This window comes from Artemia sp. Qi Xiang Cuo, chromosome 16 (assembly GCF_049724085.1).
Source record: "Artemia sp. Qi Xiang Cuo chromosome 16, ASM4972408v1, whole genome shotgun sequence".
Lineage (NCBI taxonomy): Eukaryota > Metazoa > Arthropoda > Branchiopoda > Anostraca > Artemiidae > Artemia > Artemia sp. Qi Xiang Cuo.
This window is the reverse complement of record NC_142809.1, coordinates 62045267-62117355: the sequence shown is the minus strand read 5'-3', so window position 1 is coordinate 62117355 and position 72089 is coordinate 62045267. Positions and strand designations below refer to the sequence as shown.

Genomic DNA, 72089 nt, shown 5'->3' with positions numbered 1-72089 from the left:
CTGAGTCCAAATCTATGCCCAAGATCGACTTCATACAAGCCAACCTTCAGCCTGCAAAGAACTCGTAACAGCTGATCTCGTCCGGACAATTTCATAGGTTTTCTCTTTAGGGTTGGTTCTTTTGAACTTTCCTTATCAATAGTAAGTTTGACCTATTCACCAGCTTCTCCAGGAACAAGAAAATCGAAAATTCCTGGAAATCACTAAGGCACGAAAAACTGGTGTATAATTTGAGGAACGACTGGTTCTTACTGATATTATCAAAAGAGAAAATGGATCCTATTAGTTGCTGCTCAAGTTAACCTGTTTTTCTCCTTTCCTCTGAAACTTTGTGTTCTAATTTGTTCATTTCTGCCTTACCAGATTCAAAATTGTTTGACAATTCTTTGACTATTCTCTCTAACTCTGTAATTTTCGAAATGAGTGCACCTTTTGCACGAGGAGCATCATCATTGCATGTTTCGGTGTTTATAGTTTCTGGGCTATCACGGCTATCTTGACCCACAGGTATGACAGAGAGTCAACAGGGGCAAGCTGTTCTCTTTTTGTTGGTGGTTTTCGAAGTGGCTTGTTTGATGTCCACTTAAACCCAGAAGGGACTGCATCTGGCTTGAGCCCTCTTGTCTCAGTAACATAACAAGAGTGAAAATTTGTGGATAAAAAGTGCTTTGAATATATTCTAGTGTTATTTTCACTAATTCTGAAGTTTGGTCCTACATCTCTTAGCATCTTGATTAGCCACTGTTTCCTCCATTCTGGGTCTCTTGGTAACTTGTGGAATGAAACCTGTACAAAATGTCTGTTAGCTCACTTATTTGAAGTGGTTTCACTCTCAAAGCAACTGAAGAGAGCTTTTGAAAAGAAACTGTACTTTATGTTAGGTGCATGCAGTAGAACTCAGTATTATCACTCTAACCTTGCATTTGAAAGGAGCTTTTCTCATTTCTAAAACAAAACAGACATGGGAATATATCTTCATAAAAGCGTTCCATTTATTTTTTTATTTATTAGAATAAGCACAATACAGCCTAGAGAGTGAAATATTGCTCTTCTGTGAAACAAATTTTGTTAGAAAAGAAAAGAAAATGCTGTGAGTATTCAACTCTTCAGTACTAAGTAATTTATGGGCAGTACTTCAACCTTTTGATTTTGTCTGTGGGCTAGGGGAGGTCTCCTTTGCTACAAGAAAGGACAGATACCTTGATAGAACCAATTACCATGTTTTCCATTCCTCCTTGATATTTGAAAGCTATAAACAACAAGACCAAAGCAACTTGCTAGCATGTGTGGTAACTCAGTCCATCTGGCTAGACCAAGAGAGAGTTCTAGAAGTGCACTGACCCCAAAACTGTCCAATTGTTGTCACCTTTCTGGCAAAATCTAAGCATTCATAGTTCAAAACTTATGCATTCATGGTATATTGGTCTATACAGCCATGCTATACTGGTTCAGAGTTTTAATTTAAATTTACACTACATTCATGGTATACTGGTTCACAGTCTTAATTTATAAGGGTCAAATTTAATTAAAAACTGGAAAGTCAATCCAGTTTCATTGGCCATAAAACATTTTGGCATTGTTGTGAAGACTCCTGCTGATCTTTCTGTGTCACATCTTTTTAACTCCAATACCTTTTTTGGCACCTAAATGAATGTTCAAATGTTTCTAATTTTTTTTAGGGTAAAAGTGCAGTGTAGCTCCCCCTGATAAAAACAGCTTATTTCTAAGGGTGTATTATTCAGTTAATTGGGTTTAAAGTTGCGCAGATATTGTCCAGTAGAAGCAGAATGTAAACAACACACTTCTTCCAGTATATTGTAGTTCTATTTGTAGGGCCTCTGCAACCTATACCCCAGGGTGAGCTAAACTACACCTTTACCATAGATTGTGCTTTTACCAGGTATTCTTGTTCCAGAAGAGATCTATCTTCCTGGCGCTGGACTAGAAGTGAACTACATTTACACAGGTGATCGAAAGATTAAAAAATTTAAGGCAATTGAGCACAGAAGAAAAATTTACTGATTTGTTTTTCTTTGTTTCTGTTATGCTTATGCAATGTAAAGTATTTTAAAATAAATTATCTTTTCTTTTTTTGCCATGGCCCTAAGGCTTTAGTGCAATAAGATATGCTCATGTCCATCGATTTTCTTAAAACAAATAGGAGTTCATGTATCCAAGCTTTAATAAATTTAAATGTTATTTTAAATGTTGTTCAGTGTAGTTGATTTCCAGATAGAACATATATTTTTGATGAGGACACTCCCCACAACCCTAAGGGCAAGGGTTTTAAGTTATGCCCTGTGGGCATATAAGGTTTTTATAGAAGGCGTTGTCATAGAAACTTCAAAACAGCCTCATTCAATTGGAAATTAAAGGGCTAGTGCCCTTTTTAATAGTCAAAAAAGATTGGAGGGCAACTAGCCCCCCTCACGCCAATCATTCCACCAAACACCTCTAATCAAAATTTTGAGGCAGGCACTTTGGTCAGCGTAGTTGATTTCCGAATAGAAAATATGTTTTTGAGGAGGATACTCTCCCACAGCACACAGGGTCAGGGTTTCAAGTTATGCCCTGGGAGTATATAAGGTTTTATAGAAGGCGTTGTATTAGAAACTTCAAAACATAATCCTTCGATTGTAAATTAAAGGGCTAGTGCCCTTTTTAATAGTCGAAAGTGATTGGAGTGTAACTAGCCCCCTTCCCCCCCAGGCCCATCATTTCCCCAAAAACATCCAATCAAATTTTTCAGATAGCCATTTTGTTCAGCGTAGTTGATTTCCAGATAGAAAATATATTTTGGAGGAGGTCACTCCCCCACAACCCTCAGGGCAAGGGTTTTAAGTTATGCCCTGGGGGATACAAGGTTTTCATAGAAGGTGTTGTCGTAGAAACTTAAAAACAGGCTCATTCGATTGGAAATTAAAGGGCTAATGCCCTTTTTAATAGTCGAAAGTGATTGGAGTGCAACTAGCCCCCCCCCCACACGCCCATCATTTCCCCAAACACATCCAATCAAAATTTTGAGATAGCCATTTTGTTCAGTGTAATTGATTTCCAGATAGAAAATATGTTTTTGTGGAGGAAACTGCCCCAGAACCTTCAGGGCAAGGGTTTTAAGCTATGCCCTGGGGGCATATAGGGTTTTTATAGAAGGCATTGTCGTAGAAACTTCAAAAAAGGCTCATTCGAATGGAAATTCAAAAGGATAGTGCCCTTTTTAATTGTCAAAAGTTTGGAGGGCAACTAGCCCCCCCCACGCCCATCAGTCCCACAAACACATCCAATCAAAATTTCGAGATAGCCATTTAGTTCAGCGTAGTTGATTTTTAGATAGAAAACATGTTTTTGAGGAGGACAATCCCCCAAAACCCTCAGGGCAAGAGTTTTAAGTTATGCCCTGGGGGCATATAAGGTTTTTATAGAAGGTGTTGTCGTAGGAACTTCAAAACAGTCACATTTAATTGGAAATTCAAAGGGCTAGTGCCCTTTTTAATAGTCGAAAGGGATTGGAGGGCAACTAGCCCCCCCCCACGCCCATCATTCCCCCAAACACATCCAATCAAAGTTTTGAGGTAGCCATTTTGTTCAGTGTAGATGATTTCCAGATAGAAAATATGTTTTTGAGGAGGATAATCCCCCACAACCCTCAGGGCAAGGATTTTAAGTTATGCCCTGGGAGCATAAAAGGTTTTCATAGAAGGCGGTGTCGCAGAAACTTCAAAAAAGGCTCAGTCGATTGAAAATTCCGAGGGCTAGTGCCCTTTGTAATAGTCAAAAGTGATTTGTGGGCAACTAACCCCCCTCTCAAGCCCACCTTTTCCCCAAACACACCCAATCAAAATTTTAAGACAGCCATTTTATTAAACGTAGTTTTAAGTTCTGGAAATTAGGTCTTTGAGGATTACAACTCCCCCAAAGCCCACAGGGCAAGGGTTGTAATTTAAGGATTCTCCGAATCCTTCATATTATTTCTTATGGAAGGGATGCTCTTATAAATTTTAGAGAGGGCTCATTTGATTGAAAATTGAAAGTTCTTATTCACTTTTTAAGAGTTAAAAGAAATTGAAGGGCTATTAGTCCCTCTCCCTTCTTCACGCCCCATATGCATCAGATAAAAATTTTGAGATAGATATTTTGTTAAAAATATCTCAAAGTTCTGATAACAAAAACCTCTGGTGTCGACACAGCCCACCAGGGCCTAGGGGTAGACGTTGTAAGTTATGCCCTGGGGCATAACTTATTAAGGAGGGTTTATAACTTATGGGATGGGGTTTTGTATGGGAAGAACACATAGGAAATCTATTATAATTAACAAGTTATATAGTTAAAATACATACTCTGCGACTGATAGAAAATTTTTTCGGCACACAAATTACTAATAGAGTCAGCTCCACACGATGAGGATTCCTTAGTTTCAGCAAATGGAGAAGATTAGGCACTCCTATATTAGCTATTTTTTCGACCCATTCATTTTTTGCAAATTCTTTCCACAAGTTCTGCAACCTGTTTTTTGTTCATAAATAAGGTTTTTATAAAATAGGTAATTGTATAGAATTTGAAAAAAGCCTCATTCGATTTAAATTGAAAGTTCTAGATCCATTTTTTAAAGTCAAGAATAATCGGACAATAAGCACCCCCCCCCCACGCCATAAAAACTTGAAACTTTTTTCAATCAAAAACGAACAAAAATTAATTAAAAAAAATTTCCGAAAAATAAGTTTTTCAAAGAAAAGTAAAGGCCATTTTAAACTTAAGCTCAGGGGACACAAATGCCTGTTTAAATTCAAACTCAAAACGACCCGAAATTACTATATTAGAATAAATGAAACCCAAAACGAACAGAAATTAAATAAACAATCATAGCAAAAAACATACAACAAGTAATAATATAAATTAATAAATAGATCTTAAAGCGAGTAATGCTTCGATTGAATATGAAAATCAAGCTTAAAACGAAAACAAATATTTTGCTATTAATGTATAAATGAAACTTAAAACGCACAGAAATTAGGCTTTGAATAGATTAGTATGGAGGAGGATTATGCGTAGCTGTAACTATGTTGGCCTTTGGCGGCTTGGTGCTGGGGTGATTTTTAGTCGTAATGTTAGTAGAATCACAACCGAACTTTAAAAATAAAATTTTGACAGCAATATAAAAGTCAAAGAACTTTTTTTTATGAAGACTTCAAATTTTGACTTTGTTTTCAAAAGCTCCTTAATGAAGAATTCTTTTTATTTGAATCTATTAGATTGAAAAGCTTCCATAATATTACCCTAAAAGAGGGTGGATTCGAAATAGGACTGAAAAAGAAGTGGGGGGGGGGGGGAGATTAAACTGTCATCCTTGACACTTTCGCAAAGGGGCACTTACTGTTCTCCAGAGTTCAACGCATTTTCTAAGATATTTCAGTTGGCTTACAGATTGATTTCTAGGAGATAATTATAGTTTAGTCTCGTTTTTCCTTGTCTATAGTTAAAAACCCAGGCTATACTGTACCCTGGGCCTACACCAGTGGTTTTCAACCAACTTTGGGCTGTGTCCCACCTAGGCATTTTTTTTATCATGATGTCCACTTTGTGATTTTTAAATTTTTTTATTCAAAATTTTATATTGTTTGCCTGAAGGAAGCTTAAAAGGCAATTAACTTGATATCTTTTTTTGGGTAATACTCTTGTCACATTTTATACTGATAAAGGTGTTTGAACACCTTTTATGCAACATAGAATGTCATTGCAGTACTATTATGTCTTTTTTTTTCCTAAAATGCATTTGAATGTGACATCATTCACATGAAAAAGATTTTTTTCGAAATTAAGGCTGTAATTTATAGGAGGTCAAAGGGTGAATGTCCTACCCATGACCCACCAAATATTGCAATGCCCCACTGGTGAGGTCTGTGTCCCATGTTTGGAGTCATAGGAATACACCAAATTTAGAAAACAACCTAGCCTATCTAGGGAAAAACAAAACAGACACTGAGCTGGTTAGCCCTAGTACACTAGCCACAATTAATCTAAAACATTATAGAGTAGGCTGAGGTTATATAAATGAGTAAGATTCAAAGACAATATAGGTAAAACTGAGCCTTTTTACCCTTGATGAACTCATAAATTCCCATTTCTCCAAAAATCCATGTGTAATGATTTAAGAATTTATTCAGTTTTAGGGATGAGTTTAAATTAGTGTTTATGATTGTATTTAGGAAGTTTTCAGAATTTGTGGCATCAGTTTTTCAATAAAAGTTAAGGTATCACTACAGGTTCAGTATAGATCTTGCTGTAGTTTATTTGAAAAGAATATAAAACTATATAAAGTGATATCTTCACTTTGGTTTTAGCTAAGTATTATAAGACCTTCCAAATTTATCTTGTATAGTTTTGCATCTCAAGTTTGTGAAATCCTGATTTATAAGGGCTCAAACAAACTAGCTTAATAAAAATTTCACAAGTCAGATTAAAATCAAAATATTTGTAGCCTATGACATAGTCTTAGCCAAATTGATTTTATCCTTCCTTTGTCATGGCTAAAAATACAGTATATGCTAGCCTATTTATTCACACTGAATTTTTTAATAGCTAAACACTTTTTTTCAACTTTACTTTACAGCAATTACTAATCAATCAACAAGATAAAAATAGGTGCACTAAGAAAAGAGGCAGATGGGAAGGGGGGAGAATGAATCAATTTGTTTAGTTCTTATTCACAGCCACTTGAACAGAAACAACTTAATAAAATAAAGTTATTTACAAAGTTCCAAATGGAATGAAAATCTTGCTCAGGTTCTAGGGTAGCCTAGATAGAGGGCTATTTACCATTTAATAAACCAGAATGGGCCTATTTGGTCAAATTTTAGTTTAGAGGCTTTAGGTTAGCTTGGAGATTAGATAAATAAAGAAGCCAATGCTAATACAGGCTGTCCTAGCCAAGTCATTAGTGCTCTGGACATGAAATCATAAAGTTAGGGGTTAGGGTCCAACCCAGTTCAGTCTGGGTCAAGCCAGAGTTGAACCCGCTCTAAATGGGTACCTGGAGAAATCTAGGGAAAACACAGGAAGCATTGGATAATTTGCCTCCAACCACGCATTGCAGTCCCGGCTAAAGGCATTAAATCAGGATATCAAAAACAAAAAAAATTTTTTAAACACGAAAAACGGGTTTTAATTTTCTAACAAGCAGTGAACTACAAAACAATTAATTATGCACAAAAGCTCCGAATATTTCGGCCCCACATCCGGGAGCCTTTCTAAACCTAAAAAAAAAAAAAATAAATAAAGCAAAAAAAAAACAACTTAAATTACATTACAATAAAACATACTAAACACATAAAGAGAACAAAAAGCAAAAACGAAAGAAAAATATAAATAAATAAGAACAAAACTCACATATTAATTAAACACTTCCATGCACTGAATGTCTTTCAACTGGCCTCCTCTCAGTATATAAATGGAAATATATTAAATAAACACTTCCATGTACTGAATGTCTATATTGATTCTACTCGCCTCCTCCCAGTATATAAATTGAAATCTATCAAAAATGAAGAATATATTTATACTTAGACCAAAACAATAAAAGGTCAACTAACCCCCCGGTCCATAACCCTTAATGAAATTTCACAAGTTCATCAACCATTTTATGAATTATAAATTGAATGGATTCGTTTTGTTGCAAGCTTAGCTGCAGTTTGTTTACTTTTCTCATCATTTAACCCATTCTGACCTTTGTTCGCAAGGTCATCTTTCGTTTCAGAAATATTATTAAAATCAGTATTGGTTGAATATCTTGCCTGCATTTTAATTAAACTATTATAAATTGAATTGATCCCAAATTCCCCGTTATCTCTATTTATGCTAGTACCCCCATATATTATCTTTTTTATTTCTATAATTTCCCTGAAGCTTTGTAAAAGTCCTACAGACGTATCTACTATTTTTGTTTGATCAAATAAAATACTGTGATGAGGAAAATTATAAAGATGTTCTGCAACCGCTGACTCAAACGTTTCTGGTGTTTTGTTTTGTTTTAAAGCGTAATCTAATGCATTCTTGTGTTGTTCTAGCCTATTTTCTAAAGTTTGTTGCGTTCTACCCACATAAAATTTTCCACAAGAACATGGAATTTTGTATACTCCCTTTTGCAAATTTATCGGTATCTTGTCTTTCCCTTTATTTAACAAAGAGCTTATATTCTGTCCTGATTTAAATGCTGTATTTCTATTATGTTTTTTTAATTCTCTTCTTAATTTTTGTGATAAAATTGGTACAAAAGGCAAAGTTATGTAATTTGTTTCTTGATTTGACCCATCTTCTTCTAATATTTTTGGCTCCGTCAACTTTTTTTCCTCTTTTCAATTATTTGAGAAATCATTTTTTCCGGAGAGCCATTACCTATTAGAATATCCTTAATAAAAATTAGTTCATTTCTTATGTATCCTGGTGATGCTAATTTTAATACCCTATCCACTAAAGAAATAACCACACCCCTTTTTACTTGGATCGGGTGATGTTTCCGGTTTTTTTTCCGTTGAGAAAGGCTCCCGGATGTGGGGCCGAAATATTCGGAGCTTTTGTGCATAATTAATTGTTTTGTAGTTCACTGCTTGTTAGAAAATTAAAACCCGTTTTTCGTGTTTAAAAAATTTTTTTTGTTTTTAATGGAAAAGCAGTGTGGTCTAAGAAATTATTTAAATCAGGATATCAGTACCTGCACAACACAGACCATTGGTCAGCAAGCAAGAAAGTTTATTTTTAAGTTTTAAAATAGGCAAATACCTTAACTTAGTTAAAATTCATAAGGTTATAAAGAACTATAAATATTTTTGTTTTTCTTTTACCTTTAGATATACACCCCTTATATGGGGAGAAATTCTACCAGAATGAGAAGCAGACTGGGCCCATTTGGTCAAATTCTAATTTAAGGGCTTCTTGTTAACTTGGAAATTTGATGAATGAAGAAGCCAAGGCTAATTCAGGCTATCCTTTCCAAGTAATAAAACTCCACACTTGAAATCCTCAAGTCAGGGGTTCCAGTCCAACCCAGTTCAGTCTGGGTTGAGCCAGAGACAACCCAGCTCTTAATAGGTACCTGGAAATATCTGGGGGGGGGAACAGAAAGCATCAGATAAGTTGCTCCCAAACATGCATTTCAATCCTGGCCAAAGGTATTGAAGCAGGACAACAGTAGCTGTACAACACAGACCATTGGTCAGCATGCAAAAAAGTTTCCTTTCAAGTTTTTAAGTTGGCTAATACCTTTGCTTAGTTAATATTCATAAGGTTTTAAAGATCTGTAAATCTTTTTGTTCTTCTTTTTTATTTGGAGATACACCCCTTATATGGGGATAAATTTTACCAAAATGAGAAATAGCCTATTTGTGCATTGAATTTCTTATACTTTTCTCATTCTTCAAATTGGTTAACAGTTTACCAAAACGACTGAAAATTCCATCCACCTTCAAAGTGCCTTGTTCACTGCAGGGCATCTAGCCAGTACAAAACAGTCAAAGACCATATTGCCAAAAAAACAAAACCTAATCAGACTTTCATATTAAAAGGGGAACAATCAATTTCTAGTGCTTTCACCCAATTTCCAGTCACTTATTCATGTAGCATACCTAGTTGAACTCTAACACCCAGTTCAGCAGTTGAGTACTCATTGTCTATGCTTGGCTTACTTCCTGATTCAGAAAATGAATCAATTGAAAAGCCAGACAATCATGTTAACCAAACAGTCAGTAAATCTTTAAGCACCCCAGAGCCTACCAATGTGAACCCTATAGTTATCCCTATAGGGATATATTGTTTTGTCATTGTTATTTATGGAAATAAATGGAACTTGAACTAGTGCCCTTTTTAATAGTCGAAAGTGATTGAAGGGCAACTAGACCCCCCCCCACGCCCATCAGTCCCCAAAACACATCAAATCAAAATTTTTGAGATAGCCATTTTGTTCAGCTTTGTTGATTTCCAGATAGTACATATGTTTTTGAGGAGGACAATCCCCCAAAACCCTCAGGACAAGGATTTTAAGTTATGCCCCGGGGGCTTATAAGGTTTTTATAGAAGGCGTTGTCGTAGAAACTTCAAAACAGGCTCATTCGACTGGAAATTCAAAGGGATAGTGCCCATTTTAATCTATGAAAGTGATTGGAGGGCAACTAGCCCCCTCCCCCTACGCTAATCATTCCCCCAAACACATCCCAACAAAATTTTGAGATAGCCATTTCGTTCAGCATAGTTGAGTTCCAGATAGAAAATATGTTTTTGAGGAGGACAATCCCCCACAACCCTCAGGACAAGGGTTTTAAGTTAAGCCCTGGGGGCATATAAGGTTTTATAGAAGGCGTGTGTCGTAGAAACTTCAAAGAAGGCTCATTTGATTGGGGATTCAAAGGGCTAGTGTCCTTTTTTATAGTCAAAAGTGATGTTATTTGGGTGGTTATCTTCAGCGTAGTTGATTTCCAGATAGAAAATATATGATAGGTTTATATATCAATTGATAGGGTTCGATATTTTATTGTTTTTTTAGTTGTGCAATAAAATCAGTGATAACAGGACCACTAGCTAGAAAGTTTTGCACAGCCAGCCCCGTCCACCCACCCCTTAGCACAAAACTAGACCCCTCCTCCCATTTGTTGCACAAATGGGAGGATAGCTCTACATAATACCTGCTAATGGTTATTTTTTTTAGAAAAGCTATTTTAGTTGTTTTTTTTTTATTAATGTTTTCTGTTACTAAGTCTTTGTCAATAGAAAACCAAAGGTCATAAAGACCATAAGACTTTAATGTTTTATTGGGTCTTTTTCTAAAAACTCCTCATTTTGTTGTGCACCGCCAGCCCCACCCGTTCACCCCTTAGCATTAAACCTGACCCCCTAATATCCTCCCATTTGCAGCGCAAATGGGAGGATAGGTTTATATACTGCAACGATTATATAATTCTTTCTAGATACTAAAAGATTTTTGTCTGTTTGTAGATTTTGCCTCCATATAAAAGGATTACCTTATTGCCATAAAGGCAATAAGGTTTCGATGTTGTATTGTTTTTAGTTTTGCAATCAGATCAGTAAACAGAGGGCCACCAAATGGAAGGTTTCGCACAGCCAAAACTATTGGGCTTCTTCTAAGAACTCCTCATTTTCAAAAAACAGCTCATTCGAATAGTTATCACGTACCTTTTTGAGAGTCAAAAGTTTTGAGAGGGCACCCCCCTTACACCTTTTTTCTTCAAATGAACCAGATCTTGGAATAGATATTTTAGTTCAAAATATTCCTAAGGCAAAAACATTACAGTGACATATAAAGGTTTCTTATGAAGAAAATAGGACTGAAATTCGACTGATCATTTGACTGAAAATTGAAAGTTCTTGTTCAATTTTTAAGAGTCAAAAGAGATTGGATGGTAACTAGCCCCCCCCCCCTCCTCCAAGCCCTAAATGCATCAGATAAAAATTTTGAGATAGACATTTTGTTAAAATAGATCAAAGTTCTGATAACAAAAAACTCCGGTGTAGACACAGCCCATAGGGCCCGGGGGTAAAAGTTTTAAGTTATGCCCTGGGGCATAACTTATTAAGGGGGGTTTATAACTTATGGGAAGGGGTTTTATATGGGAAGAACACATAGCAAATCTATTATAATTATCCAATTATAAGGTTAAAATACATGCTATGTGATAGATGCAAAATTGCTTTGGCGCAAAAAATCCTACTAAGGTCAATTCCAAACAGTCGTGATCCCTTTGTGTCAGCAAGTGAAATGGTCTAAACCCCCTTATTGGAGCTATTTTTTCAATCCATTCATTGTTGTCAATCGCTGTCCATAAGTTATGCAAGCTGTCTATTGTTCATCTATAAGGTTTTTATCAAAGAGGTAATCGTATAGACTTTGAAAAAAGCCTCATTCGATTTAAATAAAAGTTCTACATATGTTTTTTAAAGTCAAGAATAATCGGACAGTAAGTACCCCCCATGCCATAAAAACTTGAAACTTTTTGCAACCACAAACGAACAAAAATTAACTAGAAAAAACTTTTCCGAAAAATAAGTTTTTCAATGAAAAGTAAAGACCATTTTAAGCTTAAGCTCAGCAGATACAAATACCTTACAAAATTCAAACTCAAAACGACCAGAAATTACTTATAAAGAATAAATTAAACCAAAACGAATAGAAATTAAATAAACAATCATAGCAAAAACATACAACACGTAATAATATAAATGACTAAATAGATCTTAAAGCGAGTAATACTTAGATTGAATATGAAAATCAAGCTTAAAACGAAAACAAATATTTTGCTATTGAAGTATAAATTAAACTTAAAACGAACAGAAATTAAATAAACAATCAATGCGAACAAACATACAATATATATTAATGTAAATGAATAAATAAATCTTAAAACGAGTGAAACTTAAAAAGAATATGCAAATCCAGCTTGAATCGAATAAAAATAACTACAAACAAGAGTTTGGGTATCGCGTCACTGCAGAAGCCAAAAACCTACTGCGTCATTGGCGCTTTACTGAAAACGAATTATATTACAAATTTTTTCTTTTGTACTTAATATTGAAAATAAATATTAAAATTGCAGTAAAATTTTGAACTGATGAGCCTTCAGCAATTAATATCATTATGCATCAAATATTCAGTCTAAGTTAATAATTCTTTTCAAAATTGATAAGAACAAATATTTTCACTACAAACAAAATTTGAGTACTACTCCTTTCTTCATCTGTAATAACCGTAGGCCCTCTGTGTAATTGGTGCTTCTCTAAAAAAAAATTTCTTATATATTGCATATTTTTTATTTTCCAGTTCTTACAGCATCGAAAATGAAAATAAAAATTACAGTGAAAAAAAATCTTGAACTGATGGATCTTTCAAAAATTAATATCATTATATATCTGATATTCAATTTGATTTTGTTTATGCTTTCCAAGACTGTTCAAGACTCATATAGTTTGGCCATTTTTTTAACTCTGCCATTTTTTCTAACTAATCGTGTTAGTTTGTTATGAAAACATTCTATGGATTCTAGGCATTTTTATTTTAGTGGAAAATTGCACCTCAAACTTTGTGGAACATGCATTTTCTTGCATGAAACTCCAAAATATAATAAAATGTCAAGTTTCAGAGTGTTCCACCACTCGCAAGCAAGTGCCATTGGTATTTTTGAATCCGCATGGTCAATTTAAAGGGGGGGAGGGTAGGCTATTTCTCGTAGCAGCCCCATTCCGTCGTGGTATCATTCACATTTTCAACACCTGGCGTCCGGACTATCATATAATCTACCAAGCATACAACTACCCCAAATCAGTATCAATAAATAAATGAAACCCAAAACGAACAAAAATTAAAATAAAAATTAGAGTCAAACTCAAAACAAGCATATATTAATATGAGTAGGGTTCAAAATTCCTATGCTTTCTAAAAGCCAGAACATAGTTTGTACTTTACAGAAAAAAAATTCAAATGAGTTTACTGAAAAAAAAATGTGCATTGTCAATTTAATATACATATGCTGATACCTATTCCCTAAAATCTTAATTAATTTTTGATTTCTTAAAGTTACAAAAGTGAAAACATTTCAAAGAATTGTTTTCAGTAAAGCGCCAATGACGCAGTAGGTTTTCGGCTTCTGCAGTGAGGCGACACACAAACTCTTGTTTGTAGTTATTTTTATTCGATTGAAACTGGATTTGCATATTATTTTTAAGTTTCACTCGTTTTAAGATTTATTTATTCATTTACATTAATATATATTGTATGTTTGTTTGCATTGATTTCGAACAATTGATTTGTTCGCATAAAATTAAAATAAATATTAGAGTCAAACTCAAAACGAACATAAATTAATATGAGTAGGGTTGAAAACCCCTATGTTTTCTGAAAACCAGAATGTAATTTGTACTTTACTGAAAAAAAAATTCAAATGAGTTTTCTGAAAGAAAATATGCATTGTCAATTTAATATACATATGCTGATATTTATTCCCTAAAATCTTAATTAATTTTTGATTTCTTAAAGTTAAAAAAATGAAAACATTTCAAACAATTGTTTACAGTAAAGCGCTAATGACGCAGTAGGTTTTAGGCTTCTGTAGTGAGGCGATACCCAAATTCTTGTTTGTAGTTATTTTTATTCGACTCAAACTGGATTTGCATATTATTTTTAAGTTTCACTCGTTTTAAGATTTATTTTTTCATTTCCATTGATATATATTGTATGTTTGTTCGCATTGATTGTTTATTTAGTTTCTGTTCGTTTTATGTTTCATTTATAAGTTAGTACCAAAATATTTGTTTTTCATTTTAAGATTGATTTTCATATTCAATCCAAGCATTACTCGCTTTAAGATCTATTTATTAATTTATAGTATTACTTGTTGTATGTTTTTGCTATGATTGTTTATTTAATTTATGTTTGTATTGGGTTTCATTTATTCTTTAATAGTAATTTCTGGTCGTTTTAAGTTTGAATTTTAGCAGGTATTTGTATCTCCTGAGCTTAAGTTTAAAATGGCCTTTACTTTTCTCTGAAAAACTTATTTTTCGGAAAGTTTTTTTTTAATTAATTATTTAAAGGAGCTCCACGCAGTGTGTGTTTAACTGAGCCCCTTTCATCTTATTTCATTTAGATCAACTCCTATCCAACAGTATATCAGGGCGCAGCAACCAACATTTAATTCAAATCCTGTTACTGGAGGGGGGGACTTGTTCCCATAGTACAATTTTTAGGTGATATAGCTGTTTTCAAAAGTAAAAGTAATCTTTTACTTTTGTAACTTTTTTTGTTGCAAGATTCACTGGCGGATCCAGGGGAGGGGCGATGGGGGCGTCCCCCCCTAACATAGTTTAAAGTAGTGTAATTTGCTTTATTAGTGCAAGTTCGCATTAATTAAACTTGCTCCTAACGCAAGTTTATTGGATCAGCCTATTTTGCGCTCCCCCCCCTAAAACAACTCCTGGATCCGCCCCTGGCAAGATTATCGGAAAAATCTACAGGAAAAGCACAGAATCACTTGAATCAGAAAGATTTATTCTTTGTAATTTAGTCTTGAAGAGCCGGGTTTTCAGTTTACCCATAGAAACCTATCCAGATGGCGGAATTGCGTTTTCTCAGCTAATCGTTTATGATAAGTTTAACTTCATAATTTTGCCAAGCTACTTTGTACTAATTTAGTGATTCGTTTTTCTGAAGATTCTAGTAGATTTATTTGTTAACAGATAGTGACACTGCAGTATGATTGATCAGACTTGCTTGCTCCTTTTCAAAAGCTGTGTTATAGCCCCAACATAAATGTTTATCGTCTATTGATGCTCGGGCTCATGCTAATGAAGTTTGTCATCCGGACATGGTTCATCTTCTCATTATATCTTTACCCAGATATGTATTGTTAGTTTCTTAAAAATTTGGAAAAACACAATTTTGCTGCTTTCTATTTTATTCATAAATAAAATTAGAGCTATTAAGAGTCCGATTTTTTTTATTTCTCATCTATTAAAAAACCCTTTAAAAAAACTGGTCACACAAAGAAAGAAAAAGTTTTAATACAGCTAAAAATTAGCAAAACAGGGAACACAAAAAAAATGAATCAGAATCTATTGACTCAATGCATAGGGAGTCATCCCATTTATTCCCCAATATTGTCGGGGGGAGGATGTCGTGAGGACAGATTTAAGGGAAACACGAACTTCGTATGGAGATGTAAAGAGGAAGGCTTTGAATAGATTGGTATGGAGAAGGATTATGCGTAGCTGTAACTATGTTGGCCTTTGGCGGCTTGGGGCTGCGGTAATTTTTAGTCGTAATTTTAGTAGAATCATAACCGAACTTTAAAAATAAAATTTTGACAGCAATATAAAAGTCAAAGAACTTTTTTTTATCAAGACTTCAAATTTTGACTCTGTTTTCAAAAGCTCCTTAATAAAGAATTCTTTTTATTTGAATCTATTAGATTGAAAAGCTTCCATAATTTTACCCTAAAAGAGGGTGGATTCGAAATAGGACTGAAAAAGAAGTGGGAGGGGGAGGAGATTAAATTGTCATCCTTGACACTTTCGCAAAGGGGCACTTATTGTTCTCCAGAGTTCAGCGCATTTTCTAAGATATTTCAGTTGGGTTACAGATTGATTTCTTGGAGATAATTCTAGTTTAGTCTCGTTTTTCCTTGTCTATGGTTTGTCTAAAACTCATAGACTAGCTTTGAACTGCCTTTTTATTTATCCAAAAGGCCAGTAAAGCATATTTTAAGTGGTTGGTAACACATTTATTTGCTTAGGTATATTATGCAATCTATTCTAGTATTACATGTATTGTATTCTTACCATGATTTAGTAATGTGCATGATGGATAATCAAACACTTTTTATATTTTCCAATGAACTGTTTCAACAATTATGTGTTAATAATTTTATTTTTTTTTATATCAGGTTTCATCTAGACAAAGGTTTGATAACAACAAAAATATAAATTGCCTGAAAATAATATGATTATTTAGAAGATACAAGAATAAAAGTTCTAAAGTATTTTCTGATTCCTCTGTTCTCTAATATATGATTTATCCTGGATAAATGTGTCCTTCTTGGGATACCAAAGGCCATAATTGATACATAGGAAAGATATCAGAAATAAAAAAAAGGAACACTGTATGCAAAAAAAATATCAATCGTAAAAAAAAATCACGACTTTCGTATATAGTTTAAGATTATTTTCAAGGATGGGAGAGGCATGGATGCTATTGTGACGGTGGTAGCACTACATTTGGAAATAACATTGAATTTTTTGCTGCTTGACATCTAGGTTAAAAGTCAAACTTTGCTGCTGAATCTTGATGAAAGTGAAAAGCCAGTAGGAAGTTTTTTTATTTCAAATAGACGATTTGTTAAAGGAAGTGTAAGCAGATATAATAGTGTTCCCTATTTTTGAAAAAGCTGTTGAATGTGTTAAGATCTTACATCTTTGGAATAAAACGATTATAAACAAAATCTGAGGACTTGCATAGTAAGTTTTTGGACATTTTTGCAAGCATTTTCCGTCATTCTAATCTGATCAGTGTTCTAAGCACTTGGGTGATATTTTCATCAAAGTTATCTTTTCAATGCTCTATTTTGTAATGACATGTAAGATCTTAACAATTTGATACAGCAGAAAACGGGCATAATTTTATGGCATATTTAACGAATTTAGAAGGTGCCCTTGCAAAGAAAAAGGAATTTAATATATTTTACAGTCCTTCTTATAATTAGCTCATATTAATCCCAATGAATCAAAATTCAGTGTATATACTCTGTCAACATCTATCACATATATGAAATTAAGAGAAGGCATGTTGCATACATTAGTGTAAGTAATGATTAGAAAAAGCATTAAATACAACATAGAATTGCTTTTCGTCTAATTGTTTTCAGACTTCCTCCTCCTCAAGCAGAGACGGCACAGTGGAACAGTAATAGATTGTATATGTGCATGGCTTACCAAATAACGATGTCGTCATGCTAATTACAAATCAGAAGGGCTGTCTGTAATTAAATTTGCATGATGATAAAAGTATTATTTCATTAAGGGAAGTTTATAAGGAGAGGGGATAAGGGATATAAACACAAAATCTAGGTAAACACGAGTATACGAAAAAATTCAGGAAGCATTGTTGACAAGTTTGTGTATTCTAAGGGGGGATTGTGTATTCTAAGACAAGTTTGTGTATTCTGGCATATATTCTATACGCTAGAATATATGCTTCTTATTACATGTCTGTTCGTGATCAATTACAGCTATGGAAAAAAAAGAGGTGATAAGATTGGAAAGAATAAAAACCACCTTTTTTTAAGAATACCGAAAATGATATTACTTAGCTAAGATCTATATGAGAGGTATGTAACTCCTGCTTCTCCTTAAATCTATTAGATTGAAAAGCTTCCATAGTATTACCCAAAAATAGAGCAAATTCGCAATAGGACTGAAAAAGAAGTGGGGGGGGGGGAGATTAAATTGTCATCCTTAACACCTTCGCAAAGGGGCACTAATTGTTCTCCAGAGTTCAACACATTTTCTAAAATATTTCAGTTGGCTAACAGATCGATTTCTAGGAGATAATTTCCAGTTTATTCTTGTTTTTCCTTGTCTACGGTTAGTCTAAAATTCATAGAATAGCTCTGAACTGCCTTTTTATTTATCCAAAAAGCCAGTAAAATATATTTTAAGTGGTTGGTAACACATTTATTTGTTTAGGTATATAATACAATCTATTCTATTATTACATGTATTGTATTCTTACCAGGGGCGTAACTAGCCAAAATGTTTGGGGGGGGGGCAATAGATTATTACCGACTGGCTGGTCATTTTTACCGACTTTTTTTTTATTTTGTTAACAATTAGAAGAAAAAAAAACTTGAGTTTAACTTCTTGTGCTTTGTGTTAATACCGAATCGCTATCATAGGAACTCCAACGGTTTTCCTGAATTAATTGAGCCCGATCCGCCCCGAGAGGTACATCTTTCATAGCCTATACTATCCTCTGATATAGCGAACGATTTTTCTCTTTTCTTGTGGAATAAAGCAATTGATGAGGAGGGGTATGATGATATTATGATTTATATTAGCCAAAGTAAGAAATTTAGAATTCAATTAGTATATATAAAAAGAGTCAGAATGAAAAAAGCTAACTTGAATTAAAAGGCCCACCGTCTTGGCAGACAACCAGACTTCAAGCAATTTGTCAAGTTTCAGCCCGTCAGCAATGTCAGTTTCGCAGCACATCATGAGGAGATGATCCAAACGGTCGTGATCCATTGTTGCACGTAAACATGTCATGACCAATTTAAGTTTGCTGAAACTTCTTTCTGCCGTTGCTACAGTTGGGGGCGCTGTTGCGATCCACTTGTAAACTGACCAGATAGTTGGGAATATTGTCTTGACAGCATAAATTTCTTTAAATAGAGCCTCAAAAACGGTCCGATCAATGGCTTTACTGCTTTCGACCTCAGTCCTGATCAAAAAGCATTTAAAGGGCTTAAGCTCTAACACGAGTTCCGCGGGATCTATGCTTCTTCCTGGAAAAAGCTTTGCTACTTCCGAAAGGCTTTCATAGCTGTCGTCCATTTTGCCCAATAAACACTGATACGCTGGCTCTAGAAAAGAGGATTTGTGATGGATTGCATCGTCCAAGCCGTTCACAAGGATTCTGAGGATACCGCACAGCTCCTTAACATAAAACGATTTCCAGTCATCTGACATGTTGGCTCCAGAATTAGGAATTACCTCTGAATAACGAGAAGGTGGACGTCCAGGACGGTGTTTAAGTCGGAACTCGTCTTCGGCTATTGAACAAAAGTTTTCTGCTGCTGCTTTTGATACCTTAATTTGCTTCTCTATCTGAGCCGTATATTGGAGGAGAGCATCTAAGATGTCACTTGTTGACCAGAGTTTTGTATTTGCAGTCATCAGATCCTGAACATGACTTGGCGCATGAACATAAGTGTAACAATAAAATCAAAGCAAGTAATGTGGCGATGCAGAGCTCGAGCTTTTATTTTATTATTTTGTCCTCATCTTGTTCTATTAGCTCTTCAAGGACTTCAACAATGGTGCCAACGCTGGCCCACAACGCTGTCAAGCTCTCGGACCTGGAAGTCCATCTTGTCATTGACAGATTTCTTAGCTTGAGCATTGACTCAGCTCTTTCAAGTGCTCGTTTGTAAGCTATAACTCGCTTCGTTCCACCAGTAAAGAAGACATAGAGGTCCTGCAAGATTTCAAACATTTTTCGAGCTATGGAACTGCTACTGAAGGCGTGTTCCACAATAATATTTTCTCTATGAGCCATGCAGCGAATATAGCGTACTTCCTTTCCTACTTCGGCTGATATATGTGCCTGGACACCCTGAAGAACACCAGACATGTTGCTCGCATAATCATAACTTTGGTACATGAGCGCCTCTTTGCTTACTCCTTCCTTTTCTAAGACTTACAGGATATTATCGGCAGTTTTTTCCCTTTTTTTGATTCAACTGGTACTATGGCTAAAAGTCTCTCTTGGATGGTGCCACCAAAACCAACAAACCTGACGCAAATCACAAGTCTTTCTTCGTGTGCGCAGTCCGGCGTGGTATCAGCGATAATTGAATATACACCGCTAGCATTCACAGCGGTTACAATCATGCACTTAATTTCGTTACCCAGTAGGCCTACCTAAAGGAATTGGTTTTGCGAGACACCGCTAAGGTAGTTTACCATGTTTTTCTTCATTGTTCTTTCACGCAACCAATTACTGAAATGTAAACCTAGTTGCTCGCTGTGATCCACATTTCAGTAATTGGTTGCGTGAAAGAACAATGAAGAAAAACATGGTAAACTACCTGTGATCCACATGGTAAACTCGCTGTGATCCACAATTTGACGAAATTTTACATCACTGTCATCGGCCGCACCACGAAGGACTATCTGTTGTTTTCCCAGTGTCTTTACTATGTCGATTAGGACCTTCACCCCCCGTCGGTTTTCAATTGCTTCCTTTTCTTGTCGCCTTTTCAAGGCCTTAGTCTGTTCATCAAACAATTTTTCAATGCCAAATCCGAGTTTGCTATAAACGGCCATGTCAATGACTGCTGACTGATGAGCGGTGCTTTCAAAATGTTCCTTCAACTTGCCAGGGTTCTCAGTCCCTCTACTCATCATCTTGTTCCAAGAACACAGTCCACTTTTAACCCACGCATCTTCTGCCTTTTCGTGTTTTGCTCCAGACGGAAACAACATGCATGCAAAGCAATAGATTCGGTCCTTGATGACGCTATACTCAAGGTACCTGTACTTTTTGTACCAACCAACGTTCCTTCTCTTCTGATGTCTGCTGCCTATCGATGCGTTTTTTTGCTCCGGAAAAGCTGCTAGACACGGCTGGTTAGGACCCACTGTAAGTAAATATCGTTTCTGAAACTCTTTAAGTGGGAATGGTCGCTTTCCAGGATCATGATCGACACAACAATCAAGATGCAGATTTTCGAAAGTCATGCTCTTGTGAGTTTCAGCTTCGATTATAGCTGCTGACAAAACTTCAAGTTCTTTAAAGCTTTCACCTACAAATTCACACATACTGGCAGTATCGATGGCGAGAGTTTTATTTTATTGCCCGAGGCACTGTCAAAGCAATACTTTGCTCAGCACTCACCAATTACATCATACGCAACATCTATCAAGGCCAGGCACTTTGTAAGTAGCTCTTTGTTGTCTTCCGGCACACTAACGCTTGACTTTCTTGTGTCACTAAGAGATTGTTCACTTACACAGATGTTTTCGTTGAAGTTTGTCTTTACAGGCTGTACTGGGCAATCTTGTTCCGGTAAAGGGGTTAACGGCTCTGATTCACTCAACGAAGCCATATCTTTAACTTCTTTTATTATTTCTGCATTCACTTTTATCATATCTTCAATAATGGAAAGTTCAACTTCAGTTCCTAAGGGATCTTTATCGGTCATCGATTTTGACGACTCTACGGATACCTGCACAACGGCTGATAACGCCACTCCATCATCAGCCAAAAGCATAAAAATATTAAAATTATAAAAATACTAAAATCTATAAGTTTATAAAAATTTTCATTCACCCCCCCCCCCCCATAGTCTGGAACCCCGGCCAACGGGGGGGAAATTAAGAAAAATCCTGGGGGGGGGGAAACTTCAAAAAATTTTGCCACGTCAATGCGGAAAATTATGCAAATCCCCCCCAAAAAAATGTATTTTCTATTATATTTACAACTAAGAAACAGTGGCAGATCCAGGATTTCAGGGCGGTGATTGACGCTCGGTTGCCAAATAAAATTATACTCTTGTCTCAAATTCTTCTAGTTGTAGCCAAGGCCAGGGACGTTGCTAGAAATTTTCCTTTAGGGGTGGGGATGACGAAACCATTTTAGAGGCTTTGTCAGACGCCGAAAAAAAGTGACTTTTGCCGGGCTTCGCCAGACAAACGTCCTTTCTTAGGACCTTTAGGAGGGGATTCTCCCCCCCCCCCCCTTAGAAACGCCCCTGGCCAAGGCTGTCACTAGCCCTTCTCCTTTGGGAGCGGACAACAAAATGTGATTCGAAAATCATAAACATACCGACGATACTCTAGTTAAAAAGCCTTTCGTCTTCCAATCTTATCACAAAGGCAAAGGTATGCTAAAGAAAACCGATCTGTTTCTGTGGATCAGACCTATCTTAGTTTCGACGAGAGTTTCGAAGACGCAAAATTTCAGCTGGGGAGGGGGCAAACATCAAGCTGGGACGGGGCAAACTGGGGTCAGGGGGGGCAGTTGCCCTCCTGCCCTATAGAAAATTACGCCCCTGCCCGGCATTAACCTTTTAATATAAATTACTGCGCTAGTCAAGTGGAATCGTGTAGGCTATATGCACAGCCTACCCACTGGTCTATTCACAGTGAAAATTTCATTGTATAGGCTATGTCTTACCTTTTCCTCCGTTGGAACGAACTGCCAATTTCAGTTTCTTAGGAGCTGATGCAGCAAATGGGTTAGTCACTACCTGCTCGGTCGCTAGGATCCATTTCGGCTGAGGGTCATTTTTATGAAAACTGGCTTTATGACGCTTACGGTAATCCTTATCGAAAATATTCTTACAAGTTCAAGTTTCAAGTTCAATATGGGTTTTAATTAAAAAAAATATATAAAAATTAACTCAACTCAATTCCTTGTGCATTTATGCACGATTGGGCCCGTAATAATTGCACACTCTAAATACAGCGTGGTCTCCTGTCCTCTTTAATTTCCAACTCGAACCGCCATCAAATATTAATAAATTTAACACAGCTTCTCCTCCGCTCACACTCCTTGAAGTATCAAACTAAAATATAATAAATAATAATAATAATATCAAAAAATTCAAAAAATAATAATAATAAAATAAATCTAGTAAATAAATTTTTTATCTTTTAGATATTTTTTAAATTCTTTTTAAAGGACCCGAAAGACATATATGACTTCAGCTCTTGCGGAAGTGCACTCCACTCTCTAGCACATGCAATTCTAGGAGAAAATTCCGACCTAGCTGTCGGTGTCGGGGGTATATAAATGTCTGATGAAGATCATGTATTTAAACTATGGATTTGAGATGCTACTGTGAATAAGCCTTTAAATGGTGATGGGAGTGTTCCTGAAAAATATTTAAAACAAAAACAATGAAAGATAGTCTGTAAAGTGATGCCATTGATAATCTGTTTGGTGCTGGGCCTAAAATTTGAAGTGCTTTGTTGTGAAGTGAGTTTAGTCTCTGTAAATGTGTCTTAAAATTAGATTGCCAAACTGTAGAACAATATTGAAAGTGAGGCTTGATAACGGCATTGTAAATCAGGATCAGTATTTTTTAGGGAAATGGTGACTGAGTTCACTCAAGATTCCAAGGTTCCTTGAAAGCTTCGTCTCGATACTTGCTATGTGGTGTCTGAACAAGAGGTTTTCATCGATTAAAACCCCTAGGTATCGGACTCGTCCTTTTTCTGGTCTTTTGATAAGTCCACGAGAAGTGTCAATGCCAATCACATCAGGAGCCAGTAAACCTGTACGTGAAAAAAATAAAACACTCGATTTGTCAATGCTGATGACTAAACGATTTGCGTCCATCTACAGGTACGTTTCTTCAAGAATGTCTTGTAGCTTCATTTTGAGAGACTTGATGTTCCATTCTGAGCTTGCCATAAGTTAATCATCCTCAAATGCCGTTAGCACGTCCTCAGATTCTACTGTAGACCCCGGCGTCGTTTGTGGGTGACAAAGTTTGCAGCAATAAGGGCTACGACTTGCAGGAGTCAGTACTTGCTTAAGATTATTTAGGTGAACAAGAGACAATACCAGTCAATTTGTCCTTATAATAACCGATTTGTCCTTAAACTTGACATATTTTTGTTATTGTTAATATGTTCTTTGCAATGGAAATCAATCGTGAAACTGAACTCAACCCCGATGATTCACAAATCGGAAGTTCTCAACAAGTTGCTACCGAATAAATTTGTATTCAGTCATCCATTGTTTCCAGTCAATTTTGCCGCTCCAATTACCGAATGAGATCGAGATAGCGGCCCCTTTCAATCAAATCTAAAAATTGATTCGGTAAAATAGGGTCATTTACCGACTGACACCGAGGTTTTTGAGACTTAGGAAGAATCTAGTTTTTAGTGGATGTCACGTCTATGCATTCACCTTCATGCAGTAATCTTAGAAATTTCAGTTATTCATTTCAAAAATCTAGTAAGTAAAACTACAGCGCTGCATGTTGTGTGGTTAAAGAATCAATTTTTTTTTACCAAGTCGCTAAAAATATTATAGGGGAGGGGTGTCCCCCCTATCCCCCCCGATACGTGAAGTCCCTGATTATTACCCTGATTTAGTAATGTACATGATATAAAATGCAAATATAAAATGGAGCAGCCACAGAGAAAGCAAAAAATTGGGTGAGAAGAGCAAAGAGAAAGCAAAAATTTGATCGAAATTTCGATAAGATGTCTTAAGGGGTGTTAAATCGACAAAATATCCCTTATGGTTCTAGGAATGGCAAAAATTACTAATGACTTGAAATAAAAAAATTAAAACTTTAACTTTTTAATCAAAAGAGCGTCCTCAAAACTTTCTACAACGAGAATGGGGGGGGGGGGAGGACAATGCATTGCCGTTCATATACGAGACAAATTCTGCTCTTTTTGGGATTTAATGTTGTTCTTTACTTTTATAATAACGGTGAACAACAGATATATTCTAGAAAAAAGTTTTCAAGGCAACAAAATTAACTGAATGAAATCGAATTACCTGAATTACATCTATGAAAAATTAAACATTACAAAATGAACACGGCTCAGTATAAAATACCAAGTGTATTTAGTCTATTTACAAAAAGTGTTTCAAGTAGTTTCATAATGCCTATAAGACAATTGAACAGCCTAAACCATCAATCTTCCTAGACATCAATCTTCAGTTGCCTGTTAGCATTCAGACAGTGAAAGTGAAGGTCTCCGGGTACGAAATGAATTTGGATTAGCTACGTCACTTGCCCAAAGGACGCTGCTTGGATAAACAATTTGAATAATAAGTTTTGACTGATTGCGATTGCTGAAAGTGGGCCCTAAGTAATATCTGGATATTACAAATTGCGGGCCCTTGCGAGTAAGTTTTCTTTCATGACTTTTTAAGGATTTTTGGAATTGTGTGGCATTATTGTTGAAAAATTAAGAGATGGCTATATCCCTAACAAAAGAGCATTTTGACCGCCGAATGGATGAATTAACTGCTACGATTTCTATGCTACAACAAGAAAATAAGGTGTTGAAGACAGAAAATAAGCTGTTAAAATTGGAACTAATTAAGGTGAAATCGTCTGCACTTCGAGTGGATTTACATACACGGAGAAACAATATTCTGCTTCACGGGATTGATACGCCAAATGAATCGTGATGCAGTAAAAAATTTCTTCGAAAAACTTGGGATTGCGGATCCTGATCAAATAGGTATCAGTGTCGCGTATAGGGTCAAAAATTCACCGCGTCTGATGATGGTGTTGAACCTAGTCTGCGGAGCGGTAGGAAAAAAACAGTTGAGCCTATTTTCGTGCAGCTCAAGAATTATGATCGCTCATTGATTCTTAAAGAATGTGGTAAACTAAAGAAAACGGGCTAAAGCGTGTCAACTGACTTACCTGCTGAATTAGGAAAGCGAAGAAAGGAATTATTGGCTCTCGGTTACAAGCTAAAAAATGCAAAGGGAGCAGAGAAGGTCAGTGAGACTCGTGTGGTCCAGCGTAACGTGAAACTCTGGCTGGAGACAAAAAAGTCAAAAATCTCACAGCAGTGGGTTAAATACGATGATGACTGTTTCGATCCGCTAAAACTGTTTGCCAAAAATGACCCAGAGGAACGTTTTGTCATTTATTTTCTTCTCCAATATTTAATTTTTATGTACGTGATATCGTGACATGTGTTTGAATTATTGTTGAAGCCGCACAGTAATTCTGTTTTAAGTAGTATGGCAGAGACGGATGTAAAGCGAAAATTTAGTTTTCTTCTTTTTTTGTTTCATCTTTGTTCAATTTTCTTTTCTCTTTTTTCATGTTACCAAAATTCAAGGTATCTAGTTTGTTTTTGTTTCCTTTTAGTGTTCCATAAAGAAGTTCAATCGGGTATGTTCATTGTTTTTGGCTCTTCGCTTTTCTGGAATTTTCACGATGGACCGCCGATTGCAGTTAGTAAGTGATGACACTTTCTTCAGCTTTATCCCCGAGAGGTATCAGAGATTTTGATACAGAGATTTGATTGAGATTTTAGATAGATTAAAGAATTTAGAAGTCTTATTTAAATCTCAAGCTGATTTTTGATCAAGAAATTGGTCAAGAAAATGATTTCTATTTGATTGATGATAAAAAGTTTCCTAGAAGTAAATATGTAATTTCTAATTTAATTACTAGGAGGTCTTCTGATTCTAAGCTTTCGGTATTTCATTTGAATTGCCAAGGACTGTATTCCTCATTTTTTGATTTAGAGTTGACATGTCGGGAGCATAGACCAGATTTTATAGGCCTATGTGAAACATTTATTACGCAACAAACCAAAAGCTTTTTGGATATTCCAGGTTACACTAGCTATTTTCTCCACAGAAAACAGATGAAAAGGGGTGGTATAGCAATTTATATCCGCGACACACACACGGTTCAAACTAGGCAAGACCTTACACGATATATTGAAGGAATTTTCGAGTCGCTGCTCCTAGAAGTATGGCTGTCCCCAAATAAAAAAGTTATTGTGGGTGAAATTTATCGTTCTCCGTCAGGGTCAACGTCTCAGTTTAAGGAACATATGGCTCAAGTTCTGGAGCTAGCAGAGTGTCAAAAAAGTGACCTTATTCTCATGGGCGATTTTAATATTAACCTCAGTATTCCGCTAACGGCCGAAGCAGCAGATTTGCTAAATAATATGGCAGGTTCAGGCCTGTACCCTGCTGTCAAGATTCCGACAGGGGTTACTGAGAGTACGCATTCACTTATCGACAACATATTCAGCTCATTGCTCCCAGAGTCGGCGGAAGTCCTCGTCAGCGACACATCAGACCACTTCCCCATTCATGCAACACTCGCCCTTTCAGAACAAGCTAAGATAAGGTCACGAATCAACCCCATGTTACCAATTATATGTTTAACAGAGGAAAACTTGAAGAATTTAAAGCATTTAAACTGGGATAACGTAATAGAGATTCAAGATGTAAACGAAGCATTTGGGCTATTTCACTCGACGTTCTTGGATGTATACAGTAGGTGTTGCGTGAGAAACCCGAGAGCTAATAAACGACAAAAAGACCAGCCAATATAGCCCCTGGATGACGGATGGTCTTCTGGCCTGTGTGAATAAGAAAAAACACCTTTGGGGAGAGTATAGATGCTTTCCGAGCTTAGTGCGGCTAGAGGAGTATGAGCAATACAGGAAAGTCCTTCGGAATGTGGTACGAGGAGCAAAGCGTCGCTACCTGCACCAAAAGCTGACGGAAAGCGGGAAGGACGGTCGAAAAGTTTGGCGAATTATCAACTTAGTACTACGGCCAACCACTGTCTTCCACATTACCAGCGAAAATAGTCATGAATGATAAAGAAATTACCGAACCTACACAGGTTGCCGCATCGCTGAGTAAATTTTTCGCAAATATCGGCCATACCACAGAAAATTCCTTCGGGACACCATGGGCATCATGCCAAAAGACTCTAAATTGGGACCGGTATTGTTTCTTGTTCATGTAAATGATCTTCAGCAAGTACTGATCCTGCAAGTTGTAGCCCTTATTGCTGCAAACTATGTCACCCACAAACGACGCCGGGTCTATAGTAGAATCAGAGGACGAACTAACGGCATTTGCGGAAGATTCACTTATGGCAAGCTGAGATTTGAACATCAGGTCTCTCACAACAAAGCTACAAGCCATTCTTGAAGAAACGTAACTGTGGATGGACGCAAATCGTCTAGTCATCAACATTGACAAAACGAGCGTTTTATTTTTTTCACGAATAGATTCGCTGGCTCCTGATGTGATTGGTATTGAAACCTCTCGTGGACTTGTCAAGAGACCATAAAAAGGAAAAGTTCGATACCTAGGGGTTTTAATCGACGAAAACCTCTCGTTCAGACGCTACACAGCAAGTGTCGAGACGAAGCTCTCAAGGAACCATGGAATCTTGAGAAAACTCACGTCACCATTTCCCTAAAACAATACTGATCCTGATTTACAATGCAGTTGTCAAGCTTAAATTCAATATTGTTCTACAGTTTGGCAATCTAATTTAAAGACACATTTACAGAGACTAAACTCACTTCACAACAAAGCACTTCAAATTTTAAGCCCAGCACCGAACAGACTATCAATGACATCAATTTACAGACTATTTTGCACCGTTTTTTGTTTTAAATATTTTTCAGGAACACTCCCATCAACATTTAAAGGCTTATTCACACTAGTATCACAAATCCATAGTTTAAATACACAATCTTCATCAGACATTTATATACCCCTGATACCGACAGCTAGGTCGGAATTTTCTCCTAGAATTGCGTGTGCTAGAGAGTGGAATGCACTTCCGCAAGAGCTGAAGTCATATAGGTCTCTCAGCTCCTTTAAAAAGAATGTAAAAAAATATCTAAAGGATTAAAAATTTATTTACTAGATTTATTTAATTATTAGTATGTTTAAAATTTTTTGATAGTATTATTATTTATTATATTTTAGTTTGATACTTCAAGAGGTGTGAGCGGAGGAGAAGTTGTGTTAAATTTATTGTTATTTGATGGCGGTTTGGAGTGGAAATTGGAGAGGACAGGAGGCCACGCTGTATTTAGATTCTGCAATTATTACGGGCCCAAACGTGCATCAATGCACAAGGAATTGAGGTAAGTGTATTTTTATATATATTTTTTTGAATTAAAACCCATATTGAACTGAACTATTGAACTGAACCAACAATAAGATCCGATTTTATTCCTTTTGCTACGTGTCACTTGACATGGAACACACTTCCCGATTCTGCTCGAGAATGCCACTCGTTTGGTACCTTCAAAAGACTAGTAAAAAAATTTGTTTTCATGTGATTAATTCTTCCTTACTTTTTCCTGAATAAATTTTTAATTTCTCCTGCATAAACATTATTTTATAGTTTTTATTTATTTATATTTTCTTTCCTTCTTCTTTTTGCTCTTCTTTCTGTGACTGTGAGTAAATGTTTTTTTTGTGCCTTATGCACAGCCTTTTTCTTGCCTTACTTTTGTGTTTTGGATGGTTAGGAATAGTTTTTCATTTAATTGCATTTCGTTTTTTTTTCTGCATAATCTGATTGTGACCAGTGGATTTTATAATGATATGAAGATCACCTGTTTTATTGGTTAATATTCTGTTGAGAAATTAATTATTTTATGTTTTATAGGTGTTGTAGTTGTTCTTTTTTTAATATATACATGTATTTTTTTTCGGTAAGTAGTTGGCTATTGTTCTCTGAGTTGTGATCCGCATTTACTCACCTGATTACAGGCCAAGGAGCCTTTTGGGGGAAAAGCACAGTGTATGATAGCTTGCGTATTGATAATGAATAAAATCTAACCTTATCTATCTTAAACAAGACAAGACCAATGCGAGTAGCTAATGTAAAGGGCATCGAAAATATGCTGAAAGTAATGATAAACGATAATGAAAAACAAATATATACAGTCAGAATACTTCCGTCAGTGGCAATTTCAACAAGTCAAAAACAAAACTGAAGAACAAAGAAACATACGGTTGGAAGATAAACGGCAACAAGAATTGAAACTACCGAAAAACAAAAGTAAAGAACCAAAAAAATTTTATGTTAATAGATACACCACAGTGAGAACAAGGAAATATGCGGTTAAAATATAAGCGACAGTGAGAGTTCCAAGCAATCACGGAAAAGCGGGTATGTCACGAAAACGAAAAAGGAGTGAAAAACAGAATTGTGCTATGGTGACGCCATGACATTAAGAAGAGGCTCAAATTGCCTGCAGTTACAAGATAAGTAACAATAAGAATCAATATATAGCCATGCCGGGGTCTAGCCTAAAAACCGGCCACATAGTTTTTTTCTTCTTAAAAACTGGAAAATTGACATTTCCGACCACAAGAAATACGAAAAAATTCGTATTTCTCCCAGGGTTACTATATCGAACCTGTGTTGACGTCATGACATATCAAAAAGGCAGAAATCGTCTGTGGTTAGAACACAAGCGACAATAAAATCCATTTATTGGAGACCTGCCACGTGCCGAGTGCTGCAGCTCCTGGTCTGCTGGAACTATATAAATATAGATTTTAATTTTTACCTCTCTCTTTTTACTTACAAATATTTCTGTAAATTACTTGAAGTCGATATGATAGTTAGATTGTTTTTGCATTGCAGTGCACCATTTGAGCTTAACCTTCCCCAACCACAAAACGATCAGAGAACCATGCGGTAGAGTTTTCAAGCTCTTGTCTTCAAACATGTTCCAATTTGGGGTTTTATTTCTTTTCAATTTCTGCGTTGTCTGTTTTTGTCTTCTTTTCTTATCTGGTTTCTTTTGTACAGGCTTATGGTCAGAGAGTGTGACAAAATATTTGATTCCATGATTTTTTTTTCAAATTTTGTAACTGAAAAAGACATACTAAATTCCATTTAAAAGGCAGATATCTGGTTAATGTGCTACCCCAGGACCCATCTGGCCTACATTTGGAGATATTCATTTTGTACTTTCTCTTTGGCTGCTCAATTTCGCATGTGCAGGGATTTTCCTCAGTGGGGAAGTCATCTGAGGGGAGGGGGGAATTCTTATGGGGGGAAGTTTCCTTGAGGAGGAATTATACAAGGAGAAAATTCCGAGGGGGAGGGGAAGAAATTCTTAGCACTCTTAATGCTTAGAATGACACCAATCTGGGGTCATTCTAAGCATTAGCACTCTTAATGCTTAGAATGATACCAATCTGGCATAAACTTCCCCTTTCTGACATACCAACTTTGCTGAAAAAGCAAATTTTTTAAACTCTATCTTTATTGGAAAAAAATAAAATAACAGTAATACAATGATAGAGGAGATTATAATTACCTATAAATTATTTCTTTAGATCCTTTCCCAGTCCATTCGGGGATAACATGCTCTTTGTTTGGTCTTTTGCAGGGATGGCTAAAAGTATACTCTTTGGATAGATATTTGGAGGGTAAGAGGAAAAGTATTTGCATGCGTAAAGGGAATTTACAGTTTTGACTGATTCTCATCCGTTGAATGGAAATTTGACCAACACCAAACCATAATATTTAGTCAAATATTATATTATAAATATCATACGTTCTCTCCAGCTTAATTAAAAATTTCGTTAGTTATTTATTTTCAGAAATCTGGAAAAAACTAGTCATCGAAGCTGGATATCGTCCAACTTGGGACATAACTGTCACCACTGAGCAGTCATAAAAGGAAGCAAGTCTCATGTCTTATTTGGTTCTTCAGTAAGTTAACATGGGTAAATTAGTTGGAGCATCGAGTTTTTGGTATTTTTTCTGTTAATACTTTCCACTGAACATTATTGATACCTGGATGTGGGCAAAAATTAAAATTCAAACAAATAAAAAACTAGGTCATAGCCCATGAAAAAATTAAATTTGGTTTCTTATCCCTAAGCCTGACCAGTTTTTCAAATAAAAAGTTCAGTATGGAGATTGACCTTATACATTGACCTAATTGACAGCATACAGCTGATGGGGTCTTGGTGGAAGCTGATATGAACCTTATTATTCCCTCCTCTCCCCCAGAAAACTCCTCAGTGTAAATTTCACGGATTTCCAAAGGTCAGTGCCCTTTAAAGAGAAAATGGAGTGGAGGTAGGTGCTTTAAAATGCCTTCTCATGACAGACTTTAGTCTGTAGATACATTCCTGAAAGTTTCATTTTCTTAATTTAAATCCTTTCCCATATAGCAAAAAGAAGAAAAGCTTGAATTTTACCATAAATTTATTGCCTATGAGTTCAATAACTTAGGACTGGCTATATATTTGTACATTAGGGGAGATGGTTTCCAATGTAGCTGAATTATGTATTTTCCTTCAATGTTATCTTATGACTGTATGGGTATATCAGTTTTTAGCTAAGCCTATATCATTAGTGATTTAATGTGAAAATTTACCTTTGACTCTCTCCCTTCCTACTGATAGATGATTATATATAGTCCCAGTCATATATTCTCCATGCATTTTTACTATAAATCACTTTTGAACCCTGGAAATATGGGCCTCTATAATTTAAGATGGTGAAATATTTGATAAAAAAGGGGGTTAAGTAAAGTATTTATAGGCATTTTATAGGGAAATATTTTATATTTGTAATGTTCTATTCAGAATTTTATAGTACTTCCTTTTAAGTAGGCCTAACTGTTGGCTAATACCAACCAATATAAAATACTTATTAATGTTATTTATTTATGCCATTTTCCTATAGGTTAAATATAGGTTAAAATAATATAAATAATTTGCAATTTTTGGGTTGTCAAGATTAAAGGCAATGGGAACAACAATGGAGACTGGTTCTAAAGACAGGCAAATTTCAATTCACTTTTAAAGCCAGATTTCAAGAAAATTTGATGCCAATTTTGAATGTTTCGTAGCCAACATTAAGTTGCGGAAAGCCTCACCGTAATATGAAATAAGTACAACTTGAAAAAATGAACAGCGTCGATAAAAGTAAGTCAGAAATGGCAGTTGGATGTTATTTAGAAGAAAAGAAGAAGAGGAAAATAAGAAAATGCCTAGAAACTTATACTTATTTTCCATTACCCGTTATATTGATGGCAGACCACTTTCAAAGGCACCTTGCAACCCCAATTTCAACCTTCTCTAATACAGCGTCGACTAAAATTGTGAAGGCTGCCGATGAGCACTAAGACCAATGCTACACTAACGGATGCATTGTTGCCAAATCTTAGCATTGGAATCCCTCCACCAACAATCCGTAACATAATTTCTGGTGCCAGCACTCCATCCACTAAAGCCTCCAGTGGCAACATGTCCGCACCACCCCACAAGAAAAAGCCAGAGAACCAAGAGGGGGTCAAATCCGCCTCAAGAGTCAGATTTGAAGACACACCTGTGGGGTCAGCCTCTCCTCAGCTCTCAACCCCCTCAAGATCAATCAACCAGCGCATCCAAGACACCTTAGGTAGAGTCGCGTCTGCTGGAATGTTTGTACTTCAGCATACAGCTGATGGGGTCTTGGTGAAAGCTGCGTTGAACCCCTTTATTCCCCCCCCCCCACAGAAAACTCCTCAGTGTAAAATTCACAGATTTCCAAAGGTCAGTGCCCTTTAAAGGGAAAAAGGAGTCGAGGTAGGTGCTTTAAAATGGCTTCTCATGACAGACTTTAGTCTGTAGATACATCCCTGAAAGTTTTATTTTCCTAATTTAAATCCTTTCCCATATAGCAAAATACAGCAAAACTTGAATTTTACCATGAATTTTTTGCCTATGAGTTCAATAACTTAGGATTGGCTATATATTAGTACATTAGGGGAGATGGTTTCTAATGTAGATGAATTATATATTTTTCTTCAATGTTATTTTATGACTGTAAGGGTATATCCGTTTTTAGCTAGGCCTATATCATTAGTGATTTAATGTGAAAACTTACCTTTGACTCTCTCCCTTCCTACTGATAGATGATTATATATAGTCCCAGTCATATATTTTCCATGCATTTTTACCATAAATCACTTTTGAACCCAGGAAATATAGGCCTCTATAATTTAAGATGGTGAAATATTTGATAAAAAGGAGTGTTAAGTAAAGTATTTTTAGGCATGTTATAGGAAAGTATTTTTATATTTGTAATGTTCTATTCAGAATTTTATAGTACTTCCTTTTAAGTAGCCCTAACTGTTGACTAATACCAACCAATATAAAATACTTATTAATGTCATTTTTGTATGCCATTTATCTATAGTTTATATATAGGTGAAAAGAATATAAATAATTTGGAATTTTTTGGTTGTCAAGATTAAAGGCAATGGGAACAACGATGGAGACTGGTTCTAAAGAGAGGCGAATTTCAATTCACTTTTAAAGCCAGATTTCAAGAAAATTTGATGCCAATTTTGAATGTTTCGTAGCCAACATTAAGTTGCGGAAAGCCTCACCGTAATATGAAATAAGTGCAACTTGAAGAAAAGAACAGCGTCGATAAAAGTAAGTCAGAAATGACAGCTGGATGTTATTTAGAAGAAAAGAAGACGAGGAAAATAAGAATATTCCTAGAGACTTATACTTATTTTTCATTACCCGTTATATTGATAGCAGACCACTTTCCAAGGCACCTTGCAGCCCCAATTTCAACCTTCTCTAATACAGCGTCGACTGAAATTGCGAGGGCTGCCGAAGAGCACAAGACCAATGCTAAACTAACGGATGCATTGTTGCCGAATCTCAGCATTTAAAGCCCTCCGCCAACAATCCGCAACATAATGTCTGGTGCCAGCATTCCAACCACTAAAGCCTCCAGTGGCAGCGTGTCCACACCACTCCACAAGAAAAATCCAGAGAACCAAGAGGGGGCCAAATCGGCCTCAAGAGTCAGATTTGAAGACACACCTCAGGAGTTGGCCTCTCCTCAGCTCTCAACCCCCTCAAGATCGATCAGCCAGTGCATTCAAGACACCTTAGATAGAGTCGCGTCTGCTGGAATGTCTGTACTTCAGTATACAGCTGATGAGGTCTTGGTGGAGGCTGCTATGAGCCCCATTATTCCCTCCCTTCACAGAAAACTCCTCAGTGTAATGTTATTTTATGACTGTATAGGTATATCAGTTTTTAATTAGTCTCATATCATTAGTGATTTAATGTGAAAATTTACCTTTGACTCTGTCCCTTCCTACTGATAGATGATTATATACAATGGGAAAAACAATGGAGACTGAATCTAAAGACAGGCAAATTTCAATTCACTTTTATAGCCGGATTTCAAGAAAATTTGATGCCAATTTTGAATGTTTCGTAGCTAACATTAAGTTGCGGAAAGCCTCACCGTAATATGAAATAATTGCAACTTGAAAAAAAAGAACAGCGTCGATAAAAGTAAGTCAGAAATGGCAGTTGGATGTTATTTAGAAGAAAAGAAGACGAGGAAAATAAGAATATTCCTAAAAACTTATACTTATTTTCCATTACCCGTTATATTGATGGCACACCCCTTTCCAAAGCACCTTGCAACCCCAATTTCAACCTTCTCTAATACAACATCGAGTGAAATTGTAAGGGCTGTCAAAGAGCACAAGACCATTCCACACTAACGGATACATTGTTGGCAAATCTTAGCATTGAAAACACTCCACCAACAATCCATAACATAATGTCTGGTGCCAGCACTCCTACCGCTAAAGCCTCCAGTGGCAGCATATCCACACCACCCCACAAGAAAAGGCCAGAGAACCGAGAGGGGCCAAATCGGCCTTAAGAGTCAGATTTGAAGACACACCTTAGGGTTCAGCCTCTCCTCAACTCTCAGCCACGTCAAGGTCGATCAGCCAGCGAATACAAGCAACCGTGGGTAGAGTCGCGTCTGCTGGAATGTCTGTACTCCAGCATACAGCTGATGGGGTGTTGGTGGAAGCTCCTATGAACCCCATTATTCCCTCCTCCCACAGAAAACTATTCAGTGTTAAGTTCACAGATTTCCAAAGGTCAGTGCCCTTTAAAGAGAAAAGGACTGAATGTAGGGGCTTTAAAATGCCTTCCTATGACAGACTTTAGTCTGTAGATACATTCCTGAAAGTTTAATTTTCCTAATTTAAATCTTTTCCCATATAGCAAAAAGAAGCAATACTTGAACTTTGCCATGAATTTATTGCCTATAAGTTCAATAACTTAGAATTAGCCATATATTAGTACATTAGGGGAGATGGTTTCCAATGTAAATGAGTATTTTGCTTCAATGTTGTTTTATGACTGTATAGGTATATCAGTTTTTAGCTAGGCATATATCATTAGTGATTTAATGTGAAAATTTACCTTTGACTCTCTCCCTTCCTACTGAAAGATAATTATCTATAGTCCAAGTCATATATTCTCCAAGCATTTTACCATAAATCACTTTTGAACCCAGGAAATATAGGCCTCTATAATTTAAGATGGTGAAATGTTTGATAAAAAGCAGGGTTAAGTAAAGTATTCATAGGCAAGTTATAGGGAAGTATTTTATATTTGTAATTTTGTTGTAAGAATTTTATACTACTTCCTTTTAAGTGGGCCTAACTGTTGGCTAATACCAACCCATATAAAATACTTATTAATGTAATTTTTTATACCATTTCCCTACAGATTAAATATAGGTTAAAAAAGAATATAAATAATTTGCAATTTTTGGGTTGTCAAGATGAAAGGCAATGGGAACAACAATAGAGACTGGTTCTAAAGACAGGCGAACTTCAATTCACTTTTAAAGCCTGATTTCAAGAAAATTTAATGCCAATTTTGAATGTTTCGTAGCCAATATTAAGTTGCAAAAAGCATCACCGTAATATCAAATAAGTGCAACTTGAAAAAAGAAGAATAGCGTCAATAAAAGTAAGTCAGAAATGACAGTTCGATGTCATTTAGAAGAAAACAAGATGAGGAAAATAAGAATATTGCTAGAGACTTATGCTTATTTTTCATTACCCGTTATATTGATGGCAGACCACTTTCCAAAGCACCTTGCAACCCAAATTTCAACCTTCTATAATAAAGCGTCGGGTGAAATTGTGAGGACTGTCGAAGAGCACAAGATCAATGCCACACTAACGGATGCATTGTTGGCGAATCTTAGCATTGAAAGGACTCCACCAACAATCCGCAACATAATGTCTGGTGCCAGCACTCCGACCGCTAAAGCCTCCAGTGGCAGCATGCCCGCACCACCCCACAAGAAAAAGCCAGAGAACCAAGAGTGGCAAAATCCGCCTCAAAAGTCAGATTTGAAGACACACCTCTGGGGTCAGCCTCTCCTCAGCTCTCAACCCCCTCAAGATCGATCAGCCAGCGCATCCAAGACACCGTAGGTAGAGTCACGTCTGCTGGGTTGTCTGTACTTCAGCATACAGCTGATGGGGTCTTGATGGCAGCTACTATGAACCCCATTATACCCTCCCCTCACAGAAAACTCCTCAGTGTAAAGTTTACAGATATCCATAGGTCAGTGCCCTTATAAGGGACAAAGGAGTGGAGGTAGGTGCTTTAAAATGCCTTCCCACGACAGACTTTAGTCAGTACATACATCCCTGAAAGTTTCATTTTCCTAATTTAAATCCTTTCCCGTATAGCAAAAAGTAGCAAAACTTGAATTTTTCCATGAGCTTATTGCCTATAAGTTTAATTACTTAGGATTGGCTATATATTAGTACATTAGGGGAGATGGTTTCCAATGTAAATGAATTATGTATTTTGCTTTAATGTTATTTTATGACTGTATAGGTATATCAGTTTTTAATTAGTCTCATATCATTAGTGATTTAATGTGAAAATTTACCTTTGACTCTGTCCCTTCCTACTGATAGATGATTATATACTTTGACTTACTTTGACATATGTCTCCTGCCGAGCACTGCTCGGCGTGGAGAGTGACGTCTGCCTCCTCCATCCACTTCGGTCCATGGCAAGCATTTGCACATCGCTCAACCTGATATTTGCCATCGTCAGGAACTCGGACAGGCTGTCAGACCATCGTTTTTTCGGTTTGCCCCGAGGTCGCTTCCACCCGGCTTTGACAGGGTCGAAGTCATGGATAGTTTTCGCAGGTATGTGTGCAGACATTCGAAGTAGGTGTCCAAACCATCGTAATGTTCGCTCGGCTGCTTGGGTCGAAAACCGAGACTGCTTTGTGAGCTGCAGCAGCTTCTAATTGCTGACGAAGTCGAGCCATCGTAGACGGGCCTCATGATTATATACAGTCCATGTCATATATTCTCCATGCTTTTTTACCATAAATCACTTTTAAACCCAGGAAATATAGGCCTCTATAATTTAAGATGGTGAAATATTTGATAAAAAGGAGAGTTAAGTAAAGTATTTACAGGCATGTTATAGGGAAGTGTTATATATTTGTAATGTTGTTTCCAGAATTTTATAATACTTCCTTTTAAGTAGGCCTAACTGTTGGCTAATACCAACCAATACAAAATACTTATTAATGTCATTTTTTTATGCCATTTCCCTATAGCTTAAATATACGTTAAAAGAATATAAATAATTTGGAATTTTGGGGTTGTCAAGATTAAAGGTAATGGGAACAGCAATGGAAGCTGGTTCTAAAGACAGGCAAATTTCAATTCACTTTTAAAACCGGATTTCAAGAAAATTTGATGCCAATTTTGATTGTTTCGTAGCCAACATTAAGTTGCAAAGCCTCACCTTAACATGAAATAAGTGCAACTTGAGAAAAAGAAGAACAGCGTCGATAAAACTAAGTCAGAAATGGCAGTTGGATATTATTTAGAAGAAAAGAAGACGAGGAAAATAAGAATATTCCTAGAGATTTATGCTTATTTTCCATTACCCGTTATATTGATGGCAGACCACTTTCCAAAGTACCCTGCAGCCCCAACTTCAACCTTCTCTAATATGGCGACGAGTGAAATTGTGAGGGCTGTCGAAGAGCACAACGCCAATGCCACACTAACGGATGCATTGTTGGCGAATCTTAGCATTGAAAAAACTCCACCAACAATCCGCAACATAATGTCTGGTGCCAGCACTCCGACTGCTAAAGCCTCCAGTGGCAGCATGTCAGCACCACCCAAAACGCAAAAGCCAGAGAACCCAAAGGGGGGCCAAATCCTCCTCAAGAGTCATATTTGAAGACACACTTCAGGGGTCGACCTCTCCTCAGATTTCAACCCCTTTAAGATCGATCAGCCAGTGCATCAAAGACACCGTAGGTAGAGTCTGGTCTGCTGCAATGTCTGTACTTCAGCATACAGCTGATGGGGTCTTGGTGGAAGCTGCTATGAACCCCATTATTCCCTCTCCCCACAGAAAACTCCTCAGTGTAAAGTTAACAGATTTCCAAAGTTCAGTGCCCTTTAAAGGGAAAAAGGAGGGGAGGTAGGTGTTTTAAAATGCCTTCCCATGGCAGACTTCAGTCTGTAGATATATTCTCGAAAGTTTCATTTTTTTTAATTTAAATCCTTTCCTATACAGCAAAAAGTAGCAAAAATCTTGACAATAAAAAATATTTAAAAATACTTAAGAAACTTGACAAGGAGAGTAATTGGAAACCTGTTTATAATTGCGAAGATTTTTTAGGGTCTAGGATATTCCCCCGAGAAAATTCCCCCCTGTAGATTTTCCCCCGTAGGAGATCCCCCCCCCCCAAAAAATTTCCCCCGTAGGAGATCCCCCCGTAGAAAATTTCCCTCCGTAGGGGATACCCCCTTGGAAATTTCCTCCCGCAGTTGATTCCGACCCTCTTAGCTCCAAAAGGTCCGGGCTAATTTACGACAACAGTCATGGAGATTCAAACAGAATCCTAATGTTTGGTATGGTTGCATAAAGTCAGCTCCTCAATTCGTTTTCTCACTGGTTCTTCGACGGAACGTTCAAGACCGTGCCGAGTTGTTCTACTAGCTTTACGTTGTGCGCCGCCTGTAAGAAGATTGGGTGATTCCATGCGTTTACGCACTGCTGCCTGGGGACACATATATAGTCAGAGGACACGTATACGAAAGTTTTTACCGAACTAAAGTCTTATTTGACGAATGGAGGTCCAACATCTGTATTGTCTGAATTCGAGTTGGGCGTGCAGAATTCCTTCAGAAAAGGCTTTCCAGTCACTGAAATCAATAGAGACGGTGATGAATTTGCAGTCTCCGTTCAAATGCTAGCTGCTCTTGCATTCGTGCCCATTTCAGAAGTACATTCTGCATTCAAAGCTGTCGCAGCAAAACTTACTGACAATATGTTTGGGCCGATCATCACCTACTTTGAAGATAACTACATCGGTAGAATGCGTGGAAGTAGGAAAGTACCTTGCAACTTTCCACCCCGTGTCTGGAATATCTTCTACAGAGCGAAAGATGAACTCCCCAGGACAAACAACAATGTTGAGCGTTATTATAGAAGATAGCAATCTTCAGTTTCGGCTCATCACCCTAGCCTTTGGAAGCTCTTGGACATCCTCAAGCGCGAAGAAGCACTTAACACGGCGGTTGTGATTCAAACAAATGCGGGACAATCTAGTGAACCAATTAAAAAAAAGTATGTGGATTTAAACGCCAGATTTCTACGACAGATGGGAAAATACGGGAACGTCGGGACAATGGAGTACCTGAGGCTTATTGCAAGACATATTAGTTTTAAAGTGTAGCGTTTTAACCGTGTATGTATTACCGTGTATAACCAATTATTTACTTGACAATTAAAAAGTGTACTATACTCGCTCTTATATTTTAGGCCGCCGAGAAAAAGAAGAATTTTGCAACAATTTTCGAGTCATGTGTGACATTCGATGCAAATAAGTCTGAGGCAAGGGAAGTCTCCGGTGGCAATTATTTCTGAGAGGGGGGAGGGGAGAAATTTCAGTGGGGGGGCATCTCCTAGGGGGGAATCTCCTAGGGGGGGAAATCACCGAGGGAAAATCTCCTACGGGGGGAATTTCCGGGGGGGATTTCCGGAGGGAAATCTCCTACGGAGGAAAATTCCCAGGGGGAAATTACCTGGAAAAATCTCCGGGGGGGGGGGGAATTTTCTCGGGGGGAAAATCACAAGAACCCAATTTTTTAAATATGTAAATCAAACTTACTAACATGTTGTAACAGGGGATTTGTCCATTATAAAGCAAATTGATCTTCAAACTATAATGAAAATGGGGTCTAAATTCTGTCTTTCCAGCCCCATAAAGCCAGAAAGTATTCTTAGTGGGTTAAATAATGATTTAAATTTACTTATTAGTAAATGGTGCAAGAATGAGAAAATTATTACAGAAAGTTTTCTAAATTGGATGAATTTGATTTTGACTAAAGCACTAAATAATATATTTTAAAATTATTCAAATAAATCTAAGAAAAAATCGATATTTTGTAATGCTAATATGAAACGAGCAATAGCAAATGTACAAAATGAATTTGTACTTGTGCCAGTTGAAGAAGGTATTAATAATTTTGCCATAATTTGTCAGAAACTCTATTGTGATATTTTATCAAAAGAGTTACTTACAAGAAATACATACGAAAAGGCTAATCTAGAGGATAACAGTTCAATTGAAAATATAGAAGAAATAATTTTGAAAGAATTAAATAATAAATTTATTGATAATGATAAAAGTTCCCTTTCTTATATTGGAGGGCAAAATTTCATAAGAATCTACCCAAACCACGTTCCATTGCTGGAGCAGAGAAGTGTCTAACAAGAATTGCGGTCACGGACCTATATTTAATTTTAGGGGAAATTAGAAGTAAATTTAAAGCATATTGTCCTGGAATTAAAATTTTTTCTAGTTTTAATCAATACTATAGTGTTAGTAATTCATTACAAGTCATAGACTCTTTGGCTATGGTTTCAGCTCATAGAGAAGATTTATTGGATTTTACTACACTGTATACTCAGTCAGTTGCGATTTGGCAGTCATTCAGTGCGGAGACGAAATAAAATCTATAGTGATACTCTGCTTAAAAGAGTTATAAACCAGTTTGACAAGATTTATATGCCTTTTAATTGTGATATATGATTTAACATTGGATTCAAAAGAAGATTGACGAATAGAATCTACCGCCTGTTCTGTTTGAAACTGGGGGGCCGTACAAGTAACGGAGTAGCCCCCCTTGCGCGTAAGTCCTCGTTTCATGTTTAATAGAAAGTTAAGCTAATAATTTTCCATTTTATAATAGAAAAAGGATGAAAGGACAGTCTATAGCATTTGCCCTTGAAGAGATAAAAAAGGCAGTGTTCGGAATCCCTAGCTTGTCGAAGAGTATCGATGACGTTAAACTAAGCCTAGCAAGTATTAAAGCTAAAATGAAAGAGTTTAACGTTAAGCAAACGGAGACAGCTCAAGAATAGACAACCATTCGAGGAGAGCTGGAAGTACCCCGTAAGAGAAATATGCGGCTTGAGAAAGAAATGAAACAGACAAATTTGATGCTTTATAATTTTCCCCAGCCCCTTATATCGAATACAACCCTGTTAGACGATATAATTGCGCTAATCAGTAATACTATGCCAAGCTTAAAAGTGTCAAAGTGGGAATTCAGGGATGTTATTCGTTTAAGGGGACCACAAAATCCACGCCCTATTTTAGTAAAGTTCAATTCCAAAGTTACACGAAACATTTTGTTGAGGAATGCGAACCTTTTCAAACAAAAGGGGATATCAGTAGTGCCAGATTATACGCCAGAAGAACGCGAGGCTCGTACAGCCCTAAGACCTTTATTATCCCAAGCTATAAGCAAAAAGAGAATTGTGAAGCTACGCGGAACTGGATTATGCATAGACAAACAGACGTTTGTTTATGATTTTGAGAGAAAAACAGTGCTGGAAATGGCGGAGCCGACTATGGAAAGACAAACTCATGATAAAGATAGTAGCACAAAAAACCATATCCCGAGAAGGTCTTATATGCGAGCTCCGTCAAGCTATAGTCATTCAGATCCTGAAATTGAAAGCATCTCAAACAGCGATTCAGATACAACGATCATAGAAAAGCCGGCTGCCGTACTAGACCCTAACATTCCTAGTGGAAACCACGCAAAAAGTGATAGGCCGAAAGAATAAAGGGACCTGGACATGATTATAAGCCCAAGCAACGATAGTAAGCAGGATAGAAGAAATGTGAGACCAAATAAAGGACCAAAATCGGAAAAGAAACGAAAAAATCATAATCCGAAAAAATGTGGCCAAACTCTAGCAGAACGACCACCATTTGTCATAGGATAGGGAAACAGCCATATACAGAAACTATCAGCTATTACGTCGAATGTACAGGGTCTAAGTAGTAAAAGAGATGTGTGTTTAAATAGTTGATTTTTGGATTCACAAATAACTTGCTTAGTTGAAACATGGTTATTGCCAGTAGAGGAAATATCAGTTTTTGGTTATGTTGTTTTTCGTGTAGATACAAGGACATCAAGGAATTCCAGGAACTATGAAGGAATTATAGTGCTAGTCAAGCAACAGAATTTTCCAGTTTATGTCGTTTGCCAAGCAAGTCTGAGAATTGGATATAGTTACGTGTGAATTTTTGGGGGAAGTCGTTTATATTAGGGTGTGTTTATATTTCACCAGAGAATAGTTAATAGTATGAAGAGGATACTTGGGCAATATTAGAGGAAGAAATTATTCTTATTAGATCTCGGTATAAAGGAGATTTAGTGTTTAAACGCTTACACTGCTGAACAACCAGAACTAAATATAAATTTTGTTTCAGATGATGAGGACGACCCTGTAGCGGGGATTATTCCTTCAATGTATTTTATACCACGAATGAGCCAAGATCGAAAAAGGAGAGTTAACTCATGGGGTTGAGGAAACTGCTTGCACTGTGTGGAGGTTCTGGTTTGGCAATTGGTAATGGGAGATTTGGTGAGGATGATAGCTTAGGTGAGTACACTTGAGTTTCTGGACCTTGCTTTAGTTTGATTGATTATATATTGGTTGACACTGGGCTCGAAATTGAATCCCTAAATGTGAAAGTGATACATCGAACAGGATCGGACCACTTTCCAGTTAAAGTAGAGTATATTATTTCTAGAAGGGAATATTGTTCGGTTGAGAGGAGTAATGAGGAGAGGTATGTGAATAAAGAAACGAGGAAGAGAAAGGAGCTAGCAATTTTACCTCCTAGAATAAATTGCAATTGGTCACATGAACAATGGGCACTGGTCCGAGAGAAATTAATTAATGACCCCATAGCGAAAGAAATAGACCATCTGAAGTATGAGGCTGAGGTACCAAATGCCGACCCGGAAACAATAGCGAATAGGTTTTCACAAATTTTAAGCGAATCACTGGCATCAGTAAAATCAGCCGAGAAAAAGAATGAAAGTTTTTATGACGAAGAATGTAAATTCAGTAGCGTTAACTTGGATAAAATGTTACAAAATGTAAAGAATGCACGGGATGATGAATCAAAGATCAAGACACTAACAAGTTACCGTTTAGCACGTAAAGAGAACAAAAAATTAATAAAAAGTAAAAAGGAAAATTATAAAAGAAAAGAAAACGCCACTCTTTTAAAGTGCTTTAGAGAAAATAACAGTAGGGAGTTCTGGAAAATCATAAAAAGAGATAGGCTAAAAGACCGACAGTCAGAGGTGCCCGCCCCCGAAACTTGGCCCAATTACTTCAAAGTACTACAAGAAGATACCCAGGATAGCAACATACATCTACAAGAGACATTAGGTCTAGATAACAGTGAAGAAACATCATTCACTCTGAACCAGGAAGATTACGTGTTATGCAACCCAACCACCCCGGAAGAAATTGAAGAATCACTTCACAAAATACGAGGTGATTCAGCTCCCGGGCCCGATGGAATTCCTATGAAGATCTTCAAAGCATTTCCGACTGTTCTTTTACCTTTTTTGGCCTCATTAATTAACCTAATAATTTCAAAGAGGAAGTGGCCAATGACCTGGAAAACCTAGCTTATTCTCCCACTTTATAAGAATGGTAATCCCACTACACATAACAACTATAGACCAATAAGCCTCCAAAACAGTGCTGGAAAAGTTCTAGAAAAAATTATGGATAAAAGGCTGGGAATGTGGATAGAAGAGAAAATAATCTTGCAAGAAGAACAAGGTGGGTTCAGACCAGGTTATTCCACAGCTGATAGAGTTTTTGTTATTAATGCTCTTGTAGAAAAGCACTGCAAAGGTAAAGGAAAATAATATGTGGCCCTAATTGATTTTAAATCAGCATTTGATAGTGTAGATCGTGTTTTATTGCTGAATATTTTATTAAATCTAGGCCTACCAGCCCCTTTTTTACAAATTCTATCATCTATGTATTCATTGAATAAAAGTTTTGCGAAAGTTGTTAGGAACGAAATATCTCTGACTTTTTTCTCGAAAAAGGGCGTGCGCCAGGGAAGTGCGCCACTCTCGCCAAAATTATTTGCTATGTTTATTAATGATATTGTTCCTTATTTCCGACAAAGATGGGCACCTGCTCTCCGACTGGTAAATCTGAATATGTCAATGGTACTATTTGCAGACAACATTATATTACTGGCAAAGACAAATAATGATTTACAAACTCTCTTGAATCTCCTTCAAAAATATTTGCAAGAGAAGAAACTAGAGGTGAATGTCACGAAATCCCAAGTCATGATTTTTAGCAAAAACCCTTGGAATCAGCACCACAATTTTTATTGAATGAAAAAATGCTGGAAGTGGTGGAAAAGGCCAAATACTTAGGTTTCATCCATTGTCAAAATGGAAAATGGACGAGTCATATTACAACAATGGCACAGAAAGGAAGAAAGGCATTATTTGGTATATACAGAAGCACACTAACAGCAGAAATAAGTGAACTAAGCCTCCACAAACATATCTTCAATAAAAAAATTATGCCTATCCTACATTGCGGATCAGAAATATGGGGGTATCAGCCGGCAAAGCAACTAGAAACCCTTCAACTTCAATATTATAAACGAGTTTTCGGCCTACACAATACAACACATACGTTAGTATTAAAAGGTGATCTTGGTATATTTAACCTGAAATTGAAAAGATATACCCAAATCATCAAATTTTGGTTAAGACTTCTAGAACTTCCACAGACTAGACTTGCCCGAGCAGCATATGAGGATCTTCTCCTTCATTGTAACAAAACATAATGAACAGCACAAATCAAAAGGATATTAGATGAGAATGGATTTTCAAGTTCGTGGGAGAAGGGAAAAGGGCCAGAGGATCATGAAAAGTTCTTCAAGGAATTTAGTGCAAGACTTGAAAACCAAGAAGTGCAACTATGGCAAGCAGCTGTGGACAAATCTCCGAGTCTTACTTTGTATAGAGAAGTAAAAGAGAATTTTGGTCAGGAGTTTTATTTCAAGCTGGGATTGTCCATTAAATATTTGAGGATTTGGATTCAGATTCGAGCAAATTGTCTTCCAATTTATACTAAGGTTGCAAGGAAAACGAGGGAAGGTCCGGAGGCCCGGTGTAGTTGCTTGAGATGTGGGGAAAATGATTATGGGTTGGGCCATTTTCTCCTCCGGTGTAAGCAACTATCTCATTTAAGGGGATTAATTATCCAGGAGGGGGAAGATAAGCCGCTTTGTGAGTTAATGAGGTCTAGGACTCCCCGTTATATTGTGGCAGTAGGAAATTTTGTATTCATGGGAAGGATCTCAAATGAAGTGTAATTTTTCTTTAGTATTTGTCTTTTTGTATATGGCTTTAATTGGCTTTTAAATACAGATTATTATTATTATTATATACAAATCTGTCACTTTTTTTTAATCCCAGTTCTTCTCCTCTCGGTGAAATAATAATCTTTTTCACATAATTTCAAAACTTTAATGTCACCTACACTAATTTAAAAACGACATTTACTTTTAAAAATTTTATCCAAAAAAAATTGATGAAACCACACTCTGTTACTATAAATATTTAACATGATCAAAAATTTAAAAAAGATTATTAGCCTTCATTATCCTTTTCTGTATTTTTATCCTATATTTTCTTTTTTTTCTTCCTTTTTTCCATTTTTTCCCATTTTTTCCTTTTACCCCTACAAATCTGTCACTTAATTTAGTATTTAAAAAAATTGAAAAAAGTCTCTAAGAAATCTTTTCTTTTGTCTAATATTGGGTTTTTGAAAATTTATGCTTCTGATAAAAAAGCCCGCTGAACTAATTTCTTTTATATTACTATTAGTTCGAGATGTTATATCTTGGACATGATATATCATTTATTGGAAATTGTTTTGTTCAATACTTTTATAAGGTTTAATAGTAATTTATATAATCAAATTATAGGCATTTCTATCTGAAGTAATGCCAGTCCGTTTATATTGGGCCTGTTTTTAACTCAATTAGAAGATGAATATATTATAAATAAAAATAGCCAAAGTAATGTAAAATATTCCCTTTTAAATAATAAAAGATATCTGGATGATCTTTTGGTGATAGATTGCCCGGTGTTTATGGAGATTTCGAAAAATATTTATCCACTAGAGTTAATTATGGAACCTAGTTATGGGATAGGACAGTGTGAACCTTTTTTATATTGAAATATTAATATTTCAGATAATAATAAATTAGTTTATAAAGTCTATGATAAAACTAACGATTTTGATTTGTAAGTAATTAATTTCCCATTTCTCGAAAGTAATATACATTTAAATATCCCTTATTCATCTTTTTATCCCCAACTATTTAGGTATGCATAAGTTTCCAGTAATTACACAAATTTTTAAAATGCATTTCAAACGCTTAGCCAAAAATTGATCTTAAGAGGTTTTTCAGCCAATAAAATTAGTTGGTATTTTAAGAAATTTAATTTTCTGTATAATAAACTTTTAGGTAAGTATAATAAAATTATCAAAAAATACTGAAGGATATTTTAATATAATTTCTCTTTCATTTTTTTGAAGGGGTATCTCTTTATGTACAGCTTTTCCGGACCACCTAGAAGGCTTTTAAATTTATAATTGATTCCAGAAGCCAAAAAGGCACTTTGTCTTAAAACCCACATCCGGCTCTTAAAGTCTGTAATTGTTCCATATTTTTTTTTAGGTTTCACTGACTTATGGGATTCTAAAATGGATAGAGCTAATCTTATTTTGTAGGTTTTATTTAAAAATTTTACTAGTAGGCATGTATTTCACAAGTTTTACCTAACACAGGGATACCACAAAAGAGCTTTAAGGTAGACACTCTACCTCGCCGGGTAAGGAGATTAAATCATCAAAACCCATTTAGGCAGGTGGTATTCCTCTGAGGAGCTCTAATGGAAGGTAATCACTTTGGAAAGTTTCGTTAGATTTGACGTGCTTTTGCTTGTTAATTTATAACAGCTTATATCTATTAATGACGACTTTAAATGGATTTGGAAATTTCAATTTGGTTGACGGTTTTGTTATACTGTTTTTTTTTCTAGGTAATTGGGTAGATAAGTAAGGTCACGACCGCGTTTACCTCAATTACTGGAATAGGAGGACAGTTTTTTTTCTTCTTCTTTTTTTTCTAACCAAATAATTACCTCAAACGCATTTTATAACGGTCTTAAGAGAGGTAAAGCTTTGGCGATCCTCATAGCCTGGTATTTTCGTTTCAATTCTCCCTATTATTTTACCAAAAAATTTTGGGTTACCCATGATTACTCAGTTGCATTTGTTGGACCTAAAGTAGGATTTGCTGTCTGATTTAATTTATAAGCCTAAAACACTCTTAGTGCAATGTTCAGAGGATATAAACTGCGTCTTCATTCTTTTTTGATTCTTAAATTTTAATTTTATTTTCTGTAAATTCAGCCTAAATTTCTACTGCTAATTCTTTAATGCCCCAGTAAATTCTAGTACAGAATTAACTGAAACAGAACATCACTATGTAATGCTAAGACTTGTCACAAGCTCAAAAACAAATATTATGCAAGAAATAGTATCATCAAAGTGTCTTCAGCCACTTTTATATCACCGTATTATAAGAAGCTTCGTTTCTTATAAATGACATAAAATTAGTTGGACTTTGTGGCTAAACATTATTATGTTTTTATTAATGATTGGCATACTTGTTAGCTATGTTGTGCTAACTAAAGTTGCTAGAAATCATAGGAATGTGACAACCATACTTGGCATTAATCATAGGACTGGGATGAAGAATATAGGTTTGACAGTGATAATGCTTTTCTTGGAATTATAACATTAGGACTTATTTGTTGTGTGCTTTTTCAAATGATCAAAGACTTTCAAACATATTGGTGCAGCCTTGAGAAAATTGCTGTAATTATGCTGATCTTTTTAACGATAATAACACTACCGCCAATTAAAAACATACATATAGCAGTGACCTCTGCGTCTATAGCGATTTTACTTGCCTCGTTCAAGCTGTTTCTTTTAGTAGGATACCATCCTAAATTTTCAACCTATATAGCAGTTTTTGTTGCAGTTTAAAAAAAAACTCTACAAATTCTACTTGTATATTCTGTACTTCTTCTTGGCTTCACTTTATGTTTCTATGGTCTTGATGTTTTTGTCGAAGAAAATGATCGAACACAATACAAGAAATTACAAGGTTAGAAGAAATCAATTGATTACTTTTTTCTAACTATAATCCTTGCACCTTTATGAATCAGGGTTACAGCAGCAGCTGCAACCTAGTAAAGAGCGAACCGAGGCCCATAGTAACCAAAAGTTTAAAAACTTGTTTTGAAAAAACTGCCTAGTGAAAAAATATACCATCTGACAAAGTTTCAGAATAGTAAGTGTTATTTTGCTTCATTTAAAAAGTAAAAGTATATTGCGAAAACAAATTTATTGTAATTTTGAAAAAAAAACAAAGCATCTCGAAAATAGCGTCAGATCCAAATGAAACGTGTGGCGTTGGAATCAAAATGATCAAAACCTTTTAATAGGTAAACTACAGTTCCCCACCTTGAATAACAAGAAAAATCCCCTTTTTGCATAGCTAGGATTGATCTGTATCATACAGGCATAATTTAAAACTGTATTTCCTGGGCCGGTCTCTGGATTTGTCTCTCTTCGTATTATGGACTGGGTACGAATTTGAAGATCACCAAGAAGGAAAATGAGGCAGATTAGTCAACTCTTCGGTAATCTTTAGTGGAATTTGGGTCAGCCACAAACTTCTTGTTATTTTACTGTCAACTTTATCTCAAGGCAAGAGTTCTTACGGATCCGTTCCATTACAGAGCTATCCCTTCTTATTGAGCAATAAATACTATGTTATTCCTTACACCTACAGGACATGATCAAAAGTATGGGTGTTGTGGATTTAAATCAGGGTCTTATTAACAGTTTGAAACAGTGCTAGTTCTGAGGCTTTAGGACCTTTAGTTACTTATAGAAATTGTTTAGTGTTTACAAAGGTCTAGTTTTTCACGCTTCCTCTAGAATTCCCAAGCAAGTATAAATCAATAACGTCTGTCCACAGGGAAATTGCACAGGTTAAGCAAGGTTATATCCAATACACTGCAATTTTAGTTCATTTAAGGCAATTCTCTCTTTAACATTTTTTTCAGACGTCCTGAAATGCCATCTCAGTTGAGACCAGGGATGTTTGGTACATCAAACCATGGCAATCGTCGATGGTTAAGTCGCCTATCTAACAGATATAGTCAACGACGCACCATTGTCCACACAACGCCCATTGTCCAGAGTTTTTATGGACCTGTCTATTTTTTTCCACCAATACAACCAGGTGTAAGGCGTTGCCTAGAAGAAGTTACCATCTATAAAAACAGATACCAATGATAATGATGTGCAAGTAGATTGTAAATAGAGCGTATCTAAAGAATAAATTTGTAGATTAAGTTGGAACTTCCCGAGAATGCTTACTACTACTACTACTGCTACAACTACAATTTCTATTAAAATCACTTGTTAGGCTTAAAGCACTGATTTAAAAATTTCAAAAAGTATAAGAATATATTGGTTATCCAAAGAATATATCGGTAATTTCAGAATTAGAAGCGACTGCGAGAATCGAAGCAAGTCAATATAAAGGTGAAAAACAAATTATTGTGCGCTTAGAAGACAAGCAAAAGTGAGCATCAGAACGTTTGAAAAATAATTCTGTATATGAAGTAGGTTTCCTCCTCCTCAACACCTCTCTCTTTACGCTAAATTTTTTAGTACTTTTGAAAAAAGCTTCTTGGTGTTCCAATTAAAAAACCCTTGTGTTTCAAAAGTCGTTATTAAAGAATTGGTACAAAATTCAAACTTTAGCGTAAAGAGCGAGATGTTGAGGAGCAGGCAACCCCCTGCATATACGTAATAATTACTGTTTGTTTCAAGTTTTATTGTTGCTTCTTACTTTTAGTTGAAAAAAAACTTGTTTTTATTTCATTTAATATATAGAGGTGGTTAGGAGTTAGGCTAAGTATTCAATATGATGCGTTCTGTGTATTTAATATAATGTATCCTGTGTTCATATGGAAAATTTTTCTTTGGCAGGACCTGTCAAAAGCTGTCAAAGATTTTAATTCATTTTGGGCATTGCTCTCTGTAACTCCCTTTTTTCAGGCATCAAACATCTTCATCAAATTCAAGCAAATCAATTCAAGCTCAATGAATGTAACGGAAGATGCATCGACGTCTGGTGTAGAACATTTGTCAGATCGGAACATGATGTCAGACGTCAATTCAACATCAGGATACTTGACACCATCTCCATTTCACATCGACGCTCATACTCGATCTCCGTTGGAATCCTTGGGTCTCCAATATGCATGATTCCGTTGGAATAATCGGTAAGACGAAGTTTTTACGGGATGAAAAATCAAACAATTTTATATTCAGGCGCCTTAAACAGTGATACCAATCGGTGGCAGTTCTGGTCATAATAAAAGATAAGGCACTAAACATATAAAAGTCACAGTCAAAGCGATCGTCACACAAATTTATATGTTGACTTGAAATATCACAGAGTCAAACTAAAACCTAAAAAATTGAAATATCCAACTATCTGTAAAAAAAAAAATCAACCCTAGGTTCAAATTAAAGAGAAAAAAAACTTTAAAATTCAAAACAAATAAAAAAAATAATAAACTAAAACAAATAAATATGTAAAATTATTGACTGTGGGTGTAGTATTAAAAATCTTGACAAACGAGAGAACAAAACTAATTGCGTAGCGCATTTATCGTGCTGATACCAGCCAAATTTTAGGTACCAGTCCAGCTATTTGTCGTGGGAGCTGTTGACGTGAAGGGAGATGCTCAAGGGTGAGGATTTCATAAAATGGGTTTAGAATGACCCCCCTTCATTTTTGAGTACTTTATACTCCACCTATTTTACTCTTGATACACAATATTCCCCTACGACCAACAATGGAAATTCAGTCAAGTGACGGGGTTGGACTTGACCTCGGTAAAGACAAATCACCCGGTCGTAGGATGAATCTCAGCAATTCTCAGTGTTCAATAATTCTCTCTAGTTCACAACAAACCGGCTGGACCCCACGTTGTATACCCTGTAGGTTGTCAGTCGACCTTCTGGACTATTTGATTTATTTGACGGTGAAGCTGCCCTGTCACCGTCTCCCGAGGGCAAGCAACCGCCGAACCTTGGCTCCGAAGCACTAGCACTCAAGACTGTAAATTGACTCATCACTAACTTATAACTGAAAATTTACTGATTCAAGACAAAAAATTGACTACCGGCTTAGCTGCTAAACCTAGCTACTATATTTTTTGAATTTGCCTAGGGTTACACACTTGTCATCCGTATTCCTATTGGACTAAAAAAGCACATAATTCGACAAACTTAAGTTCTGCGTAATTAATTACTATGATTCACACATCTCATAAATTTTCCTGTCAAACCATGTATCACTCTAATATTTATTGCTAACGAGCTAAACCATAAAATCGCGAAGAAAATGAGGACAATTAACACCCAGTGAAAAAGTCAGTGAAAGCCAGTTTTTTTTACTGCCTGTTAAATGTCTTCGTTTTCTTCCTTTCTTCGTGATTTTAGGTTTTATCATGACTAGCCAGTGTGGTTTGAGAAATTATATTTTGCTAACGAGCTGTAACCTAGTTTCAAGATAGCTTATGATTTATTGCGATGAAACTTTTTTTCGACAATAAAAATTGAATACATTTGAATACATTGTATCTCTTGTGGATATTTTTGTCTAATAACTTTCACCTTTAATTGACAGATTGGTGATTAAGGTTCCTAAAAATAAACTGTATTGTTGACCACCTATTGCGCATATTTAATCAGACTGCTATTTATCTCATACCTTTGTGACAGTTTGACTTTTTGCTTCAAGATTGATTTATTGATCGCATCCAACTTTTGTTGTGGGAAAGAGTCTACAAAGTTTATTCAAGCTTGATATAATTGTTCACTATCTGTAATTTACATGACCGGGCATTATTTAATTAAATTATGTGGGTTTCATGATTTTAGGTTAATAGTTTAAGCAGTTCTGTTTTACATAAGTACTTTTAAATTGAAAAGAAAAGAAGTTTACAAAGTAATTTATGGTTTTTCATTTTCGATCGCGTTACAGGTGGTCCTGTTTTCACCGATCTTATTGCACAACTAAAAAAAACAATAAAACATCGAAACCTTATTGCCTCTATGGTAATAAGGAAATCCTTTTATATGGAAGGAAAATCTACAAACAGAAAAATTCTTTTAGTATCTAGAAAGAATTATATGATCGTTGCAGTATATAGAGCGATCCTCACATTTGCACTGAACATGGGAGGATATTAGGTGGTCGAGTTTAATGCTAAGGGGTGGGCGGGAGGTGCTGGCTGTGCACAACTTTCCCGTTGGTGGCCCTGTTTTCCCTAATCTTATTCCACAACTAAAAAACAATTAAACATCGAAACCTTATTGGCCTTACGACCTTTAGTTTTCTATTTTCTAAAACTTAGTAAAAGAAGAAAATTAATCTAAAAAACTAAAATAAATTTATAGAAGAGTTAACCATTCACAAGCAGTATTTAGAGCTATCCTCGTATTTGCGCTGCAAATGTGAGGATATTGGGCGTCAGATTTAATACTAGGGGGTGTGTCATTTGAGTCCCCTCCAAAGTTAATAAGACCAACTCTTCCATTAAAACCTTATATGCCCCGCAGCATAGGTTTAAGACCCTCACCGGGACTCTGAGGGAGAGGGGTATTGACCCCGAAGTTTTTGTTATCTGATCGTTAGACTATTTCAAACAAACTGGCAATATAAAAATTTTGATAGGATGCATTTGAAAAAAAGCAATGTGTGGGGAGATGCCCTCCGATCCCTTTTCGCTCATAAAAAGGAAACAAAAAATTTCAAAATCCAATCAAATGAGCCAGTTCTGAAGTTCATAGACCTCTCCTCACATCATAACCTTATATATATACTGGGGCATAACTTAAAACACTTGGCCCCAATTTCTGGGGATTTGTGCCAACCTCGAAGTTTTACTATCTGATGTTTGAACTATTGTTAACACAATGGCTATCTTAAAATATTTATTGGGTCTAACTGCCCCTCGATCTCTTTTGGCTCTATAAAAGTGAACAAGGACTTTCAATTTTAAATCAAATGAGCCCTCTCTGAGGTTTATATAAGCATTCCTTTTAGAAAAACCATTCCAGAAGAACCCCCATTTGCACTACAAATGCGAGGATATTAGGGGGTCAGATTTAATACTGCGAGGTTTTTCATTTAAGTCCCCTCCATAGTTTATACGACCACTTCTTCCATTAAAACCTTGTATGCCCCATAGCATAAGTTAAAGCCCCTCGCACGGGTTCAGGAGGGGGGGGTCAATCTGATCGTTGAACTACTTCACACAAACTGACAATCTCAAAATTTTGTTAAGATGCATTTGGAACAATGAGTTTTTTTGGGGAGGGAGAGATGCCCTCCGATGGATTGGTTTGGGGAAATAAGGCCGTGGAGGGGGGGGGGGTTAATTCCCCTTCGATCTCTTTTGACTCTATAAAAGTGAACCAGAACTTTAAATTTTAAATCAAATGATCCCTCTGTGTGTTTATACGATAATCCCTTCCAGGAGAACCATATATCCCCCAGGGCATAACCTACAACGCCTGTCCCCAGGCCCTGGGGGGTTGTGTCAACACAGAAGGTTTAATATCTGAGTTTGAAAAATTGTTTATTTGATTTTATTTACACATAATTATTTTTATTTGATGCATTTGGGGGGAAAGGGCGTGGAGGGGGGGGGGGCTTGTTGCCCTCCAATTTCTTTTGAATCTTAAAAATTAAACTAAAACTTACACTTTCCAAACAAATGAGCTCTCTTTGAAGTCTATACGACCATCCCTTCAATAAGAACTATAAATTCGCCCAGGGAATAACGTAAAAAGCCTGTCCCCGGGCTCTCGGGGGTTTTGTCGACACCAGAGTTTTTGTCCTCTAACCTTTCAACTATTTTTAACAAACGGGCTATCTCAAATTCTTATTTGATACATTTTGGGATAAAGGCGGGGAAAGGGGGGGGGTTAGTTGCCCTGTGATCTCTTTTGACTCTTAAAAAGTGAACTAGAACTTTGACTGTCCAAAAAAAATGAGCCCTCTCTGAAGTTTACACGAGCATCCCTTCAATAAGAACCATATATATCCCCAGGGTATAACTTATAACACCTGTCCCCAGGCCCTGGAGGGATGTTTCGACACGGGAAATTTTGTTATCTGGCCCTTGAACTATTATTAGGAAAATGGCCATCTAAAAATTTTTATTTGATGCATTTGGGGAAAAAAGGACGTGGGAGGTACTAGCTACCCTTCGATCCCTTTTGACTCTTGAAAATTGAACTACAACTTTCATTTTCCAATCAAATGAGCCCTCTATGAAAGTTATATGAGCATCCCTTCCATAACAACCATATACCCCCAGGGCCCCCATAACTTACAACACCCATAACTTACAACACCCCCATAACTATACCCCCATAACTTACAACACCTACCCCCGCGCTCTGTGGGGCTGCGTCGACACCGGTGTTTTTTTTATCAAAACTTTAAACTATTTCTAACAAAATGTCTATCTAAAAACTTTTGTCTGATGCATTTGGAGTAAAAGGCGTGGGGGAGGAGGCTAGCTCACCTTCGATCACTTTTGACTGGTAAAACATGAACTAGAACTTTAAATTACCAATCAAATGAGCCCTCTTTGAAGTTTATACGAGCATCCCTTCCATAAAAACCTTATATATCCCCAGGGCAAAGCTTAAAACGCCTGCCCCCTGGCTCTGTCGACACTGGTGTTTTTTTAATCTGAACTTTGAACTATTTCTAACAAAACCTCTATCTCAAAATTTTTTTCTGATGCATTTGGAGCAAAAGGGCGGGTGGAGGGGTGCTAGCTGCATTTTGATCACTTTTGATTTATAAAAAGTGAACTAGAACTTTCAATTTCCAATCAAATGAGCCCTCTTTGAAGTTTAAGCGAGCATCCCTTCCATAAGAATTTTATCTTATGCAATGGCTACCTCAAATTTTCTATCAGATATATTTGTGAAGAAAAGACTTGGGAGAAGGCTAGTTGCCCTCGGATCACCTTTGACTCTTAAAAAGGGTCTTAGAACTCTCTATTTCCAATTGAATGAGCCCCTTGGAAGTTTATACAACGACCCCTATTATATAATGTGCCTCTAGGGAAAAAATAAATGGAGTGTGGGTGGGGGACTAGCTTTCCTCCGACCACTTTTTACTTATAAGAAGTGAATTACAACTTTCACTTTCCAACCAAATAAGTCCTCTATGAATTTTATACACGCATCCGTTCTATAATGGAAATACGTGCCACAAGGGCATAACTTACAACGCTTACCCCCGGGCCATGGGGGGCTGTGTCGACACCGGAGTTTTTTACATCTGAACTTTGAACTATTTTTAACAAAATGTCTATCTCAAAATTTTCAGATCCTGCTGAGTACCCTAGTCCTAGTCTTTGCTGGACTAGGATTAGGACACCATTTTTCTGGAATGGATGTCTGATCCATCTAGAAATTATCAGAGGGCTGATTATTTATGGGTGTTCAGTTGGAACAGGCCTGTTCGGAATAGTATGCTTTGGTTTAGCATCGATCAATTTTTTTTCTATTGCCGGATATTTCTTTTTTCAAGAACACTTTTTTCGACGCTACTATGATGGCGAAGAGGAAAAAAAGGAAAATTCATGCACGTCAATTTTGATTTGTATGGGAACCCTCGTACATCAAATTATTGGGAACGGGGATGGCCCTCTGAGCATTCCTTGGGCCGTTAGCTAGAACGATCCAAACTACATCTGGCGTTTAGTATACAATGTTAGTCTGAGGTTGTGCACTACAAAGCTAAGTTTCAGCGTGATTGGATCTGTCGTGTATGCTGGGCTAACCAAATGGCTGAGCCAAGCGCAACACGAAAAATCACCTTGCGCAACACGAAAAATCACCTTGCGCAACACGGAAAACCTCGGAATGTTCTATATGCAGCTTGAACAAATATAGCTGTGGGAAAATCGAGTTTAAGTGGCATATTTCTACACAACATGACATTTGGAGCTATATCGATTTCATTAATATGGTGCTAAATAAGCAGGAGCTCGGCATCATGAACGCAATGGAACGTTACATATTTGAATTGTATGAAGACGAGAACCTAACTTGGATCCCCCAAAAGGCAAATTATTTTCTGGAAAATCCACATATGAAACAACGGTCTTGATACCCGTTTGAATGAATTTGAGTTAATTAGATCGATTGTGTGTTACCATCTCCTGTAACAAGAATGGCAAGGATACCATTTTGACTTGCATAAATATGAAGTATTTATTGATTTACAAATCATTTTACCAGCCATATACCATGGTTTTTCAGCTTTGGTTGAAGATAGAAATTCACCCATATATTTAAAGACGTTTAATGAAAATTGATTTATTGATATTGATAAGTACGATCTTGATTCCCCTTTCACTGGACTTGAGTCAATTAAGATTGATTGCGTATTGCCATCTCCAGTAATAGGAATGTCAATCAGACGAATTAGAGTGCATAAACAGGAAACTTTTATATTTTTTTCAAGCATAATTTTACTGGCTAAATAAGCTGATTTTTCAACTCCGGTCCAGAACAGAAACTAACCAAATCTTCGTCCTACCACCTAAATATTGACGTTCATGTTCATTGTATCAACATGAGCCACTCCAGTAGCTGCAAATCTGGCGATTGAAGCCAAATTACAGTTTGTTCATAACCTAGCCTTAAAAATTTTAAAAATGTGTGAAAAATTCGAATTTTTTTCAGAATGTGGGGCTAAGCTTAGGCAACGAATAGGTACTATTTGAAAGATAAAAATGGCTTTAAACGATTGTTTCACCAGTTATTTCAAGCAAATTTATGGTCCTATGTCAATTTTAAATTATTGGTCAACCTTCTTAAGACCTTAGGCGGGTGTGCCTTGTTTGCCTCTTTTTTAAATTCTTGATCAGCATGCCTAAGACTCTAGGCAGGCATGCCTTTCCAAAACCTGACAAGTATGTGTCCAATAAGAGAGTCATTCATACTGCTGCCATTTACCCGTGCCCCAGCAATTTAAACATTTGCCTCTCGAATTACTTGGACTATCTGTCTTGGCTTTTCTCTGTCTACAATTACCCAGCCCAGTCTTGATGCAACCTATGGCCCAAAATACTTGATAAATTCAATTCAAATTGAATTGAAGTTGATTTTGAATTGAAATCATCAAGTATTTTGGGCAATAGGTTGCATAGGTTGCATCAAGACTGGGCTGGGTACTTGTAGACAGAGGAAAGCTAAGACAGATAGTCCAAGTAATTCGAGAGGCAAATGTTTAAATTGCTGGGGCGTGCACGGGTAAAATAGTCATTCATACGAAGGAAGTCTTACAGTGTGGTCATTCTTTTTTTTTGATATCTTATTTGAACAAATAAAGGATAATAATGAGCTCCATGGAAGAAGACACGAAATCAATCATGTCATTAAAATGATTTTAGAGTGAAAACATCTCGCTTCTTTTAGAAAGAAAACGTTTCTTTTTAGTTTAGAATAGAGAATATAGGAAGGGTAATCAAGTCAAAAGTTATGCTAGTTTCGAAAAGGAAATTCAAAAGAAAAGTAAGAAAAGGCGAGTTTAAAAAAACTAAAATTTCCTATTTCATTCCTTTATTTACCCTGTATAAGACGGCTGCTTACTTGTCCCTCCATATACTTTAATTTGCACGAGGGGAAAGATGCGTCAATTGGGAAGGCAGGGGGTATGTTTTTCTGGGTTTTCCCCCTCTGCCTTTGAAAAATACCTTTCTTTGGTATTTTCATATTTAGAATTCCCCTAGACAGTAGTGACTTTGATAGCAGTTAGACAACTCTATATTTAACTGTATTCCTGAATAAAAACAGACCTGACAAGTAATTTCCTAGTTTTACAGCTTTTTACGTTGATGTCATATTTGTAGGACAGTGGGCTGTAAGGGTTACTTTTTGTACGTGAAATTTCAAGGATTACGTTTTTATTGCTAATTTCACTTGAGGTTGAAAAAAAAATTAATGAGTCTTTGGTTGATTCTGTATTGTGACAACTTGGAAAAAACTTTATATACGCTTTTTTGGTTTCAGTCTTAAGTCTCTCTGCAATTTTCTTCCGAGTGTTCACCTATGCGTTTAGTTTACTTGTGATATCCATGTGTGTTTTTCTTGTTTTCTCTTATTATTAATCCGTTTTTCCCAATTTGATCGGATATAAGTAAAAGTAACAATAATAATGTGGGTTCTTTATCATCCTTCAGCTTTAGCCTATTAGTCGCCATGGAAAAAATATCTATAAATTTTTCTATGCATTTTTCTTCGTCTTCCAGATTTCTGAAAATGAAGACAAGAAACCCCTGCATTTCACTTAGCAAAGCTCTAGACCTCCTAGAAGACGAAGAATTTGCATGTGAAGATATTCAGGTTGTTGTCCTGCCTCCTGATCCCGATCAAGCATCTGATGAAGATGAAGGAAATGACGACAACACGGCGGCTCCGATTGTAAATGACGTCCCGGGAACTGTTGAAGTAGATTTCAGACCAGGTCCTCTCGAAGAAGAAAAATTTGAAGAAATCGACAACATCATCCTCAAAGAAGAAGAGGGGGCATCAACTTCGAGAGGTGGGCCACATAAGAGACAATTCAAAGCCGTGAACCCGAAATGGAAGAAATCAAAAAGGAACCTTTCCTTGGCGAAACTTGGGTGAGGGAGCAGCTAAGGCGCTTGAGAAAACCTGAGAAACAATAGAAGGAAAAACATCAGTAGAGGTTTTGGCTTTGTTTCTACACGATAAATTTTTTTACCTCATTTATCGTGAAACGGTTAGATATGCGACATCTAAGGGAAACTTTGACTTCACTACATCAGCTAACGAAATACGTGTGATCGTGGGAATACTGATTTTTTCGGGCTATAATAGATTGTACTCCCAAAGAGCTTATTGGTCAGTCAATGAAGATCTTGGAAGTGACCTGGTTAAGCAAGCAATGTCCAGAAATCGATTCTTGAAGATAAAAGAGAACAGTCACTTCGTGGACAACGATACAGTTCAAATCCTCAAAGATCAGCAGGATTTCAAGGTGAAGCCCCTCTTCGACATAATCAACGTAAACTTTAAGCAGTTTGGAATTTTCTCTCAACATCTATCCATCGACGAAATTATTGTGAAGTATTACGGGAAACATAGCCTGAAGCCGTTCATCCGAGGTAAGCCAATTCGATTCGGATATAAACTATGGGCTTTGTGCACTTCGGATGGCTATTGCCTTTAGTTTCATCTTTACTCGGGGAAGGAGCCTAGTGCCCCATCTCAGAGTGCTAAAGAAGGCCTAGGGTCTCAAGTCGTGAAAAGACTTCTGGAAATTCTGGAAAATGGCATCAACCACGAGGTATATTTTGACAATTTCTTTACAAGGAGCTGGAATTCGAGCGACTGGGACGGTTAGAGAAAACCGATTGGCAAGGTACCCTTCCAACAAAGATTTTAAGAAGGAGCAACGTGGAGCCTATGATTATCGGTTTGATGCAGCCAACAATATATTGGTCGTAAAATGGCAGGACAATAACGTTGTCTCTGTTGCATCCAACCATCTCAGCCTAGATCCACTAAGACCGGTTGAACGAAGAGTTAAGGGACAGATGCGAAAGACGGCAATGCAGCAGCCGCATCCACTCAGGCAATACAACCGGTACAAGGGTGGAGTTAATTTAAATGACTGGCTTGCCAGCAAGTATGCTGTGTCTATTAGAGGAAAGAAATGGTATTGGGATCTATTCGTGCACCTCTTAGACATGGCTGTCATCAATGCTTATACACTATTCAATATGGTGGTTGACAAAAAAAAGGAAATGACTCTTGTAGATTTTAGACGGGAGGTCATATGATCCCTTTTGAAAACAAATTACGGAAGAGGAGAACCAAAGCCTTCAATGTTAGAAGGAAGAACAGTTTCTCTGCCGCCAGTCAGCACCCAATATGATAGAATATGACACTTCCTAGTGAAGTGCGAAAAGCAGCGACGATGCTAAGGCGAAAACTGCAAGAAAAAACCAGTGAGCTTCTGTGAGAAATGTGACGTCACCCTGTGCACTGGCTGTTTTGCATCTTACCACACTAAGTTTTGATTTCATTTGGTCTTGTGTTGCATTTAATTCCGTTTTTAGTATTAAAAATATACTTGATGAAATCGTGTATACTTTGATACCACTAGAGCCCACTGTCCTATAAATAGGACAGCTTGTATCTCAGAAACCGGAAAAAGGAAAAATCTATAAATGCATTTTTGGCTTACTTATGTGATAAAAAGAAACTGGTGAAAAGGACAACTAGAATCTCCGACATTTTTTTCTTGGGCCTTAACGGGTTAAGACAAAAGAAACTTTACATGAGGACCAAGGTCGTATATAGGGAGAGGGGGAGGGGTAATGGGTTTCAACCACCCCTCCCCGAAAATTGTGTCCAATTCCTGAGACAAAATGGTAACAGAATGCATATAAGAAATTTTTAATGAATTTTGAATTCAATTCAAACTCACAACTGTTAAACTAAGCATTTTTAAAACTTAAAATGCTATTTTACTTTAACTATCAAATAAATGATTAAAATATAATGCGAAGTAGAAGGAAAAACGAAAGAAAGTAACAACTATTGTAAATGTTTTGAATGAAGCCCAAAAAGGGCGGTAGAGCAAAACTAATTTCTTTCGAGTATTTATGATATGCCTTCATATGACAAGCGACTAGTAGTTCCTTCTTTCCTTTTAAAAGGTTCGACACTTCATTCTTAGACTAAACCCAAAATACCAGGTTTAAGTACGTGAAATACATCCAAGAAAAATGTCCATTTACTTTCATAACTCTAGATTATTTGCGAAAGTCTTAGCAAACCCGATTGTCTGATTTTGAGTCTCAATTTTATTTCTACATCATATCAATTCCCTTTGCGTTATCAGTTTTGGAGTCGAAAAAAGAAATTTGGGAAGGACAAGGACAATAAAGGAAAATTGATATAAGCATAATAATCTTACACTTACGTAAAATCGGTATAAATATAATAATCTTACACATACATATACTTACAAGTATATGTAAGTATACATACTTACAATATACAAATTTAAAACATACTTACGACATACAGTATACAAATTGTGAACATAGTATATACAATATACAGTATACAAGTTTACAATATACTTACAAGTATAATAATCGGTACCGTCACAATATTCTTTTAGAATATTGTGCCCTACTCGTGTTATTTTTTCGCCCGTTTTAAGTTTCATTTATTTATTATTGGTGATTTGTGGTAGTTTTTACGCAAACAAGATTATTTGCTTTTTATTTCTGCTCATATTTGGCTTAATGAAGCTCTTTACTTTCTTCAAAAAAGTTGTTTCGTGAAAAAAATTTAAATTAACTTATGTTTGTTTTTTTATTAACAAATTTTTCCAGTGAAAACAATAATATTATATATGTTTTCGGTTTTTCCATAGTTTGGCTTTCTATTTATATTTTAAAGAAACATTTTCAACAATTTTTAATATTAACATAAATAATATTGTTTGATTTGAATTCTCCCGAAAATCCTTGCGAGGAATCTCACATTTTATTTTTATTTTCAGGAAAACGAGGTCAGTCCATTTTTGATGAAAGTGAACATTGGTCGAATTTCAGACTAACAGCAGAAAAAGAAAATATTAACACTAATTTAGAAACAGAAATTCAAAACAAGCAGCCACCAGAGGAGGATGATACTAGAGAGGTTGTGTTCACGAATTTCGAAACCGCATCGAGGAGGGGGGGGGGGGGTGACGAGGAAAAAGAAATTACAATTATAACAATTAGTGATTGTATTGATTTGACAATAGAGCGAATCTTTTATTAAACCACAATTTTTGTCTCTAGAAAATTGCATCTTTTGAAATCAACCGATAGTATGATAGTTTTTCAGATAAAAAAAACATAACACAAGAAGTTTAGTATGGCCTGGGCAAAGATTCTAAATCAGAGGAGATACTACTTAACTTATGAACCCTTCTTAACATCCCAAAAAAGTCTGCTCTCTGGACCCCAACAACTAACTAACTAAATTATTTGAGTAAAAAGTCATTCATATAAAGGATATCATACAGTGTGGACGTCATTCTAACTTTTGATGTATTATTTTAACACATCCAAGGATCACAAAATAATCCATGGAAGAAGAAACGAACTCAATCACACCGTTGAAATGAATTCAGAGTGGAAATATCTCACTTGCGCCAGAGGGTGTATTGCAGTGGATAAACGTTTTGAAGACATTGTTGCAAAGGATTGGTTGTTTAGAAGATTGATATTTTGCAACAACTAACGCATTTTTTGCTACAAATTATGTAGTAAGGTGTTTGGTCACAAAGGAAAATCGGTATAAGCATAATAATCTTACACTTACGTATACGTATACGCGTCGCAAGCGACACGGCCCCTGTATTGGCGCGGGTGTCGAGAAGTAAACAAGCCAACCACACTACGGCGTTCCCGGCAGGCAACGCGACTTCGAATATGGCGGCGAAGTCGAAAAATCCTTTTCATGCCATAAATCTAGGAAAACCCACTACAGTCATTAAACAGGCAAAATCTAGAATAAATGTGGGATGCTGGGATGTAAGATCCGTAAAACAAGAAGCCACGCAAGTTTTTCTTGTCCATGAGATGGAGAAGTACAACATAGACATACTTTGCATATCCGAGACCAGAATTTCAGGTTCTGGCTCCATAGTTATTACAGCTCCTGAAACGCTACATCAATTCCATTTTTTCTACTCCGGAGTAGAGGATAATTCGGGACTCCACGGAGTTGGTTTCATCATGAACCAAAGAACCAGAAATGCTCTCCTAGAATGGAAACCAGTCTCCTGTAGACTTGCCAGAATCAGACTAAAAGGAAACCCCGCAAATGTGTCGATAATTTCTACCTATGCCCCCACCCGTGACGCTGCTGATACGACCAAGGATGACAAAACCACAAGACAAGTCCTGGGAAAATTTGGACAAGGTCACAGATGCGAGAATGGGCAAAGGTTATTAAACTACGCCTTGATGAACCACCTTGTTGTCACCAATACCATATTTCAGCACAAACCTAGCCACCTTTTAACTTGACATTCAAATGAAGGTGTCACTAAGGCTCAAATAGACTTCATTCTCGTACGCCAGCGCTGGAGAAGCTCCGTACAGGACTCTCGCTCTTACAACGGCGCGGACACAGGCTCGCAGTCTGGGTCTGACCACAGGATTGTTGCTGCAAAATTTTTGCTACGTCTTGCAACTCGGAGAAAAGAAAAGCCTAAGGCCGGATTTGACATTGGTAAGCTCCAAGACAAAGAAGTTCGGCAGGCCCTCAATTTGGAACTGACTTACCAATTTGACGCCCTCAGTTCTGATGAAAACCCAAACCCCGAGAAGAGATGGGAGATCTTTAAAACAGTGATGACAGAGACTGCTGATGGGATCCTAGGCCGAGCAAAAATCAAACGACAGCACTGGATTACCGCTAGGACCCTGTCAATAGTCGGTGAGCGAAGACAAAAGATGAGCGGCCCTAAAGAAGGAACAAAAGAGCTGCGCAGACAGGTAAAACGCTCTGTTCGTCTGGACAGAGTGTTAAATGTTAAATATTAATGTTTTGATGTTCTGAGAATGATGGAAGAACACTCAAAAACCACTCGCCTACCAATCTTCATCCTGAGAAGAAATGACTGTTAAATCTAACACCTTTTTCTTCTTTTTGTGATAAAAGTGTGCATCAAGCTTTGTTCCACCAGGTAGGTTTCTCCTCAGCCAGGTACTCCAGGAGCTCATGTCCCCTTTCATTTATTACTTCTGTATAATGCATGGATTGCCTTGATATCACTCGGTAAAATCATGGTTTTTTTTTTTTAATTCTACCGAATTCCACCAGGTCTGTTACTTTTACTGGTGGTGCTCTTTTATTGTGAAGTATATACCAAGCTGACAACCACACATTTATATAAAAGCTTAATTTTAATCAAAACTGATACACTCCCTAGAAAAAACACATAAACGTTCTTGGAAATGTGCTTACTTCTCCATGTGTACAAACTTTGGCTCCTTTGATCTTCCTCATTTGACCTCCACACGACTCATTTTGCAACAGTCCAAGGGTGGTTCTGCACTATTGCATAAATGTCTGCATTTCTACATGCAGCCCTTTAAAGTTATATAAGATTACTGAGCAATGATGCAAATTGATGTGCCAGAATTCTAGCCTTTGTGACTCATATGCTGACGTTAAACAAACGTTAAACAATATTTTTTATAGAGATACGACTTCGCTGCCCTCATTGAGAGGTTAAGTCATACCTTCAGTTGCACTAGACGGATCTGCCCCTTTCTTACGCGATGGTTTGAAAAGCGTATGCAAGGTTATATTCTCCACAAATATTGACTCAGATGCATCACTGTTAAGTGTACATCAGAGTCTTCACTCATGCTTTCTTGGGATGGAAGGTCTGTGATTTCAACATCATTCATCAATTTGTAATTTTTCATTTTCCATAAATTATTACTATTAGACATATAGTCTATAGCACCGAACCTATAGCTGAAAGTCATGACATATTTTTTAGGAGTCAACATTGGGTACTGGTAGAGCCTCCTGTACGCCACATCATTCTTCCCTGGAGTTGGATACAACCAAGTTCTATCCTCTCAACCCTTTCCCTAAATCTCCACGTAGAACCATGAAACCCCTCTGCCACTTTTCTATGCCATATAGTTTCAATCTATCCTATTTCGGCAGCAAATTCAGCAAGACACCCCCCCTGATGTCCAGACAGTGGGCGGGGCAGCCAGTGGCTGGTTGGGGACAATATTGGTAGTAGCAGGCCCCTGTTTGTGGATAAGTATTAATAAGGCCACTATTCTCAGGGGCACAATGAAAAGGTTGTCATTGCTGCGTGTTCTTATTATAGTTCTACTAGCCAAAAAAGAAAAAACAACAAGTCACCATCTTAAGGGTTCAGAATGGAATTTGTGACAGTAACTGTTAGTATATTTGGAAATAGCGTTCAGAGGTAGATTGGGTAGTACACTAAATTTGGAATAGCCAGCAAATTAATTAAAACATGCCTAAATTTAGGCCACCATTCTTTCTAGCTGTTTGACCTTGGGTGAGGTCAGGAAAGAAGGTCTTGTAAACAACCTGATAAATGAAGCAACTGAACCGTTAGATAAAGCTATTGAAGACAAAGATCCAGTGAAATAGCAGTAGCAGTTTTTCTAAGAAGGAACGGTAAAAACAAGAGAACCAGGAAGTAATTTGCAAAAAAAAAATCACTAAAAACTGAAAAAAAAACAGAGAAGAAGCTTTTGGGCATAATGGAATAGCTCTTAAATATGCAAACTAAAAAAAATGGTTGATCTTTGTTATGTGTTTCATCTTTGTATAAGACAATAAGGATCATGCCTGCCCACAGAACTTAGTTTTAGGTTCTTTTAAAGATACTTTTAAAATGATCAAAGAAATTTAAAGCCTCTTATAAAATCGGATCATGCATTGATTCCTTGCCGTATGAGATGTTGATCTTGCCTGTTTATTATGTGCTTAATATTGTATGTAATGATTGTTTATAGTTTTTTTAGACATATTAATGGTAACAATATAGTGCAAGAGAATGGAAGTAAAAACCATCAGAAACTAGTCCTTGTAGTTGTGGATGCACTTCAAAGAGATTTTGTCCTTGAAACCAATGACATACACGTGAAAAAGGATTGGCCATTTTTAAGATCTTTATTTATTAACAGAAAAGCATGTATTTTCAAAGGTATTGCAGATTCTCCCACTGTCACAATGCCACGAATAAAGGTAAGGGAATTTGTTTCCAATTGGAACATTAAAATATTGTATTAATACAGTTGAACAGTGATGGGACAGTGCCATAATATTTTCCAATGATTATACAAAGTCTAATCTCACGTCATATTCCCTAATGCAATATGATCCCTGAATGCTGTTCCAACTCTTAGCCAACTTGACTGTTCTATATCATCAATACATTTTATCTGCATAGTTGAAACAGATGAGAGTGTGGCAACCTCTCTAATGAATTTTAAAATTTGGTCATTCTAAGTTGAATTATTTTTAGTCTGGGAGCCACGCTAAAAATTGTTTTTAATGTTGATCTCTACTTTCGGTTGACAAAAACTTGTTTTTGTATTTAATTTCTGATTGTTTTTTAAATAATGCTGGAAAATCCAGCACCCTCTTCATGGAAATTCTCTTCCCCCATGAAAAATTCCTCCATGGAAATATCCTCCCACATAACCCTCATGACAATTGTGACAATTCAATGTACCAAAACCAACCGTTTAGAGAGGAGTGGTTTTCTATAGAATCAATAGCGTTGAATACGAATCTGGTAGGAACTAGGCTAATCACCCAAGGGGATACTTCAGGGTCAAATTTGGCAGTAAAGACAAAATTCAATATTAAAGTTTGGATGGAAAAAAGCTTAACTACCGGTAGAACTCTTTCCTGAGAGTCTTCAGGGCACAGTTTTTTCAGAAAAAAAAAAAGAAATTTGTACCAGACTGTCCAAAAAAATCTCGCATCTGAAGTCGTAGATTCTTGTTTACTCGTAGAACAATTTCACTCCTCCCGTATTTATTATGTTTTTGGTGGCTCGGTCAACATCAAGTCTGCCTGACTTTTAAAAACAAATGTGTAGATGCCAATACAGTTGTTATATTCCTACAGCATACATAAGTGGAAGGGCATAAGTCCCCTAAGGAGTAATTTACGAAATTGGAATAGTTGGTAACCTTTTAGTTGGTAACCTTAGGTTTGTTTTTAAAAATGAACTACCGTAAGTACTGATGTTGCCAAATTCACATATTAAAGTAAACAAGCAAAACATTGAAAACAAGCCCAGATGGGCTGGTTATCTTTGTAGTGATGTTGGGAGTTTAGGTTTTTTTCCATATCTTGTGGTAAAACAGCATATGAAGGAAAAAGGTGCAGGCTGAGTATGGGGTAGGGTGGAATCTACAGGGAGTGTATTCTGGGGAAAATATTTTTAGTGTGCAGTTTTAGCACAGTGATAATAGTACAGCAGTAGATTGCACTTATATCTGATCATTAAAACAAACTTTAGAATCAATCCTGTAGTAACAAATAGAAGAGTAAGAGGAAAGATCCTTCAACATCAGTAGCACACAAGCATGAGGGTCAAATAAACAAAAGTAACTACAACAATTTTAGGACTTAAAGTACGACCTGAGCTCTATCCTACTGGTGGAAATTTCTAAGAAGTAATTCGGTTTTAATAAATAATTTTGATTGTTAGTGTAAACAAGGGATGCATTGATAAATAGGTAAACGCATTATAAACCAACTACCTCCATGTAAATTTAAAAAATAAGAAAGATCATTCATCAGCAGAGGATTAATTATTGCAGGACTTTGTACAACCACAAAGAAGGTCACATATCCTTATTCCTGACCAAGTATAGTTATTTAAATATCCAATCTTACCAGAGCAATGGATTGACATTCGTGAGATAGATATAGGCCAAGTAGAGAGTGTATTTGTAATTTGTGTTATTTCTCCCTTGTACTCACTAAAAGCCCAGCCATAATCGATGGGGATTAATACATAGGGCATTGGCTCTAGCGCCAGAAGGTCGTAGCTCCATTGCAACAACAACCGTTTCAAGTGAAACTTAAAGGACTTTCGAGATCGAGGCAATGATTTTAACGATTTTTTTCTATAAAAGTAATGAAAACTAAGGTCATCTAAAGATGAAAGCTCATTTGGGGACTAAGCTATTTTTTTGTATATCACTTATGTTGATTTGTTTCTGTTCAGGCATATGTAAGGGAAATGGAGCTCTTTTGACCCCACTCTCTTGCACGATGTCCAGACTCATGCAATTGTTCCTATATTTTCAAACTTAATTTTGACGAGTTCAGCAAATTTCTACATATAATGTAAATAATCACATCTAAGATGCAACTGCATTCTCGATACAAGTGCAAGCACTTTGTACTGTGACTGAATAGCTTTAATTTGTCATTGGCAATTGCTGCGACTGCATTGGGTATGTTGGTAGACACAGGTTTTAGATGAAGTGTCTTAGGCATAGTTAAAGGAATCTCTGAAAATGCAAGTTTATTTACCAAGTATGAAAGGGTTAATATTCCATAATTTCGGTCTTCTTGAGAAGTTTCAGTCCAAATTCCGTTTATGAAAAATTTTGTTATTTTATTATTTGTACAGGGCAAAGAAATTTATCCTTCGAGAATGTTAATGCCTATGAACACATCATACAAGAAGTCGCTGCTGAATTATTTGCGAAGCATTATTAAATCAAAAGGGTTTACTCTATTGAAAGTATTTAACGGAAAATTTACACCATTAAAGAAGGTATTAAAGGCTATATTAAGGAAGGTATGCAAATATTTTTCCTGTTCTGTCTCTTTAGCCTTTAGAATGAGTTTAGTTAAGTATCGATTATCCAAGATGTGATTATTTACGTTGCTTTATCTACCTGGTTTTCTAAAAATTAATTTTAGTGTCTGTTTCTAAAGAATAAAAAAGATTTGTAAAGTTTGATTATTACTACTTTTTGGTTAATTCTAAAATCTTAACTTTTTAAACCATGTTTTACGTATTACTTTGAAAAATACATGTTTAAAAATAATAATTCAGTTTGAGTTTTCATTTTTTTTTTTTTTTTAGCGGGTTAGCCAAAGACTATGATAGCTTAGAACAAGTTAACCTCATTTAAAAAGATTGAACTATCTAAGTATTAACATTGTAAGAAAGTTTGGTTATTTGCAATCAGAAATTTGCCAAATGTGGAAACTTTGAGTATATTTGGATAATAAAATGAAACCTAAAAATTAAAAGCTTGTTACTGGAATAGTTTTTAGAATCTGAACATTGTTCCCATTCTTATGCTGATTCCAATTCTAAGAAAGTATTCAATTGTTTCGATTCCAATCCCCCCCCTCCTATTAATTATGCCATGACTAGTTTAAGTTTGCTATCGTTCTGTAACAATTCTAAAAAATCTGAAGCATGCAGCAACACCAAAAATTCACTATAGACCAAAGTAAGCATTTTTTAAATTTCTGACAAATCAAAGAAAAAAGTAAAAAAAAGGATGTGAGTAAGTAAATGCCCTTCTCAGTTAATTTTTTCATAATCTTGAATAGAGTTTAATGAGCTATTGGGATTTAAAACACAGTTTTTTTAATCAGTATATTTCACAATGATTCTTTAGCATAAAACTGGAAACTTGTTCAAAGGATTTATGTTTGGTTTGATTGGTATGATCTTTTTGGTCTTCATAGAGCATCCGAGAGAAGTTTTTTAAAAGAAAAGTTCTCAGAGCCCGTGAAAATACATCCTGTATGTACTGTATTATAAATTGATGTCTAATATACATATAAATTGTAGGGGAACATAGTTTTTACCAGAAAATAAAATACATGTATTTAGAAATTACATATCAATCAAACATGATCGAAACATTACATTGAGCAACAGGAATTGTTCTTAAACTTTTAAAGCTGTTAATTTCTTTCAGGCAATGGTTAGTGGGACAGTATTGAATTTCGTGGATATTTTAAACAATCTACAAAGTGAGGAGTACTTTGAGGATAATCTTATTGATATTGCCATTGAACACAAAAAGGCAATTCTATTCTATGGGGATGACACTTGGGTCAAAATGTTTCCTGGTGCATTTCTGCGTTACGAAGGGACAAACTCTTTCTTTGCTTCAGACTATACTGAGGTAAATATTTTATGAACAATTTAAAGCATACATGGTGTGAATTAACACTTCCCTAGTTAGGAAATTTACTATGAACGCTAGATATGGAAAACAGTTGATAAATTGCTCGCAAATTCATCGAGCTTTTTTTGCTACAGGTTTCATTAATGTGGCTGTAGTTTAGTGATGTCTTCAAAACCATGAACTTTTACGGTTCGTAAGAAAGTTCATTTTTTCCAAAAGCTGAGGGATACAGTTGGTGCCAAAATGTTTGAAAACATGCTATATTTTTCTGGCTTGGCTTTCAGTATTGTTGATGTATAATACAGCAGTTGCAGTTCCTTAGAAAGATTGCACACCAGGAAAGTATTCATTGAACCTTGTGGAGTGATTGTTTGCAAGACCCGGTCACATGTAATAAGAACTCTGCTAATATTATTCCAGAGTGCAGAACCACTAATAGATACTAACTATGGAGCTTTCGGACTGTTCAGGAAAAAAGTATCTGAATTTCAGTAGTCATTCTAAGTAGTGGTGAATCTGCACTTTCTTGGGTGATTGGATCACGTGACTGTTCTTCTTCCTGATCTTGAGCATTTCCGGTTTTCTGGAGATTATAGTTACTGACCTAGAACTATGAAATCCACATCTCAGTTGCAATCTCAGTTTTTGGACACCCTATATCTATAAAACTATGGTTTTTGAAGATGTTGGAGTGCTGATGATAAAGTATTACTTTCAGGTCCTTAATTTCAAAGAATGTGACCAAAATATACAACGGATTACGAAAAAGAATAGCTTGTATACCACAGGTGTTACTACACTTCCGTCATCCATTGAAACAAAATCAATCTTTTATTCTTTTTTCCTATAAACAGTATAATTGTCTAACAACCCACCTTGTCTCCATTGAGATATCATCCTAAGTCCCAACAAAAGTTCAAAGCTAGCGTGCGCTGCAAATCTCTGTATTTCACATTTAATGTTCTAAAAAAGCACTACTGAAAACAAGTATCTTTTGGCTTTTATTGTTAATATTAATTGTGTTTTTTAAAATGTTTTATTTGTACCGAGGCAAAATTTGCTTTTAAAATCTAACTCAACCATTTGGTGCAGCT

General features: G+C 36.3%; 1 protein-coding gene across 3 annotated transcripts; it reads left to right on the top strand.

Moving 5' to 3' along the window:
• The first annotated feature begins 31453 nt into the window (after positions 1-31453).
• On the top strand, positions 31454-62970 carry LOC148943155 (uncharacterized). 3 transcript variants are annotated; one of them, XM_089102169.1, is made up of 4 exons: positions 31454-31499; positions 43425-43597; positions 51212-51438; positions 62811-62970. In XM_089102169.1, exons 2-3 carry the CDS (start codon positions 43513-43515, stop codon positions 51433-51435), a joined length of 309 nt encoding a protein of 102 aa, XP_088958295.1. In that variant the 5' UTR covers positions 31454-31499; positions 43425-43512; the 3' UTR covers positions 51436-51438; positions 62811-62970. The 3 variants fall into 3 exon arrangements, with proteins under 3 accessions (XP_088958295.1, XP_088958294.1, XP_088958296.1); XM_089102168.1 differs by lacking the exon at positions 31454-31499 and adding an exon at positions 41652-41829; XM_089102170.1 differs by lacking the exons at positions 31454-31499; positions 43425-43597 and adding an exon at positions 48658-49241.
• The last annotated feature ends 9119 nt before the right edge of the window (positions 62971-72089 follow it).

Coding starts and splice junctions, on each gene's coding strand:
- LOC148943155 (XM_089102169.1), top strand. CDS start 43,513: ATGGGGTTGAGGAAACTGCTTGCACTGTGTGGAGGTTCTGGTTTGGCA. Junction 43,598..51,211: donor TGGTGAGGATGATAGCTTAG/GTGAGTACACTT, acceptor CCCTTTTTTCAG/GCATCAAACATCTTCATCAA.